This window comes from Anser brachyrhynchus, assembly GCF_964034855.1.
Source record: "Anser brachyrhynchus genome assembly, chromosome: 3".
In the NCBI taxonomy this organism is placed as follows: Eukaryota; Metazoa; Chordata; class Aves; order Anseriformes; family Anatidae; genus Anser; species Anser brachyrhynchus.
Window position 1 is genome coordinate 84,383,159 of NC_137696.1, and position 72,089 is coordinate 84,455,247.

At 36.7% G+C, this 72,089-nt stretch overlaps 1 protein-coding gene across 4 annotated transcripts; it reads left to right on the plus strand.

Moving 5' to 3' along the window:
- The first annotated feature begins 4,050 nt into the window (after nt 1-4,050).
- Nucleotides 4,051-57,671, plus strand: LOC308193161 (uncharacterized protein). Of its 4 annotated transcripts, XM_080587450.1 has the most exons (7): nt 4,051-4,351; nt 4,901-5,091; nt 26,106-26,191; nt 30,755-30,876; nt 42,950-42,987; nt 46,604-46,706; nt 55,628-57,671. In XM_080587450.1, the coding sequence occupies exons 2-6, from the start codon at nt 4,976-4,978 to the stop codon at nt 46,617-46,619; spliced, it is 378 nt and encodes a 125-aa protein (XP_080443576.1). In that variant the 5' UTR covers nt 4,051-4,351; nt 4,901-4,975; the 3' UTR covers nt 46,620-46,706; nt 55,628-57,671. The 4 variants fall into 4 exon arrangements, 3 of the variants coding, with proteins under 3 accessions (XP_080443576.1, XP_080443575.1, XP_080443577.1); XM_080587449.1 differs by having other exon boundaries at nt 4,051-5,091; XM_080587451.1 differs by having other exon boundaries at nt 4,051-5,091; nt 42,953-42,987.
- The last annotated feature ends 14,418 nt before the right edge of the window (nt 57,672-72,089 follow it).

Below are 72,089 nucleotides of genomic sequence, written 5' to 3' on the forward strand. Positions count from 1 at the left end.
AAAAAATCTTCTCTAAGAAACAATCAACCAAAAAAAAAATATTCAAAAGGTAAGAAGACAACGTCAGCTGGTATAAATCATGACCAATTCACTACCTTCTGTAATTTCTGCTGGTTGGGAATCAGTTTCAAGGTCATTAGGTATACTCTGGTAACTCTTGAAAAGAAAATTCCCAGAGCGTGGAAAGTAAGTGAGAAAACCTTGTTTATCCTTTTCCTAAGAATGATTAACACTTTCAAACTCTACAGTTTGACCTGTCACAACTGTAGCCATAGTGCTTTATTTTCCTCTAGACAACAGAAAACAGTCATCGTCCCATTGCAGATCTACCTTCTGAATAGCCGTAACAGGATGAAGAGTTGAAGACCTTTACAACTTTCAGTGCTCTATCAGGAATAAATTTTTGTCTGGGTTAATAAAGTATTTTATCTTGAAATCAAATGCCTTTCCTTATTCTAGTCACCTACATCTGCGGGAAATATCATTGCGGTGTTATTTGTCCAGTGAATTGTATTCTGCATCTTAGAGTCTACTATTCATGCTAGACTTCCTAAAACTGCAGGGCTTAATTATGCCTGTAAGACTTCCATGGAGATTAAAGAGCTCTGTAGGACTATATTTTCTGAAGCAACAATATGGTTTGAAAAGTGTACACTTTCAAGATTACTAAATTAGTTCATTTAAAATAAATAAATAAAGGGGCGATAATGTTAAATCAAAATTCCTTTGTGATGTTGTTTTACGAATCTTATGGTTTTAACAGGACAAGTATTGCCTTTAGAGGTATCTACTCTCTATTGTATAAGCTTAGTCACAAAACAAAATATCTAAATGCTTTACCTGAAGTTGGGTGTGGGAGAGGTTTTACTGGCTAATAATGATATAAAATACATGATGACTTGTCCTGGTTTTGTCTAGGATAGACTTAATTTTCCTCCTAATAGATGGTATGGTGCTGTGTATTGGATTTAGTATGAGAATAATGTTGATAACACACTCATGTTTTAATTGTTGCAGGGCAGTGCTTACACTAAGCCACGGACTTTTCAGCTTCTCACTCCACCCTGCCAGTGAGCCATCTGGGGGTGCACAAGGAGCTGAGAGGGGACAGAACTAGGACAGCTGACTCAAACTGGCCGAAGGGATATTCCATACCACATGATATCATGCTGAGCAATTAACATGGGGTGGCTGGCCAGGGTGGGGGAGAACCACTGCTTAGGGATGGGATGGGCATTGGTCAGACAGTGGTGAGCAATTTGCATTGTGCATCACTTGTTTTGTACACATTATTATTAGCAATACTATTATCATTATTATTATTAATATTATTTTCCTTTCTTTCCTGTCCTAATAAACCATCATTATCTTAACCCACAAGGTTTTACTTTTTTCCAATCCTCTCCCCCATCCCATTGTGGAGGGAGGGTGAGTGAACGGCTGTGTGGTGCTTAGCTGCCGGACAGGTTAAACCACAACACGACTATAAAGGTTCTCTGGCAGAAAATATTTAAAAAATCATTATTGTACGTAGTTCCTCAGTTGACTATTATGTATCATCACATGCAACAAAATGTTAACTATGTTTTATAAGCATTTATGATAGGTTATAGTTAGTATAGCACTTTTCTTAAAAATTAAAAATGAAATCTAAAGCATCATTATCAAAAAATGATTAATTGTTGTTACACTGAAAGTGTTTGGGAGAAAGAGAGAAAAACAGTACTTAAAGGAATTATGAGGAGAAATCATATTGTTTTATTTTGTGCCAAGAGTGCCAGTCAGTGAAAAAGGCTGAGCTTGGAATAATACACAGATTAGAATATGCTTATGAATCTATTTCAAAATAAGGAAAATATTCAGCTCATACCCAATCTAACATCTATATCACAATTGCAGGATCTAGAAGCTTATAACTGAAATGCTGATCTAATTTTTTAAAGATTTTTGTCACAATTTAGCAACCCAGTAAGTTGCCTGGAAACTGGGTAATAGGACATCATTTTAAATAAGAAAAGAACACATCTTTCATAAAAAACAATAAACAACAACAACAAACAAAACACCTAAAATCTAAAATTAAGGTTCAATGAAAGTATCATAATAGAAATGACAATTGAAAGGCTTCTTAGATTTCCTTATGATGAGGCACTGGGTGAGATTACATCCACCTGAATAGGGAACAGGGCACCTATAACCTTCTGAAGTTGCATTTAAAGTAATTTGGTCTGCCTGTTTTTCAGCACCTGCCAAAATTGCCCAGTTGCACAAGGAGTGTGTGTCTACACACTCTGAGGATTTCAAGGGGTTCAGCTGCCATCTCCCACGCACACCTAAAAGTGTGTACTCCATGTCTATGACCCTCCTCAAAACTTTGCTGCCCTCAAGGTTTGGACACATACTACTAAACTCTGGCGAATCCAGAACACTAACCCACGGAAAGGGGTCACTTGTGGCTTCTTTAAAGTGTGATTTACTGGCACAGATTGTCCAGAGAGGTTGTGGTGTTTCCCTTCTTGGGGATCTTTAACAGCTGCCTGGACACGGTCCTGGGCAACCTGCTCTAGGTGACCCTGCTTGAGCAGGGGGCTTGGATCCCCCCAGAGGGATGACCTCCAGAGGTCCCTTCCAACCACAACCATCCTGTGATTCTGTGAAAAATACAGGTAGGAAGAAAATTACCAAGTAAGTTTTCTGCCCACCTTATTGAAACTGAGCTGTTTTGCTGCTAGAGATGTGACAGTCTCATGTTACAGAGGCAAGAGCAAGCTTGGATCTGCCCTCATGGTTACTGTTCTGGCACAGAATAGGGAGAAATGCAGGCGTGGTCCCCACTTTCAGGAATGTGAGTGCATTCAATAAAAGATGAAAGAAAACAGACAGAATCCAATGATTGTATCTTTCCTGAATGTGAATGAGTGTCCTAACCACTAATTTACCTCTAGAATCCTTTTTGGCTATGTAACTACTGCTCTGCTCAGGGGATAGCTATTTAGAACTATTTTGGCATTACAGAACCCAAAGACCAGCTAGAGCTTGGGGCTCCAGATGTCTCACCACAAAGGCATGACCTCTCCTCTGTGTCTTCATAGATAAGAAACTGGATATGAGGTAAAAGTAGACATAATATTTCCAGCTAATTTCCTACTATCTGAAAAAGAGAGAGAGAGATTTTTAGCAAGGGAGATCATGCTTGGAGGGTCTCTGCAGAGAGGGTAAAGAGAGGATTACATAGGTTGTCGGGGATGGATCCTCCTGCATGGGTCTTCAAAGATAATGACCTCTCTTAGTGGACCATTTTGATGCAGGCCCACTGCCTTCCCTGGAATCATGTATCAAAATCTGAGTTGAAGATAATCATACGTCAGATGTAGTCAAATTCATTTTCTGCAGATGTAATTCATGCTTTTTTTTCCAAAATAAACACAGCAAATGCCTCCTTGTAAAATTATATATTTGTTTTCTTCCATCGTACACCCTGATACAATCTTTAGCATGGTGAAATATATAAAATTTTGTTTCTTTGTTTGTTTGTTTTAAGCCAGTACCTTTTTTTTTGCTTTCATCTGTAAAATCCTGTGTCACTTTAAAATATTAGACTTAGTATCCTGGGCTTATTCTTCTTCTCATTATTCTCAATAGGACATGTATTTGTTTCCTGAGAACTAGATTATCTGGAAACCAGGCTTTCATTTTACATTGATCTGCAGTGCTTATAAAATAATTCTTTACTTCTGAACTGCAAAAGAACTAAAGTTAATGAGAGATTAAACCTAATAAAACTTTACACAGTGCAATAATTCTCTGTTACTTTCGGCATAACTGTTTACACTGCCAGTATCTAAAGCAAACATTTCCTGACCCTTATTTGGCTCCTTTTCAGCATTGTGTTATATGTAAGGTAATGCTTACAGTCCAAGTCTGTTTGGCAAAGCTGAATTTCCTCTGAACGTGTTGTTTGTCAGGGAGCTACTTTTCAGGTCAGTAATTTTGTAAATACAGCTCTGAAAGGGTAGGTATGTCTGGGTGTGGACATAGTCATTCCTAAAACTGCTTCTTGTGCAAAACTGTACAGGTGCCATACCATAGTGATAGTAGCCTATTATGGATAAATCATAGTGGATTTAAATAGTCCAGAACAGAAGACATCTGCTGTGTTCTGCTGTTGGAACTCCAGAAGCAAGGAAGATCCATACACACCAGGAAGAGTGAATTTTCCTGCTGCTTAGCCTCAGGACAGGTCTTAGCCTGCAGGATGTAGCCTGCATCAGTAGCCTGCACCCCTAACCATCATACAGGCAGCTGACATGCAGATTTGTTGTATACATGGACCACTGATAGGGATAAAAGGGTAACTCCTACATTCTGGTAGTTTTAATATTTGTGGCTTTCCTAAATAGAGCATAAATATAAACTACTACTAAACTATTTCTCCAAAACTGCTACTCAGAACTAATAATATTAAGAATAATTCCTCATCTTTGATATCATACTCTCTGTCTCCATGTACCTCTGCCTTCATCCTCTTGGATATCCTTTTCCTCCCTTTTCCATCCTGTATTTGCTCCTTTCCTGAGTTTGTGATGATTGCTAGTTCATGTTGCAGACCTATTCCTTGTGTTTCTGAATCATCTGAAGCTCTAATAGTCTCTCATTCTAAAACTGCTAATTCCCACACTTATCCCTCACCTTACTGCAAAGTTCAATTGTGTTGCTTAGGCAGCAACAAGTTTTTCCACTTACTGCTCCTCCAGTTTCCAGAAGACTCAGATATCTCTTACACTCACATTCTTTCCTTCACTCCTACTGCAAACATCAGGCATAGAATATTTCAGCCCAAATAGTCTAGGTATGGGTCACACTCCAGAAGAATTTTCAGGTTATTTCATTTTGCTTTCAGTCTGTCATCTCTGCAGTGGAGAGGCCACACCTGGAGTGCTGTGTATAGTTATGGGCTCCCCAGTTCAAGAGAGACATGGACATACTGAAGAGAGTCCAACAAAGAGCCACCAAGTTGATGAAGAGACTGGAGCATTTCTCCTATGAGAAGAGGCTGAGAGAGCTGGAACTTTTCAGCCTGAAGAAAAACAGGTTCGTGGGGATCTATATATAAACACCTTAGGGGAGGGTACAAAGAAGACAGAACCATGCTATTTTCAGTGGTGTCCAGTGCCAGGACAAGAAGCAATGGGTACAAATGGAAACACAGGACGCTCCATTTGAATATCAGGACATGATTCTTTAATGTGTGGGTGACTAGCACAGGTTTCCCATAAAGGTTGTGGAGTTTCCCTTCTTGGAGATCTTCAACAGCTGCCTGGAAATGTTCCTGGGCAACCTGTTCTTGGTGGCCCTGCTTGAACAGGAGATTTAGACCAGATGACCTCCAGAGGTCCCTTCCAACCTCAATCATCCTGCAATTCTGTGAAACTTCAATTTGTATGACTTATATATTTTGGTTCATAGGTTACGCAGCTTAAAATATTAGTAATACCTACAGTAGAGGAAGAAAAAAAAATTACCTGAGGATATATTTTGAATTCATCAATGCAAATAAATTGTTAAATGTATGACATGTGTTTTGTTTTGCTTTGTTTTGTTTTCCAAAATGTTTTTAAAATCCTTAATGAAAATCAAATAGCTATTTTTTTTTTCATAACTGTGGAAAATCAAAACTCATCAAACTTATAAGATAACAAAAATATATCTGAAAATTAATACACAGCTAAGTAAAGGCTGATTGAAAATTACAACGTAAGTAGTTTTGTTTTCTTCTCCACGATTCTAAACTCAGAGAGAAGTGAATTTCTAGGTTATAATTCAGTTGATATGTGTTTGAGAAACACTGGATATTTGGGAAAGGGATGACAAAGGAGGCACACAGGGAAAAAACTATATGCATCATATTGGAGGGTTTTACAGAGGAAAATATACATTCTAAATTAATTACACATAAGTATCATCTAGTGCCAAAGTTATATATACAGTACATCTTTTACAGCGCTTCTTTCATAACGCTGGAAGCGTAATTTACATTCTAACAAGATCATTAATCTCCCTTTGAACTTGAAGAAAGGTGCCCCTTTTTGTATGATATATTCCTGCATATGGAACAGTTTATCCTTTTGCAATTGCCATGTTAATTTTTAAAAATAAAAAATAGTACTTAATTTAAATTTCTCCATCCATAAGCAAAGCAATAGATAACATAAAATTAAATATGTTCTAGCAAGCAAGTAAATTGTATTGATGGAAGACTCCAGATATGCTTTCAAGTATTTTAGTAAGGTATTTTGAAATTCAGAAATAGTATATGAATTGCATTCATTATAATAAAAGGAAAATGATCTGTTACAAAACCTACATAAATTTGCATTTTTTCTCATTAGCCTAAACCTACTGACTGCAGCAGATCCAATGTCTCTGCTGAGCTTTGCATCAGGCTCCAGATTGTCAAATCTGGATTTCATCTGAAATCAAATCTGAAAGTCATGCTTTCCTAAAATCTTATGGAAACAAAACTTTTGTTTCTGTTACTATGTTCTGGTGAGAATGAGTACAGACAGAGTGTTTCATAAAAAATCCTGTTCCTATGACAATTGAAAAAGCTTCAGAGCTTCAAAGAATTTGTATAAATTTATATATCAACTTGAATCAGGAGTTAGAAGCCTATGATCTTTGGAATGTTTATCTTAAACAAGATGAAGGTTGATCTATCCCTGTGATTTTCCTATTTTATATATTAACTTTGTCTATAGACAAAGTCTATTTATTTATTTATTTATTTTGTTAACAGCTTAAGATCAGCTGTACAACTTTCTCTGGAAATATTTAAAATACACTTTTTATGGTTTATGCCATAACAAACACAGGTTGTAATTCATAGAAAACATGCTTGACCCTCATTAGTCTGGAGAATTTGCAAATTCAAAAATGTAACATTAGCAAGGGTACACAGAAACAAATTACAGAACATTTGTACTCTTCCATCTGCATGTACTTGTCACTGCACATGCATAATAGCTGATTCCACAGGAGATGCAGAAGGACGTATGTATGCAGCCAGAATTAAGCCATCAAACAGGAGACAGTAATACATTCACACAAATAATAATTTTGTAATAATTGCTTTATAAAACTATCATCAATTGTTTTAAACCTTTCACAAGAAACATTTACTTCTTGGTGTGTTAAAGAACACAGATTAAATTGTCTGAGCTGATGAACTGCACAGGGACAAATAATTACAAGACTAGTATTTAAAAACTCATGTATTGCTAGATGGAATAATGACAAATAATACATTATTCATAAAAGTTTCAGGGTTTATAGAGGATACAGGCCTGGGGTGTTGCCTAAAGGAGCTGTCATGTTGCCTGATCCAACCTTTTTTCAGTCTCAGGCAACTTCAGGCATCTCAGATGATACAGAGAATTCTGCTGAATTTTAATTTCAAACCACAGGGCCTGCAATACTTCTGCAACTGTCTGTGGGACATCACTTAAAACTGTGTCTTTCCACAGGGAGTTTTAGTATCAGCTGTCACTCATGATGATGTTGTCATTCCCTCTCTGCACACGTGAGGCACAATTAGCAGTGCTTATTAATCTCTGGCCTGGCACTGCTCTGCTTTATATCGCACCATTTCCTTTTGCAGTTGACTGAAAAAGCAAAGAGGAATTATCATTGTACTTTGAGTATATGCTTTCCTATCAGTGTGGCGTGTGGGTAGTGACTTTATGTATTGTATCTCCTTCCTCTGTAAAGAATGTACAATATCAGTTGGTGAGATCACTGAAAATAATCATAATTAATTTCTGGATGATCAACAGGCTAATTCCTTCCAAGAATCATATGCGAAGGCAATTATCAGTCAGTGCTAGCCACATATTTAACTAACTTGTGTTAGAGCTGTTCAAGACAGAGTTAAGCTTGCACTGATTTAAAGGTTTGTGCTGTACTTCATAGAGTTAAGTCAAATCATGACCTGTTAGATGGTTTAATCAAAACTGGCTTTGGATTTAGTGAAGTTTTTTGTTTGTTTGTTTTTCTGAAATATGTTTCTTCAAACTGTGTTTATCTTGTGAATGGTCTTAGAATGAAATAAGCCCTCTAATGCCAAATTAGAAAAAACTGTCTTTCATAACAATTTTTTTTAAAAAAAAGCCAAGACTTATTAATAATGTAAAAATATTCCATCTGTATTTTGTATTGACTAATTAACATTTTTATTTAAAATTGATTCTTTGAAAATAAATTATATTTCAATATGTAGCCCAGAAAATACAATATGCCCAATCACATTAATATTATTTCTATCCTAGCAACACTTCTTGATCAAATCAAAATTGATTGTTTCCTAATAAAAAAAATGATAACTTTTTTGTGTTCCATTTTGAAATTAAAAAAGGAAAAGTTTGAGGGAAATAGCAATGTTCAGAAAGATTTCCTGTTTCTATTCTTATGGAAAATTTATCTCTTAGTAGAGGTAAATTAGTTGATTTTATAAGTTTTTTATTATTTACCAACATAAAGTTTCAGATGCATATCCAGAGGGCTTTTAATATACACTGACAAGGAAATACAGAATAGTTTGTACCAAATTTTAGGAAATGTTAAAGTAGGAGAATTTCATTTCAAAGCAGTAAAGTCTTATTCATTGTGACTTGCGGGTAAATTTACACACAGGAAACCAGAAGGAGACCCTCTTTGCCCCTTTTTCCAGCTAAATTCTTGTAAGAGCCTGACTACTTTAGAGGTGCCAGAGGGCTACTGCTTCTCTGAAGGAATCACTTTTTGATCTGTTTCTGCCAGTAAGTAAGCACATGTATCTACATACGTAATTTGAAGGTGAGAACTTAGATATTTAAATAACCCCTGTTTGGTAGAAATATTTCTAGCATCATTGAAGACAGCAGAGTTACATCAATTGGTAACAGAACAGAATCTTCCCATCAAACTTTATTTTAAAAAATAGGGGTGTTGATATTTTTGGAAAGCATATTTCCCAAGCTTTACATATTTGTGTTTTGTTCTGCACATTTGGGGACATCTTCTATTCGTTAACTGGAAATGTATGATAATGAAATGATCTAAAAGTATGTACTGTGAGGAAGAATTGCAAAGAACTGAAGTAAAAAGTAATATAAATATATTTATATATATACATAGATGTACAGATATACATATGTATGTACATTTTGTTTTATGTACAAATATGTATATGTTCTTGCTTAAGCAAAATATGATGTTTTCACTCATTTATCAGCATGAAGTTGGGTTCTGTGGCAGTTCGGAGAAAATACTTCATTTTTGTTCATTTCAAATGCGTCTATAATATTGCACAAAATGTCCTCTAGTTGACTCAGTTGATATACATATATTTAAAGCATGTTTTATTATGAAACTTCTTGACATATATGTATTATATATATGTTATCTATAGAAAAGTCTTATATCAGATTGAATACCTGCATACTTTTAAACAGGTCACAATTATGGAGGGAAATAAAATTCAGCCATCATTTCCTGATTTGCTTTCTCCTTAAAGTTTTGTTTTGTTTTTTTGTTTTGTTTTTTCACTCCACTTCTTTATAAAGTATTATTTTTTTAAAAAAATAATAATAATCCTTTAGTAGTCCAGGCGTTTAACATCCCCTCTGAAGTTAATCAGATTGATACACAATGAACTCTCTGGGGAGCTCAGAAAGTGCATTCTGTTGTTTTTATATGGCTTTTTTAGACTGCTTCCTGGAGGAAATCCTTAGTCCAATAAATTTCTTAATCTCATTGAAAACATGCTTCATTTTGTTTGGTTTGGGATTCTTTTCTTCCTTTCTTTTTTCTTTCTCTTTTTCTTTCTTTTTTCTTTTTTATTTTTATTTTTTTTTATTTTTTTTTTCCTTGAAAGGGTGTTTGAAAACTTTGAATTTACTACTGGACCCAACAGACATCTTTAGTTCTCATTTCTAATCCCTGAACACCCTTAATCAAGTCTTCAGTACTCAATATCTTATTTAGGATTAATAACTTATTTAGGATTAATTTTTTTCTATGATTATACAATGAATACATATCATGAAATACTTATTATATAACCACAATTAAAAGAATAATAATTCCAACAAAGTTTAGAGCAATTTAAACTACCCAGGATTTAAGAGAGAAAATTGATTGGAAAGGAGATTTATTGCTTAGCCAAATGTCTTGAAACTTAAACCAGATTTTTAAGTATTCTTAAGAAAAAGGAAATTGCCGTGATGGACCAAATGTGAAATCTGTCAGATCTGATAGTCTGTCTCTTCTCATGGCCAGTTCCAAGAGTTTCAGAAAAAAGGGTGTAAGAACCTCACAGAAGGAGACTAGAAAAATCTACATTTATAGTTAGATCTCATCTTGATCTTTGATATTAGAGAAAGCTTAAACCCTGAAGCTGAAGATCTTTTAAATAAAATTGACGTTAATTATAAAAATCCTACATACTCTTGATATGAATCTGCAAGTCCAGAATTTTTGGTTAAGTTTATGGCCTTAGAAACTACAGTCTCCAGAGGGCTAAAAGATTTCTGAAAAGAGCAGGATAAATGGACACAAATTAAATATTTAAACACATACATATTCTTTATGATAAAGCCAGCAATGAGGAAAAATGTAAAGATGCACAAAAATGTAGTGTCTAAATCTTTTCCTTTATAACCAGAATGTCCCCTTATGATGCTTGTTAGCTAAATTATCGTAAGACTTAAAGAAACCATGTATCTGACCTATCCAATAAAAATATGAATTTTAACCCAATAAAATTATAGGATTAGTGGAGATCAAAATTGTATGCAAGGACGAGATAGTTAGAGGCAGCACTGACCCATTCACGCTGTTGGCTAGCTGCCTCTTTCCCCAGTTGGGCAGCTTATGTTCACACTCCTTCCTGTACAGGCTCCTGTGGGCCTAATGTAGCACACATTGCCCTTGAATGGGCTTTTTCAGGAATATAAATGTTTTGGGCAGAGATGAATGCTTCAGAGTACAACAGTTCGAAGGCTTTCACCTGCAACACACTTTTCACATGTCAGTACATTCTATAGCCCTTTCCCTACCCTAAGTAGCAGTGCGTATTTGGATTCTCAGTGTTATCTTACCCTTTTTTGGCCTCTCCATATCTCTGAATAGCAAGCATTGTGTTGTTTCCTATTCAAAACTCCTTTTCATTGTTTGCTCCACTTGAATTCATTGAGCATATTAAAATGCTTTGGTGCAAATGCCGTGACAAAATAACTTGAGAGCAAGGTATTCCAATTTTCCAAAAGCAAATCCTTCAGTGTAAACAGATGAGTGTCTTAAGACAAATGATTAGGAAAATATGCTCCCAGATTTTCAGAGCACACTTGAAAATTAGTCTTATCTGTTAAGGGAGGAGTGGGATGAAAGACAAAAGAAGGGAATTAAACCATTCAGAAGAGAGTTTCGTAGCAGGTGGCTCAATTTGTGCCACTTCAGCAAATGGACGAAAAAAAAACAAACAAACAAGCAAAAAATTACAATAGCACTCAAGGTGATTCATTAAGTCACACTCTCATTAATGTTTGGAGGTTGTCATTAAAACACTAAAGTATTGAGAAGTTTTATTTGTATGACACATTAGCCATCGTATCATACTAGGTTATAGCTTAACATTGCCCTATATCATACTGGGAGACTGCTTAGAACTATGCCATGTTGTCTGTCATCAGTTTTCAGTGTGGGACTTCCTGAAAGTTTTCAAAGACAATAATGAAACCTGGGGATTGTATGCTTTTGAGCTAGTGAGTCACCAAAACATCACAGATGTTCATTACCATATGAATTTAGAACAATTTCTAAATCCCCAGATCACTGTTATCTCTGAATTTACGCTTTGTAGTGAATGGAAGAAGATTGTTATTTTATTTATCTGAAGAATTCATTGTGATAAGCAAAGTGCTGAAAATAATCACATGAAATTCACTTTAACATAAGGCTTTCCAGTAAGGGGAGGGGGAAAAAAAAAAAAAAAGTTTTGCTTTGAAGGTGGGGAAGGATGTAATAGTTTTTAGTAGAATAAATTATTCCTAGTTGTTATTTCTGATATAATATTTATTTCTTTCCTTCTTAAGAAAAAAATATATATATATTCAGTTTTCATATGAGGGAATACAGAATGTGTGATAGTTTTAGTTTTACACCCTGCTTGAGGAAACAAGAGTGAAGTGTACACAGTCTTCTGAAGAAACATGTAAGGTCAACCACAGAGCACCCTGAGGTGTTCCAACTCCAACCTTAAAACTTCACAGGTAAAAGAAAGGCTTATTAGAGATGGTGCAGAGCATTACTAGCAGTATCAGCACATGCTTAAAAACAGATAAAAAACACAGCTCAACAGAATAAGCTTTGTTTGCAAAGGCCATATATGTATGTTCTTGGAAACTTTCATTCATCTATCATCTCACATTTTTAGTACAGGTTCTTAAGCAGCTTTAGCTGAGCCAACCAGCACTCCCCTATACATTTCCAGTAGTTATCATGGACCAGAGCAGTTGTCATAAGGTTGTCCTGTTTCAGTAGGAAGAAATTCTGGTACCAAGAACACAAGCTAGCATAGGTCCTGGATTTATTTAAAATAAAACCTCAGTGTTTCCAAATAACCTGAAAAATATCCTTTCCTCTTCCTTTGCCTGCACTTCTGTCTTCATTATTTTCCCTTTAAGTCCAGCTAACTATTTCCTTTTTAATGTGTTTTTTCTTTCTCTGCACTGAACTTCAACATGTCTTGCATTTGTTTGTCATTATAATTTAGGACTATTACAAAAATATATTTTAGACAAAGAAGAACAACAAAAAAATAGAATATGGTGAGGTGACTTAGACAGTGACTTAGTATTTCAAGAAATTCAAATTCAGTGAAAAAAAAAAAAAAAAAAGAAGAAGCCTGAATGCTAGTGAAAACATATACAAATACAAACAATAAGTATATTCTGGGACCACGACTGTACACAGATCTGTATACAGGTAGGCATCAGGCTGTAGGAAGCATTCAGATGGTTGGAAACCTTAATACAGCACACAGTAATTCTTTTTACAAGTACAAGGTACATCTGAAACTCCACATTGTGATTTTGAAGAGCTGAACACTTCTGATTTTGACTAAGTTAAGTTTGATATTTCTCCAAGAAAAATGGAGAAATATAATTTGGAAAATTATGGAAATGGAAAATGGAAAAATATAATATGGAAAAAAAAATCAATTGTTGATTGTACTAATATAAGGGGAAAAATAAAAAGAAATCAGAGACATTGATCTATAAGGTGAAGCAATGCCTCTACATACATGAATTTGTAATTAGAGGTTAGTTGATTTTAGTTGTAATATTCACTTGTTTTTTACTAAGATACTTCTGAGATACTTTTTTGAGATTTTCTCAGTTGGACTAATTTAATTTCATCTCTTAAAATATGTATCATACTGACCAAGTGCTTTTTTTTTTTTTTTTTCCTTTACCTAAAAAGTACTTAACTAATGCCTACGTTGTCATGTCTGGGACCTCAGGAGATGTTTATCTACTTCACTGCATTTTCAGCTTGAGGGGAGAAAAATTAGGCTACTATCTTCAGTAAACTGAAGAAATGAAGAAACTTTATGATGATCCTCTCTTGTTTTTCCTACAGCCATATTTGCTACCCTAATCACTAAATTCAACAACTTTTTTTCAATCACATTATGGTGTCAAGAAGTTGTAAGAAATTATGAAAACTACAAAGCTATCTTGTATAAATATTGGAGAGTAGCAGGTGGGGTAAGGTAGGAATACTTTAAATTCAAATTTCCAGTTTCTATCTGTAGAGGATTACAGGGCTTTTGATACTATAGGGACCAATGGCGTCCGATACAGGTGTTGTGATCTGCACTCACAGGGAATAATTTGACCTTCCCAGTTCAAATCTTTCCTCGATAGCTAAATAAAATATTTGGCACTTAGTGACATGACATACTATAACTTGGGGGCTGACACCCAAAGATGTGAGCCTTCTCAATTATTTCACAGCACTAAGAAAAGACCATTGGCTCACATGGCATAAAGCAATCAATCTGATATATATAATAACTGAATAACTTGGCTGTAATATGATCATATATTTTATTATTATTATTATTATTTTCATAACTAACTAGCTGATTTGAAAAAGAAACTGAAAGTTTCAGTGGCTGTTATTTCAGCCGGACATCAGCTCTCCAGGAGACCTGAAAGTAAATAGGAGTGATAGACTTTATAACTCCCTTACTGCCATCTTGTAAGTACAACCCCTGCTTTTGTTTATGTTTGAAACATTTATCTTGATAAATAATACCATCACTGATCTTTCAGTACTTGGCATTCTCAATAGGAACTGGTCTGCTTGATGGTTCATCCCGAATGTCTCTTGCTAATGAATTTCCAATGTTATCACTTCATATCTATCCTCAGGGACTACAGTAGACCAAGACTCTTTCATATTCTAAACCTACACGTTGCTCACCTTCTGAAAGACACTTCTGTAGCCTATTTCCATTCCAAAGTATATTTTTATTGTCCTCCAGAAAATACCAAGTTAAATCCTAACCAGCTGAAGAACTGTCCCAATTGCTTAATCTGTGTTAACTATTGCCTAGCACTCCTGCTGAGGTAAAATGCCTTGGCAGTACCTCCTGCAGTGGGCTATGTCTTTAAGGCACATATTAATCATTAATTAACAGATTATAAGTTAAAAAATAAACTCAAAACAGCTCATTATGTTGACATTTAAATCACTTCATTCAGTTAGACAGGATGACAGTTTATTTAATAATGATCACAATGTTCCTTTTTCTGTGGCTTTTTTCCCTCTTTAACAGCATTCTCATACAAATAAATAAATAAATAGTCACAGAATCATAGAATATCCAAGTTGGAAGGGACCCACAAGGATCATCGAGTCCAACTCCTGGGTCCCCAAAGGACCACACCCCCCAAAAATAATAATCAGAACAAATAAATAAAGATATTGTCAGCAAAATGGTCTCTTTGTGAAACAAAGTTGCATGAGCTGATTTGACTCAGGTTTGTATTGTTTCTTGAAGGATGGGAGGGGTGGCTACAAGAACAGTCTACTTCTTTTAGGAGTCAACTCTGTCTGCCTTAACATGTAAAATAGTAATAACTGAAAGAAAAAAAAAAAAAAAAAAACAAAAAAAAAAACCAGTTGGCTGGTATTCAGTTTGGCTGAATGAGGATTGTAGGATTCAGCTGACTTCACAGTTTTAAGGGTATTTTTTCCTTTTAAGAATAATTGGCCTTTGTGAAATGTGAGGAGCAAACAACACTGCAGGATCTATTTTTATGGAAGGAAGCATCCTTCAGTATGATCCACAGATGAAAAGCTGTCATCGGTCTTCTGAATAGGTTTCATCCTCCTCCCCTTCAATGCCTATTTTTTTTATTTCATTTTTTATTTTTGAGATGGTAGAAGGCTCCAAGCCATTCTTTATAATTCCCTAAATAAAGACATCAGAGTATTGGCAGAAACAGTACATGATCAGGAACGGGTACCTTTCTTTGAAAGGGGGAAAAAAGAAAAAAAAAAAAAGAAGATAAAAAAAAAAAGCGCTTACCAGCTTAGTTAAAAGCTGTGAAATGTTATTAGTGAGTGTATGTCAAAATAATGTGTTTATTATAGCTTAAAATAGTTTAAAATGGTACTTCAAACAGAAGCCTTCTCATTTATGATATATTAGCCTAGGTATATGAACTGTTCTGCAGAAGTCTTACCAGACCATCAAAGGTAAATAAAGGCAGATAGTAAACTTCAAAGACAAAATGTGAAATGAATTGGAATAGAAAGAAAGAAAGAAAGAAAGAAAGAAAGAAAGAAAGAAAGAAAGAAAGAAAGAAAGAAAGAAAGAAAGAGAAAGAAAGAAAAAGAAAGAAAGAAAGGAAGGAAGGAAGGAAGGAAGGATGGAAGGAAGGAAGGAAGGAAGGAAGGAAGGAAGGAAGGAAGGAAGAAAGAAAGAAAGAAAGAAAGAAAGAAAGAAAGAAAGAAAGAAAGAAAAGAAAGAAAGAAAAAGAAAGAAAAAGGAAGGAAGGAAGGAAGGAAGGAAGGAAGGAAGAAAAAGAAAGGTAAAATAAATCCCTTTATTTGGGAATATTGAAAAAGACATATATTGATGTCATCTATTATCTTACAAAGAAGGTTTTAAGGATGACCAGAAATATAATCTATACCCTTATTTTTTATACCATTTTATAGAATTGATGTAAAATATAAATAATGTTGCTGTGTTAAGTTTAAATTGTACATTCTTTATGGTGTGTTATTATTATGTGGATAAGACATTCTACTAATAGCTTGAATATTTGTTGTTAAAATTGTCACACCCACCATTTATTTTTTCTTTTCCCCTTGGATCATTTCTATTGTTGGTCATATAATTCATTCTTTTTGTATAGTGTTGTTTCCTAAATTGTTCTGCCAAGTATTCAGTCTGCTCTGTGGAACACACAACTTTAATGTTGTTTTTGAATGTGTTCATCATTGTAGTTTTTAATTGTAGGATCAGATAATATTTCTCAAATAGCACAATCTAATGCTATATTATTTATTCTTGGATTTTCACTTCAGCTTTTCTGGGAACACTAAAAGACTATTGCATTAAAGACTTTGGCAGTAAAGACATCATACTGGAAAATTTAAATTTTACTGTCATTATTTGAAGAACTAAAGCTGTTAAAAAACCATTACAAATAGATATTTTTATATTCAGTAAAGTATATTCTTTCTCTCCCCCTGTCTTGGTTACTTTTAAAACTGGCCAGATGTCTTGCACAGAACATCTTCATACAGAAATTAGTAACTGGTAATAAAGATAATGACAGTACCAATAAATATCATATTCAGATAGAAACCTGAGAATTTTCAACCTGAAAGCTGAAAGTTTCAGAAAACCTGTGAGAGACTATAATGGGATATAATGTAAAATGATTCATTTGACTATAGAGATTGGTATATATACTCATTTACTGTCTATAGTCTACTCTAAAGTAATAGAAAAGTGTTTAAATACACTGTGGGATAAGTGAATGAAAAAATAATTACCTATTGAATAATTCATATAATCATAGAATGGTTTAGATCTGAAAGAAACTTAATGATCATCTAATTCCAAATTCTTCATAGATTTCCTATTTTCAAAATCATAATGCATGAGACTGTGCTTACAATATTATGATTTCTAATGTATTGTGCTCCAAAGTCTACTTCCAACAAAATCTCAGATCTTATCAAGTCAGGTTAGGGTTAAAAGACTAAATCATGATATTGCTCTTTATTTATGATTCAACAGTGGGTGAAAATCTTACTTTTTCCCCCATTGGGAAATGACCTATTGAAAGTTCCCATTTCTTTTGATCTTAATCCGAAGCTCATCAAAATCAATAGTTGTGTTTCCATAATACCAGCTATTCTGGAGGATAAGTGAAGTGGATGTATGTGTGACATGAATGCAGAGAAACATTGGTAACTGTTTTCTATCTGCTTTTTCATAGTTTGCAGCTATTTACATAAGGCAAGATGAGCAGTTAAGCTGTAGGAAAGGAACGAGGGGAAGAAACTAGATAACAGGAAACCACATACTGCTTTTTGTTTATGTTTCTATTCTGTTTCGATCTAATTTAAAATTAAAAGCCAACATGTAGAATGTAACATATTTCTAATGATACAACAGATGTCTTGTAGAAAAATAAAACTCCTAAAATTCCTAAAAAGATACCAGAACTAGCCAGGAATTAAAACAAAGCTTGTAAAGCAGTGATTTCATAAAAATTGAAATCAATCAAGGTTTAATATAAAAATGAAATCAATAAAGAAAGTGATATTTTTGATAATATGCACACATATAGTGATGATTATTAAATATATGTATATATATAAATAGATAGGGTCTTCAATTATAAAGAAGTAGGACACATCAGTAGGCAGAAAAAAAGCAGAGGTTAGAAAGAGTAAATGGATATTAATTGGAAAGCCAGAGCATTAAAAATCATGTTAAATTGAACTAGAATAACTGAATGACACATTGACTAATTTGTATAAACTGATTTATATTTTTACTCTATTTTTCTACTCCATGTTGTTTATTACCTTTCCCTATTTTGTGTTAGCTTAAATTAGAGGTGATTTTTAGTCTTTCTCAATATTTTTTTTATACAAAACTTTGCTCAAACTACTTATATCATGAAGCACATTTTCCAAAAGGATTACAATTTTTAAATTTTTTTTGTTCTTTCTTTTGAAAGTTTAAGACCAAAACTATTCATGTAGCAAGTGATTTTTAGTTGTTGTTGTTTTTTTTGTTTTTTGTTTTTAAAAAAAAGAAGGAATAAAATGTTTTAAGTCAGGATCTTGATTCATTTCAATAGATTAATGATTCTATGGCAAAGTTTTGTTTTTCAGTTTACCTAATGGTTATACACTAGAAAAAGTATTTTTTCTTTCTGAATGCTATTTCTATAGATATTTAGTAACTCTACGTATCTTGGGCTCAGCTCTGAATTTTGTTTCTTAAGGATAAAATTAAAACTGGGCACATGAAATGCTTTTTCTCAAGCCTTTATTGTCAGAAGGGTGAAATGCATGGAGTAAGAGAGGACCACACTGAAAAGGCACAAATGATAGTTACTTGGCTTGATAGTTCATAATTAGCAGTTGTTTCTGGTAAATGTCTACTAGTACACTTCATCATCTGGACAGAGAACAGATGTATAGCCTCTGAAATGATACCTGGTCTACAGAGAGTGCATGTATTTTTTCGTATTTCTTTGTCATTATCTGGTACAAACAGGACAAGGAATTTTCTGTGGGACAGAAATAGATGGTAAAGACTAATCCTGAATATAGACTTCAGAAAATTACCACCTCTTTAACATCACATTAAGAAGAAATCTACTGCAGCCCAGAACCTAATACTGTGTGTTTAGCCTCTAAGAATGCCACTTACAATGGCAAAGTAAAAAGTAAAATATCTGAAATGTTGTAAAAAATATCCTGGCCACATTTTCACCTGTTGATTTCCATATGTACGCCAATGCCAACAGTATGTACAGCAGCATGTTCAGTATGTGTTCAGTACCTGAACATCCACCTCTAAGCCCTAAAACAATAAATAAATATTTATATCTTCTTCAAGAAGAAATGATATATTTATTTAACTGATAATTTGTGTTTAATGATTATTAGGGCAGCCAAATAATTAAAAGGAACTACATGAAAATGGACTCAATTAAAATGAAATGAGAGATGGGATTACAGTTTCTGTATTTTGCACTATTCTGCCTGGTAATTTTTACATCCTCAATGATTAATGTCAGCCACATCTGAGAAGAACAGGAGACAGCTCAATGATGTGCATGTTCTAAAAGTTTCGCAAACTGTGGAGACAGAGTAAAGAACAGAAATTATTGTTACCTCTAAGGAAAGAACAATTATAACAGCCAATTTGCAGAGGATAGGAAGGTGCTATGGAGATGGGGAGCTTAGAGCTGTTCTGTGCACATGGGAGGGGATATGGAATTGCTTAGGAATAAGGGATACAGACTCATAGGAAAAGTGGTTTCATTAATTCTGCTAGCTTCTAAACACAGTAGTAATGAGGTCAGATCTCTTAAATGGGCAAATGCACATTGTAAGGTGGTTATAACAATTCCACCTTATACATATTTATATCTCTATATGCAAGTACAGATGTATGTATGCATATCTGTACATGTACATATGCATATATGTTTAAGCATATATATATATATATGCACACATACATGCAAATGTGGATATGTACTTCTAATAGAAAAGGTGCCAGTAGATGGCACTCAAGAATGTATATAACTGACGGTTTTGTTGGCTGCCTTTTCATGAAGAAATCAGTAAGAAATCTAATCAGATTCTTATAACAGTGATGGTCTCCACCCCAGACAAATGCAAATTGTCTATGTGAAACTAATTAAATGATTCCCTAACCTCCAAAAAGGCTTTCTCTGCATTGTCTAGGGAGGATTTGCATGTACTAGATCTTGGGTAGGACAATTGTTGAACACTATGACTGCCTCCAAAGTAGTATATAAAAAGTTTCAGTTTGTTTGCTTTTTTTGTCTCTGACAACACCTGTCCCAGTATGTAGATTCACTATCAAGCTAAACTTTTGTATTGACTGAGTAAAGGTGGCTGCATCCACCTGTCTGATATAAGCTGACTAAACCAGGCCAGCCATCATCTGTACTGGACATAGCCTGGGAGAAGAATAGTTCACTCAACACAAAACCATAAGAACTGTGCTAATAGTTTACATAGACAACCTAGTCCTTGGGACTGTGTAGTTTGCTTAGCTTTTGTTAAGTGACATATCTGCAACAGAAGTAATGAAAACACTTGGTATGATTGCACTGACATCAGGACAAACTAAGTGGAACTTGTTCCTGTAAAAATAGATTTGAGAGAAAGTTGTAACAGCAGAAGGAAATTTTTCATCTTTATTAATGCTGCTAGTCTAGAAAAAAAATAAATAAATTGCCTACAAGCAGGACAGGCATACTCCACTGCACTTAGACTTCAGTCTTGGCACCCCGATCAGCATGTCCGCATGTCAAAATAAGACCCAGGTCTACATCACTCTTCTATATCCCCAGACTCTCCTTGGAAAAAAATCTGAGAACAGAGATGTGAATTGAAACATAGCACGCATGCGCACAGACACACACACACACAAAAGGAAAGAAAAGAAATGAGAATCACCTATCGTCACTGAAAGAGAGAAGCTTGAGAAATCAATAATGAAAAATTACAAGCAGACTGCAAAAGCACTGGGACCATGGCCTTGGAAAGATCCCATGTTAAACCACACACTGGACAGAAGTGGTTTGAAGCCACAAGCAAAGAAACACTAGTGTTTTGTTTTGATTTGTTTTATTTATTTATTTATTTATTTATTTATTTCTCCAGTGTTCAGGTAAACATTCATTTTTTTCTCCAAGAACAAATAGCTTTTCTGATACCCGATTTTGTTATCAAACTTCCTCTCCTATGAGATATTCCTTTTCAAGTCTAAAGGAGAAATATCAGTAGTGTCTAGCCTTGGGTCTGGAAGGCCAAGGAAGATAGGTATCTATGTTACAAGTTGTTTCCTCCAAGGTCTGCAGGTTTATACTTCTCTCATTCAACCTTAAAAAGAAACAAAACAAAACAAACAAACAACAACAACAAAAAACTTAGTGGCTCTCAATTTGGGATCACAGGCTTTCAAAAGGCTTGCAGAAAAGCAAATTTCTTCTTCTGGCTTGAAATTGCTCCTGGTCAAGCTTATGTTCACTCTACTCTCTGTCCCCCTTCATTTTCCTAACAAAGGCCTTGTTTCATTATCTAAATATTATGGAGTATCAAATTAATTGTCAGATGCATCGTTCTAACTTACACAAATAGCTTCATTCATAAACACATCATGAATACACAGCACACACATGCAGAGAGGAAACTGCATATATATCCCACAATATAAAACAATTGGATCAGCCACCACAGTTTTCCTTAAAGAATATTTTCACCAGTCAAACATTTTAAACAGTCAAAAAGAAATAAAGCCTCCAACTTGAATAAAACTTTGTCTGAAAGGCTACAGAGAAGTCAGAAAATGAGTGATGCTGACTTCTTGCCAATTAAGACGTCTCTGTTTTTTAACAAATGAAATAAATTCATAGGTATGCTATGCTCAGAGTCAACTGTCATTCCTGATCTAGTTTTCACACATTATTTTTCCTGCTTTTCCTCAGCTGTAATGAAAAGACTAGTAGAATAAATTGAGAGAAAAGGAGAGGTAAGTCTGTTGAGAGTCTCTCTAATGACTGCTTACTGCAGGATCTTTACATGATAGCTTAATTAACAAGCTAGGGTATATATCTGCTATCGTTAATGTGTACTTATTTAGACTTTTATGTATACTCACACAAGTACCTCTGAACACAGCTTTTAAGGTATAAGGGTGTTTTGTTGTTGTTTTTCCAGATGTTTTCCCTCTAATTCTCTTAGCAATCAGCTAACCCTATTTATATAAGTCTATAAAAGGCTGCTGTATTCTGTTGTAATATGCCACCTGAGAGAAACCTCCTTGAAGTTTGGTAGGGTTTAATAAAAAAACTAGTTAGTAAAGGCAAAATCCCAGAAAGAACTAATGCCAACAAGTCTCTTCAGTTACAGGGGAGTTCTCCCTTTGCAGCACAGACACGTGGCACTCCTAAAAGCTCTAACTGGTTCAATAGATTCCTGTTTCTTGCTACATTTCCTGTTCAGTCATACTTATTTAAGAAATGCTATTTTAGATTTGTAGGGGTTATACAGCCATTGCATAAATTACTTAGACATCTTTATGTAAAACAGAAGGGTTTATTTTCTTTCTTATTTGAAACTAAAGAATTTCACTGTTCTCCCTCAGTCCATGGAGAAAATCATTTAAACTTTTTTTTTAAGAAAAGAGCATGACTTTATAACATTCTATAATGTATAACCTATTATAAAGAATAATGTACTTTGTTGAACAAGGACTGAGTTATGTATATACTGAAAATTAGTCATATGCTTATATTTTCTGATGAGTCTCCTGTCATTAGAAATAATTAAAATAGGCTACACAAATAAGAATGACAATGTTATTATGATAGAAATCTCTAAAGATTATCATGGAATTGGGTGCATAAATGAACATGAAAAGCATCTCACCTTCCTCCCAGAATTCTCTAATTCCATATTTAATCAGATTGGACCAGGTTTTTCCACGTATGACTGCTTCATGCATAGGTTGTATAACAGATGAATAGCATAAGCAAATATTAGCTAAAGTCAACTTTTTCTTTAAGACAAGAGGCAGTTGTGGTACAATATCAGTAATCTGATCATACTTTGGATGGCAATGAGTCAGCTGAGCAGTCACAAGACAAAAACCATTGGCATAAAATGCATTATTTTTATTTTAAACATAATTTAAGCTATTTGCAAAATAATTTGCAAAATAATTCAAAGACCAACTAACGACTCTGAGGACCAGCTGATATAAGCAGCTGAGTCCTATTAACGACACTTGAGCCACATCATTTTGCACATTTTGTGTATTGAGAAAAGTGACTGCTGAACATATTTGTTTTGACCAAGTCTTTGGTAGTAACTTATTTGATGACATACTTTATGAAGCAGTATTACAAGAAATAAACTATCCTGTGCAAATTCCAGCTATACCACTTTCAATACTTGAGATATTTTATTGATATACCTAAACAAACGAACAAAACCAAAACAAACAAACGAACAAAACCAAAACAAACAAACAAACAACAACAAAAAAAACTACCCTGCCTTTTGCATGTATACTGTATGTTTTACCACCAAGCTAGTTCAGGTTTAAGGGACAAAGCTTACCAGGATTTTTAATTTTTTTTTTCCTTAGGCTGTATCTGCATTAGTAACTATAAACCTGTGAAAAGACTGCTGTGTTCTTATTGAAAGCAAAGTTGCAATCCAAAGCAGGTCAAAAGAAAGGGGCACCTAACACAGAACATAGCTTCCAGAGATCATAGCTAAGAAAGAGAAACGCCCATCAGTAGTGCTCTTGCTAATGACAAGCTGAACCAAGGTGAAAGGTTCCTTTCAAGCAAGAACTAGGAGGAGGGGCAGTGAAATAAATACAGTGGCACATGCTTGCCTGAAGAGTTTTCTCTTGCTCAGCCCTGATACCTCTCCATCAATCATGGCATTACATTCTAATTCCTAAGACACATTTCCTGTCATCTGAAAAGATCAAAAGGGAGGCTTGCTCAGGGACAAGGGAACATGTTAATTGCAATCCCAACCTTTTGTTTGTAAATCCTTTGCAAGGTTCCAATTGAAGCAAATTAATTAAATTGGTTCTCACAGAATGACATTTATTCTACTTATGTTTCTTTCCTTTTTTTTTTTTTTCTTTTTTCTCTCTCTCTTTTTTAATTTCTTAAAAGAAACATATATTGTAGTATTTTAGGCAGCCAGCATTTCAAGGATATGAATATGATCTTGAAGCATTATGATTACAGAGCACTGGGAATCTACATGTATTTTCTCTCATATGAGAACAGCATTAACATTTCACTTATTTAATCTCCCAATAGAATTGTGAAGGCATCATTTATAAGAATTGTATAGGTAGTATAGGAAGAAGAGAGGATTGATTGATTCATGAGGGAAAATCATATTTCTTTCATGCATATTCCTAAATTACTTGACACACATTTGCTTATATTTGAAGGCTATACATGAAAGAAAGCTGATAGCTGAGCTTGAATAAAATATATTTCAAGGTGGAACTGGGAGAATTACTAAGGAGAAAGTGACAGCTGAGGTTCAGAGTACAACAGATGTTGTATATGCAAGCAAAAAAATGCACCAAATTTACGCCAAACTTAACTTTATAATCCAATACGATCTCATTAAACACACTTATTTCCGTTTCAGACTGGTTTACTGAAGCTTAGCTTAAGCCATTTCCTCTAAGTGTGTTCCCAGTTGACTTACACTATGTCTATCTTAAAGACTTGACTCAAATAGCCAAGGTATGGGAGTGAATTTAAGCTCACACATCTAAGCTGGCATAAATCCCCACTATAGATTCTTTTGTACCAGCAAAAATGCATTTACTTTGAGCTTTACTTGATTTACTTCAAGACAGTAAATTTGTTACATTGATACAAAGGTTCAGTCTGATAACGGTTCCATTAGGATCACTTTACTAATTTACTGTTTGGTATTTTTATAATGGTAAAGTGTTTTTATATAGATCCTTCTGAATATTAAATTGAACTAAACCTGATTTAAACCCAAAATAAGAGCATCATCCCAGCTATGTAAAAAGATTATTATTATTAATAATAATAATAATAATAATAATAATAATAAATGAAATAAAGAATCTTGTGCCATAGGGAAATGAAAGGAATTTGTTAATTCTGATATATACCATTTAACCAAGGAAAACATTTTCTGATGGCAAAAGACGAAAGTATTAAACCTGACTTTGGAGTTAAGTAACAGTGAAAGCCATATTCAAGGCTGTCAAAAATCCTGGACTGGGACTGTCCCTGAAGTTGATACAGCTGATATATGAAGTTAATATATAGACAATGTGGAATATCTGCATATTGATATGAGGTTCTTTCTTCTTTTACAGATACGATGATATATTTACATTTAACTTTGAATCTCATGAAGAAGTGGATTTGCTCAGTGTTTTAAGTAGGCGTCAAAATGGAACACATGAAAATTCATTTTTAACGTCTATTTCCAAGCAAAAATTTGGAAAAAGGAGATAAAAATGGTCTTGAGGGGAACACAGATGATTTGGGAGTTTAAAGGTCTTTAAAAAGAAAAAAAAATACTTTAAATAAGATTTTAAAATAACAGCCTTGTTACTCTCCTACTAATAGTAGTGTTGCACGAACCAATCTAACATCTTTAAATCAAAGAAAAATAAGCATTGCCTTCATACTTAGATTCTTATATGGAAACAATGTTTATTTCTATACTAGTTTCCAGTTCCCAAGGTCCTCCTGGAGGTCTTTTCAAAGATTGTATAAGATTTGCTGTTTTATATTTTTCTGGTATTGAAATAAATGTTATCAATATGATTAGTAGTCCAGAAGACTCACAACTGAGCTTCTTTAGAGCTCTTATGAATATTGATTTTATATTGATTTTCTTACTATTTGTCTCAAATCATCCCCATCAAAAAGATAAAAAAATTTTTTTTTGCAAGTACTTCTCTTACTTTTTTTTTTTTTTAGTGAAAATAAATACAAGAATCAAGTAGTTTGACTGTAATGTTCTCCTTTTGTGCTTTTTCATACCGTGATCATTATGAGCTCTTAGAAGTCTGTGCTTCTGAAGTGTTTGAAAATATTTTCTATTATTAGCTTTATTATTATACTATTAGTAAGTCACTTTTTTTATATATTTCTGTGGCCTGCCTTATCGTGATTGTATATGTAACTTTTCAGAACTGATATTCTTTTCTTCTTTATCAGAAGATATTTTCTCTTTCTGATGGAGGTCTTTCTAGTTGAATATTTCACTTCAGGGGGAGATGCAGACCACAGAGAGAGAGTCCAAAGTAAGTAGAAAGAATCACTAGAAGACTAGAAGGAATAAAACAAAGGAAACTGAAAAAGTCACAGGAAAATAAATAAGTAAATAAAAGTAAAGAATACCAAGTGGGAATATTCAATGCAATTGTCAAATATACAAGAGGCTACTGCAAGAGGAAAGTACTTTGTATTCGTTGTCCATGGTGGTTAAAACAGGTAGCAATAGACTTCAACAACAGCAAGAGAATTTCAGGCTGGGTGGAAAGGAAAACTTTCTAAGGCAATGATAACGAATCTCAGAACTAAGTTATATGTGGAGGCTGTGTCCAGCATTGGAGGTCTTTCGGAACAATAAAGAAATGCATACAATGTACATCATAGAATAGCTGATTCCGACTTGGCTGGGGGGCATGTTAAATAATAATCTGAGGCCTCTTTTAGACCCATTGTTCTCAGATTTTATTATTCATAATTCCCTTTATTCTGAGTTTCTAGCAAGCTGGCTTATGGCATCTCTTTTTCGAGCGTATTTATTTTTGCCATATATAGTGCCTGTAATTTGGCAAATTTAAACTTTATGGAACCTGTTTAGCTTTGCAAAAGTGCATGTTAATTAACTCACATGTTTATATAATTATTCCTTAAAAATATAAAGCTATTTTTGGCCTTTTTCATCCATGATATGTACATTTGCCTAAGCTTATCCTCTAAAACAGAGTGGATTTTCTAAGTTAATTCAGTTTGAATATTTTATTTACTTTATTAAAACAACAACAACAATAATAATAATAGTAACAACAACATATGAGAAAGCTTTATTTTGGATGAATTAACATATTAAGAATCTATACCACAGTCGTTTGAGGAGGTAATGACACTTAGATATCAGTATGATACATCCTTGTGTCAGTATTCCCATCACCAATCTTTTAAACTCAAAAAGGTTGACTTTTTGTAAAAGGTGGCATGTGTACTTTCATAATGCAAGAGATACCATGGAGCTCTTTACAGCAGGCAGAATAAATCAGCCACTGGAGGTGTAATTTTCAAATGTAAATTCATTTTATTGTGCCTAATGTAATTTCCTTTTATTGGGTATAATGTATAACTGCCAACCCTTTCCTGATAAAGATTCTTTTTTTTTTTTTTTTTGTCATCTTAATACATAATAGGTTCCAGTGTCTCTTTTAGAAATAGTAAAATGCAGAATCCATTTTATTTCCCATTTCTTTACAAAGGGGTGAAAATAAACAGATATTTTCACAAAGTGAAACATATATTCTTGACATAACAGTTTTCTCTCCCACAAAGTGACTTTGGAATAGATGAAATAGACTACAGAAAATTTTTTTAAATTAACAGGAGTAACAAACAAGGACATTCAACTATTTCTAAATGATTCAAAGAACACTACAACCTATTTTTGAAGTTGTGCAGATGAAGCATCTCAGAAAGTCTTCTAAAAATACATATCCCAGAGTAGATTCTTTGTGTTTCAGCATCAGATTTTTAAGGATCTTTGGGAGTGATTCAATTTACATAACTCTTGGCACCAGCAGTATAGAGATGTACCTCCAAGCTTTACATTTTGGTCTCCTTTTTTTCCAAATAAAGGCAGTCAGTCCTTCTAGGAAGTAGTTAACCTGGCTTATATTAAGTGGCTATTATAGGAGAAGAACTATTCTCAAAAAGTGTCTGCCTATTTCTGATGATGAAAAAATAAGACTTCACAATTAGCTCAGAAATGGGTACATAAACATTTCTGATGTTTGTATTTATTAAATTAACTTCCTTTTTTATGATGTATTATACTATGGTTTTAATAACATGGCTTTATATCGGGCCTAAATAATCCATCCAGCAGATCACTTTGAAGATGCTAGGTGTCTAGTTCCAAGCTCCATGAAATACATTAAATGGAGCCAGACATGACAATGCACATTTTTAATTTTGGTCTTTATTGTTTAGAATCAGCACAGTTTAATAGATTTGCTTTGCCAGTGAGCCCCAAGATCTGCACAGCTGTATATGAAATGCACATATGTGAACTTCATTAGTGAAACATTGGTAGGAGGCTGAATATTTAATCTTCCACTAAATGGCTTTACATGGATCTTTGAACTATATATCTAATTTGGGAGTTGAGGTTTGCAAACCTAAATGGTCATGCCATGAGTACCATCTACTCTCTAAAAACCAGGCCCCATCTCAAACTGAGTTTGTCCTAGCAGTGGTATCTGAAATGGAACTAGACAAAAGAGAATCCACTTACTAACTACAGATGATATAAATTGCTTTCAGATCTTTAGGTGATTGAATGACATACAGCCCTAAACCTGAATCTAGATGTCAAATGTAGCAAATAGTAGATACATCAACTCTTCCCCTTAACAGCCACTAAAACGTCACCCATTTTATACACTAATTTTAGGATGAGATGAACTGAAGTACTGCTATTTTCCTGTTAGCTATTTAGAGCATACAAAGAGTTAGTTTAGATGAAGAGCTTTTTAAGGAGCCTTTTAAGGGAGGAAGGGTGGATGAATCCCATTTTCAGTAATCACTTGACTCTTGAAATTGAGCCTATGATCAGGTTCTATAAGACTATATAAGCAGGGGATTCTTTTCGGAGAATGTGACAGATAAACAGAAACAGCCACTGTGACTCCTTTCAGTCCTTAACCCAATCAGAGTATTAAGTAGCAAGAGTGTGGAAAAAAACAAAAAAACGAGGTTTCACTCTCTATGGTAACCATGCAAAGCAAAGCAATCACAGGTTATTCTGTGCTGCACTTAATATTTTACTTAAATTTCATGAAAAAGTTTATATTCCTATCTGGAAAGATTTTAACAACTTTCTTACTTCCTTGGAGCTCCACCCAAAATGCCATGTAGTAGCTCTAAATAGCTCCATTTCAAGGGACCATGACAATTAAGAAAAGGCAGAGTGATTGCTTAAGCTGTTTTGAAATATTGGCTTGCTGCCTACACAAAACTAAACAAAGGCTTACTCTGGCTTTTAGGTCAGACCAATACAAGCCAAGCTTGAGCTCTGATTTGCCCCATACAAGGAAATATAATGGAGTGGAAGCAGCAGCTACTTAATATAGGAGTTAAAATTACCCGTGACTGAAGTGAGCACATCAATCAAAAGTTTTGGCATGTAATGAGCTAGAGAAACTGGTGTGGTAGGTTTGGGGGCAGGAAAAAGCTTCACTCTGTATTCAGCAGTTTCCAATTTACCATGACATCCCTTTGCATAAACCACCCGACTTCCAGCAGGTGGATTTTACAGGCATTGTGCTGCCAGCACAAAGATGGATCAAGTGAGAGCATTCAAAACAGCTTCCTGTTTTGTATTCTTCATATCAGGACTCCATGAAGTCTGCCAAAATTCTTAACATTTTTAGAAGCTAGATTATGAAATAATTAAAGGACCAGAAAATCAAGATGAAAATGTGTCAGCATTAATTCATTGCACAAGCAAAAGTTCTTTCCTTCTGTCCCTGGAAAAATAATAAAATAAAATAAAATAAAATAAAATAAAATAAAATAAAATAAAATAAAATAAAATAAAATAAAATAAAATAAAATAAAATAAATAAAATAAAATGAAATAAAATGAAATGAAATAAAATAAAATAAAATAAAATAAAATAAAATAAAATAAAATAAAATAAAATAAAATAAAATAAAATAAAATAAAAGTAGCTATATTAAAATGTATCAGAGAAAAATAATCTTTCTGAGGTGTCTTCCTAATGCATGCATGTCATTCAGAGTTCATTGCAGTAACAAATAGCATATCCTCTTTCACCACCTGAATGCTTTTGGATTTATTATTCCTGTCTTGATCTTTTAGGGAAAGATACTGACATGTTTACATGTCTGAAATTATTAGCTAAAAATTCTCTCCTAAAAATATAATGATCGCAAAAGTGCATTTGGGAAGAGATCAGATGTATGTTATGACACTTTTCTATAAATGTCTTCTAGGCATCTATATATAGGGGATCAAATTCTTCTTTCAGACTCCCACATGGCAGTGCAGGTTGTATAGGAAAACCTTAAAATCATCTTAGAGAAGATCATAGGCAGTGCAGGGCTTTAGGGTATGCTTCTGTGTTAGCACATTGGAAGCCCTGTGTTCTCTGAAATTTTCCTTTTTATTTTATTTTTTCTTAACAGGACATCCTAAGGCTTAAAAGCAGACCATGCACTTACTGTTTCTACCCTGTTTAAAAAAAAAAAAAAAAAAAAAAGAGAGAGAGAGAGAGAGAGAGAGAGAAATTTAGTTGTATGTTGCTAACAATGTTAAAACATTGAAGGAGTGTTAAATTTGACTCTGATTGATGCTACAGGACCCCTAACCTACCCAACTGGATGTTCACTCTGAATCAGAGCAAAGTGTATAACACAGATGCTCTTATAATTGCTCTACATTAGAAAAATCTAGTGTTCAATGGTCCTGCAATTTCAAGCTCCTTGGAACAATGGTCTGATTAAAGGATACACTGGTCTGTGTATTTAGATATTAAACATTACAGACTAGAAACAGTTAATTTGAAATTGTTTTCCTTTTTTCTTAGTTATGCCCACTCCAGGACACCAGTTTCAGCCAGGACAGGAGCTAGATAAGGTGGAAGAGAAGGAAGATGAGAAGGAAAACTGCAGACCTACAAGAACTACAGGAGCAGACACACTTTTGCAGGTTGATAGTTAACTTTAATGAGTATGTTGTCCAGAAGCTGAAAAGTAAACAAAGAATGTTAAACTAAAACCAGAATATAACTTCAAGAATGTTTTACTTGATCTGGACACATAATTGTTAGCTGGGGAAAATAAACAAACAAACAAACTAGGTGAAATCTAGGCCCCAGTAAATGTTTGCCATCAGTTTCTGTGGAGGTAGGATTTTCCCTCATCTTTTCCTCATCAGTGTATTGCTGGAAATTTTCTCTCTCTTGTTCCTTTCTAACACAACAATGCAAATCTCAGCACACAAGAGACAAATGTCTCCTTACAATTTCAGCAGACTCTCCACACTCTTGTTCTTCTGTCATCATCTCATCTGTTCCTCTTCTCCCCGCAAACAAATTGTTTATGAACCTTTTTCTCTTCATTAAAAATGCTTTCAGTAGCAGGCTTGAAAGAAAAGGTCTTCATCAGCCATTTAGTTTACCATAGTGAAAGCAGAAGCCAGGGTTAATATTTTTAGAAGTGCAGAATTTTAAAGTAATAACAATATTAAAAATCAGACAATCTTTTTGTCTTCTTGTTTTGCTTTCAAAATTATCCTTTTTGTTCGGTCAGAGAAAAGTTAAAAAGGTATATCTTCATTAAAGAGCATGTGTTTTAAGTCTGGCACTCAATTGACACGTAATGGCTTTAGATCAAGATGATTCTTTCAGCTTTTTATTTTTTTTATTTATTTTATTTTATTTTATTTTATTATTTTATTTTATTTTATTATTTTATTTTATTTTATTTTATTTTATTTTATTTTATTTTATTTTTTTGACTGACTAAACCTACAACCCAAGCCCTCATCTATCTCCTTCTCCACCTTTAATGGGATAAAATGTTCTGAGCTAAAGCCAAAAAATGTTTTGAATTTAATCTGTGATATTGTCTCTCAGTGTCTTGTTTTAAGGCTTGACAGCAATTTGTTGTTCTGCATATTTCATGCAACTTAAAATGGAATCAAGATATTCCATTAATATAGAAAAAAAAAAAAAGAATAATGAAGCTATTATATCTGCAATTAAAACCCAATCTAACAAAAGTATTTCCAGGGAGATATATCAAATATTCATTCCTTGCATCAGAATTTGTAATTTCTTTTCTTTTAAAGAATATGACAAATTATGATAAACATTCCAAAAGGTATTTCCAAATTTTAAAAGAAGTTTAGTATGTTTTAAAATTCCTAAATTATTCCTTAATGACTTAGGTTCCTCAACCTTTGTATACAGTATGTTCATTTTAAAATTGTTTTCACAGTTCATTGGCTTTACTGAAAGGGGGGGGGGGGGGGGGGGAAGGAGTTTATGGATGAGCTCTTTGGAAAGGAGTACAAGCTGCCTGCATTAAATGTCAAAATCAAGAAAGAAAAAAAAGTTTAATGACAAATGAAAATATAATTAAAGAAGGGTAATAATGCTACAATTAAGATTTTAAAAGAAAATCTCTCAGACAAGGCAAGTTGGTTAAACCAGGACCTGATTTTCTCTAAATGAAAACAAGATGGAATGCTTATTTTCCCTACTAGCCAGGGATAATGCCTCTTTAAGCTAAAGGAATTAAATGTCTGTTTTTATCCGTCTTTTCCCCCTGCAGTACATAATCACTGCCTGTCACACTTTGATGTCATAATCATCCACTGAACCTTCACTGTTAAAGAGTAAATCTGCTTAACTGAAAAAAAAATAATGCACCAAGACACTTGCTTTTTTTATTGCCTCAGTGGCAATAGTGCTGAATTAGAGGCTCACTAACAGCACTAATGTCACTCTGGCCTTACTGAAGGCAAAAGCACATTTTTAAAACTTAACCAGTTTAAATAATAACAATAAATGTTTGCTACTAAGTAAGCATAAAGAGTCCTTTCTTGTATATAGTACATGTGAGCAGCATGACCTCAGTATCAAATTGTACTTCACAATATCTTTTTGCAACCATTTTTCGACACAAGGAAGACATCTAAACCTTGGTATAGATTTCATCTGTGAATGAAATGCTCTTTTATGTATTTAGTTTTTTCAAAAAGATTGGTTTACATTTGGAACAACTGGTTCAAAATGAAGACAGTATTCAGTTCACTTCTGGAACAAAGTTGAAAGTTGTTATCCATTTGATGTTGTATTATATTCTTAATTCCAAGTGAAAGTGTTAGTTTTAGTTTAAAATTTTCTCTTATTTATTTGCACCACTCTTAATTTTCTGTTGTTTTTCTTTTTTTTTTCAATTCCTGTCCAGTTTTTATCTAACCTACTGAAGCACTTAACATATGATTCATTGTGTTACTCTGCTAAGATTAATTACAATAATCAATGAAGATACAGGACTTTCTTATTTCCAGTAATTGTTGACATTCTCCTGCTGGACAACATACTGTTTGGTCAGCTATTGTAAGGAGAAAAAATGAAATCAAAGAGAGAGAATAAAGAAGAATGAGACAGCCTGTTCTCAGTATCAGTAGCCAACATGCTTTGTTTTGTATCTTTTCCTTTTTATTCTGTAGGGTTCCCATAAGTCAGTTCCAATTTCCCTTAAAAAACAGCTTCTCAGTGTAAAAGTAAAGCTGAGTGTTAGCATCAAACCTCAGGAAATCACCTCTGTCATACAACTTGTGGCATTTTATTTTATCTTTGATATATCACGAAGAAATCTGCTCTCCCATCCATGCCCCCCCCCCCATTTATTGTAATAATAATGTTAATATTAGCAACAATAGGAACACCAATGCATTTCCAACATTATTCCAATGCAATGTTGTTGGCAAGCGCTCTTGAACTGGTACTTATTTTATAATAGTGAGGAGCTGTAGTAGGATGCCAAAAATACCTCTTTGCTCCATAGAATACTCAATGTTCTTTTTATTATATTAAGAAGTTGATCATTTGAGTTTAATTATCCTTTGGTAAGATAGTATAATACTTACAGAGCAAACTGCTTTCCCTATTATATTTCTCTGGTGTTTTTCCTGCCTACTGGGTTTCCAAAGAATATTTCTCTCTACAGTATAGGGGTAGAAACTGTGGCTCCAATATTTTTTTGTACTCAATGCAGATAATTGCTATAAAATCAGTTGCCTCACTCAACAGAGTAAGTAGAAAAGATTGTCACATTTCATTACCTTTATTATGTAGCAATTTTAACCTAGTTTAGGCTTTGACTGCCTCACTAATAGTCAGAGTAGCCAAAGAAAAAGAAGCTCATTTGTGCATAGTCTCTACATTTGATCAACTGCACTAAAAAGCCATGGCGGAAGGTGGGGGAGGAAACTGATCAAGGAGTACAGATACCTGTACTGATGTTAAATAAAACTGATGCTGAAAACTTGATCTCAAACGTACCATTGTGAACCTAAAATGTTTCTTATTTTGTACCCTTAATTACAAAACACTAAAGAGAATATAGATACAGTGAGGTTCTTGTACACACAGACAATGATGAAAGAATTGGAACCATAAGACAGCATCTTTTGGATCAATGAAAGAAACAGTTCTCAGAACAACTGCCTGTCAGCTGGGACATGATGATCTCATTTTCTCTCCTACTACTCTGAATACACCAGTTTAATAACATTATGGACACTTTAATACATTACACTCTATTTAAAAAAAAAAAAAAAAAAAGGAAATAAATTATATGTGGATTTCTTCTAAGATCCAGCAACTATTGTTTGAGTTTCTAGGCCTGTTCTTTCATTATCACAAAATGAGTTTCTTTTCAGAGCCAGCAGAACGGTTTGACACAACAAAAAAAATAGCTCTCCTCCCCCTTCCTATTAGACTCTCAGGCCACGTGTAGGTCTGCACTGCTGCACTAAACATAATGTGTTTTATAAATCAGTCAATTCGTGCTTCTCCACAACAGCAGACTCAGCCTAATGGTGCATGCTACTTTTAAATATAGAACTTTTAAACTATTTTTTTCCTTTGGCATTTGTGAATGTGAGGAACCAGTAACATTACCTGAACCCAAGTATTCTGCAAGGGAGCGTGTCTGAGTCAATGTTTGTCACTGAGAACCAAAAACAGTTCTGATTGGTGTCTTCTGTCCTCAGAAGTCAGGCCATGCAAATGAGGACTACATTTGCATGGTAAATTGGGGCTACATAAAGGGATGCCTGGTTCCTATTGGCTTTGTAAACTTGCTTCAATAGGAACCAAAGAATGGGAATTATGCCACGGAATGCAGATACTAACTAATGCATTTTTAAATAAGTATCAAAGAAGAGAGGTTACGTCAACATCATAGGGCCACTGTTGACTTTCTGTTTCGCAGTCTGATATAATTTAGGCCACAGTTCAGTAAAGTGATTAGATGCATTTGAAATGTAAATATGTAAATAGCTTTACTGACTCCAACAGAATTGCTGATGTCTTGAAGCCATAAGTTGCAGAGAGGAATAATGTCTTTTGATAAACCTAGTGATATAGGTAGGGAAAGAAATACAAATTTCTAGGCACTAAGCCCATTTTTCTGTTGAATTTCCTAGCAAAGGACCTACTTTAGCAATGGATCGCTCCCCATAAACCTTGATTCTTTTTGTAATCATTGGCCATTGCAGCTACTGTTCTCTTCCATTCTTAATTTTAGGAATTTTAGGTACATATTTAAGAACCTACTGTATCAGAGACTTGGTGAAAGCTGAGATATTTTACAGTAATTCAAATGACAATAAGCATATTGAATTCTTAAAGTCAGTACTGATGTGGCTGTACTCTAACATTTAATTACATGTGAGCATCAGAGCATCAGCCATCTGATTCCTGGCTGATCTGTCATGTGGTAGTTAGAGCAACACAGCAACTCAGATTTCCATTATTGCCCTAAGCACATGGTATATAGAAAAAGGGTGTCATCCATACTCTGGCTTACGCATAATGCCAAAATTTTTATCTCCATATATATATCACCTACATAGTTGTGTCATGAAAACCAACTAGATCAATAGACCTGGACTAGTTTTATGTGTGTAAGTGGTTAAAAAGGACTTTTTTTTTTTTCCTTTGGTAAAAGAAATCTTTCAGATTATCAAACTTTTTCCTTTCAAAAATCATTGTTCTTTGAAATTATTCAGTCAGCTCCGAAAGGACCCAGGGCAACTCAAAAATATAATAATAAAATTTATTTGTATATATTTATATATATAATATATTCTACATATATATATATTTAAATAATAAAAATTAAAAAGCCTGTATTTAATGATAAAATTTCTGTGCAAAAATAAACTGAACATAAGTATACCATAGGTCTGTGAAAGGAAAAAAAAAAAAAAAAGTTGAGGCAACATTACAGGTATTCTACTAATCTTATTTGCTAATTAATTCATAATTATTTTTCTATTTCTACAACTATTTTTTTTGTGTGTATGTGTATTGTGTGTATTTATGGACTGACAATCTCAGTTGTAGGTCACAAAGTAGAACCTATACCCTTGAAAATAAAGTTTAAGAAAGGTAATATGAATCCTTACGAACTTTTACGACAATTACCACACTACACTGCAAGGTACCAGTTACTATTGCTTCTGACAGGTTTTTTTTTTCGTTTTTTTTTTTTTTCATAACATTGCTTGCACTTAGTTTTAGATTTTGAAGCCCTATATCCATAAAATAATAGAAATGCACTATTATTGGATGATTTAGTACAAACCACAGACCAAATAAAACTAAACTATCTCAGATAGCAGATGTTTTTCTAAACTGTTAATAATGTCCAGTGACCATAAAGGAAATCATGGAATGTGAGCAGCTAATTTTTTATTTTTTAATAGGCATTTCCACTTTTCCTCTTTAACTAGTATAATTTCAAAGATGTACATTGAAGGCCAGCACTGCATCCTATATACTGATGTAAAAACTCAGAACACATCTCTTCCATGAAAGTTCTATGGAGTTTGCTGATCACAAGGCAGTTTTATCATTAATGTCAAAATAAGTGAATGTGTCAACCTCTCAAACATACAGCTGTGTATCTCTCTGTACAAACAAGTTTTTTCAAATGACTTATTCAATGGGTGACGAGACACTGGAAAGCAGCCCCGCAGAGAGGGATCTGGGGGTTGTGGTTGACAGCTAGTTGAATATGAGCCAGCAGTGTGCCCTGGCAGCCAGGAGGGCCAGCCGTATCCTGGGGTGCATCAAGTACAGCATCGCTAGTCGGTCAAGGGAAGTGATTGTCCCGCTCTACTCTGCGCTGGTGCGGCCTCACCTCGAGTACTGTGCGCAGTTCTGGGCACCACAGTACAAAAAGGACATGAAACTATTGGAGAGTGTCCAGAGGAGGGCAACAAAGATGGTGAAGGGCCTCTAGGGGAAGACATATGAGGAGCGGCTGAGGGCACTGGGCGTGTTCAGCCTGGAGAAGAGGAGGCTGAGGGGGGACCTCATCGCAGTCTACAGCTTCCTCGCGAGAGGGGGGTGGAGAGGCAGGCGCTGACCTCTTCTCTGTAATCACCAGTGATAGGACCTATGGGAACAGTGTGAAGCTGAGGCAGGGGAAGTTTAGGCTGGACATCAGGAAGAGGTTCTTCACCGAGAGGGTGGTCCCACACTGGAACAGGCTCCCCAGGGAAGTAGTCACTGCACTAAGCCTGTCTGAATTTAAGAAGTGTTTGGACTGTGCACTTAGTCACATGGTCTGAATTTTTGGGTAGACCTGTGCGGTGCCAGGAGTTGGACTTGATGATCACTTGCCGAGGCGACCGGCTCCGGGGCAGACGCGTGCTGCAGCGGAGCGCGGGATCGGGACAGGCAGGGCTATTTTTCGGGCATCGAGCCTACGTGAGGGAGCCGCCAGGCACCGGCAGCCCTCGTGAGGGAGGCTGATGAGGGGTAGGCGGAGCCAGCAGCGTCAGCGACAGCTCCTCCCCCCGGCCGTTCAAAGGCAGCCCTTAGGGAGCGCGAGCGTCCAGGAGCGCGGCGAATCGGGCTGGCAAACAGGGAGTGACGCGGGGGGAGTGACGCGGCAGTTAGCGAGGCAGTTAGGGCGGGCAGGGCGGGCAGGAAGGGCAGGCAGGGCGGAGCGCTCACACCCGCCCATAGGGACAACTCCTCTAACAGCACTCTCCCGTCAGCTGGGCTGCGATGGTCTCCACCAGGCACGGTGCTTTCTCTAGGAAGTCAGTACACACCCAGACCGACTGCCCGTCCAAACATGCGGCAGTTCAGGTCTCCGGATGCAGGGAGTGTCTGAGCCTCTTGCTGCCATCGGCGGGAGGCAGAGAGACTGCTTGCGTGAGGTGCGAGCAGGTGGACGACCTGGTCCGCATGGTGGCGGAGCTCAAGGAGGAGGTGCAGAGGTTGAGGGATATCAGGGAGTGCGAGCAGGAGATAGACTGGTGGAGCGACTCCCTGCAGGACCGGAGGGAGAGGGACCAGGGTGAGACGCTCCAAAGGGGGGTGGACCCCCTGCCCTGTCGCCATCGGGCAGAGGGAGGGGACCTGCGAGTTGAGGAGGAATGGAGACAGGTCCCTGCTCAACCTCGCAGGAGATGCCCTCCCCTTCCGGTGCCGCCTTCCCAGGTGCCCTTGAACAATAGGTTTGAGGCCCTGGAGCTGGAGAGACCGGCAGGTGAGGATGAGGTAGGAAGCCTACCCAGGAGGATGCCTGAGGTGAGGAAGTTGACTGCACGCCTCAGGACTGCCTCCACCAAGAAAGAAAGAAGGGTGATTGTTGTGGGCGACTCCCTCCTCAGGGGAACGGAGGGCCCTATTTGTCGGCCCGACCCCACACATAGGGAAGTCTGCTGCCTCCCTGGGGCCAGGGTCAGAGACGTTACCAGGAAGCTTCCAAACCTGGTTCGCCCCTCTGACTATTACCCGCTTTTGATAGTCCAGGCTGGCAGTGACGATGTTGAAAAGAGAAGCCTCAAGGCTATCAAACAGGACTATAGGGGGCTGGGACAATTGGTGGAGGGAGCGGGAGTGCAGGTGGTGTTTTCGTCTATCCCTACGGGGGAAGGGAGAGGCACGGAGAGGACACGGAAAGCTCATGTGGTTAATAGGTGGCTCAGAGGCTGGTGCCAGCACAGAAATTTTGGGTTTTTTCACCATGGGGAGCTTTACTTGGCACCTGGCCTGATGGCCCCAGACGGGTCCCTATCTCCAAGGGGAAAACAGATCCTAGGCCAGGAGCTGGCGGGGCTCATAGAGAGCGCTTTAAACTAGGTAAGAAGGGGGACGGGGCTCAAACAAGGCTTGTTGGAGCTGTGCCAGGGGGAAACAATGGCTAGGCCGGGGAAGAAGGCGATGGCCCAGCTGAAGTGCATCTACACTAATGCACGCAGCATGGGTAACAAACAGGAGGAGCTGGAAGCCATTGTGCAGCAGGCAGGCTACGACTTGGTTGCCATCACGGAGACGTGGTGGGACCGCTCCCACGACTGGAGTGCTGCAATGCCTGGCTATCGGCTCTTCAGGAGGGACAGGCAGCACAGAAGGGGTGGTGGTGTGGCTCTCTATATTAGAGAGTGTTTTGATGTTGTGGAACTCCAGGCTGGGAATGATAAGGTTGAATCCCTGTGGGTTAGGATCCACGGGAAGGCCGGCAAGGCTAGCATCCTGGTCGGGGTCTGTTATAGACCGCCGAACCGGGATGAGGAGACGGATGAGGAGTTTTATAGGCAACTGACAGAAGTTGCAAAATCGTCGACGCTTGTCCTCGTGGGGGACTTCAACTTCCTGGACATATCCTGGAAACACAACACGGCACAGAGAAAGCAGTCTAGAAGGTTTCTGGAGAGCGTGGGAGATAGCTTCCTGACGCAGCTGGTCAGTGAACCTACCAGGGGTGGTGCCCCGCTAGACCTTCTCTTCACAAACAGAGAAGGACTGGTGGGAGATGTGGTGGTCGGGAGCTGTCTTGGGCAGAGTGACCACAAAATGGTAGAGTTCTCTATTCTTGGCGAGGCCAGGAAGGGGACCAGTAAAACTGCTGTATTGGACTTCTGGAGGGCTGACTTTGAGCTGCTCAGGATGCTGGTTGGCCGAGTCCCTTGGGAGGTGGTTCTGAAGGACAGAGGAGTCCAGGAAGGCTGGGCGCTCCTCAAGAAGGAAATCTTAACGGCTCAGGAGCGGTCCGTCCCCACGTGCCCAAAGACGAGCCGGCGTGGAAGAAGACCGGCCTGGCTCAACAGAGAGTTGCGGCTTGTGCTTAGCAGAAAAAAGAGGGTTTATAATCTTTGGAAAAAAGGGCGGGCCACTGAGGAGGACTACAAGGATGTAGCGAGGCTGTGCAGGGAGAAAATTAGAAAGGCCAAAGCTCATCTGGAGCTCAATCTGGCTACTGCCATTAAAGACAACAAAAAATGTTTTTACAAATATATCAACGCGAAACGGAGGACTAAGGAGAATCTCCATCCTTTACTGGATGCGAGGGGAAACCTAGTTACTAAGGATGAGGAAAAGGATGAGGTGCTTAATGCCGCCTTTGCCTCAGTCTTTAGCGGCAATACCGGTTATTCTCTGGATACCCAGTGCCCTGAGCTGGTGGAAGGGGATGGGGAGCAGGATGTGGCCTTCGCTATCCATGAGGAAATGGTTGGCGACCTGCTACGGAGCTTGGATGTGCGCAAGTCGATGGGGCCGGATGGGATGCACCCGAGGGTACTGAGAGAACTGGCGGAGGAGCTGGCCGAGCCGCTTTCCATCATTTATCGGCAGTCCTGGCTATCGGGGAAGGTCCCAGTCGACTGGCGGCTAGCCAATGTGACGCCCATCTATAAGAAGGGCTGGAGGGCAGACCTGGGGAACTATAGGCCTGTCAGTTTGACCTCAGTGCCGGGGAAGCTCATGGAGCAGATTATCTTGAGTGTCATCATGCGGCACTTGCAGGGCAACCAGGCGATCAGGCCCAGTCAGCATGGGTTTATGAAAGGCAGGTCCTGCTTGACGAACCTGATCTCCTTCTATGACAAAGTGACGCGCTTGGTGGATGAGGGAAAGGCTGTGGATGTGGTTTACCTTGACTTCAGTAAGGCTTTTGACACCGTTCCCCACAACATTCTCCTCAAGAAACTGGCTGCTTGGGGCTTGGACTGGCGTACGCTTCGCTGGGTTAGAAACTGGCTGGATGGCCGGGCCCAGAGAGTTGTGGTGAATGGAGTCAAATCTGGTTGGAGGCTGGTCACTAGTGGTGTCCCCCAGGGCTCGGTACTGGGGCCGGTCCTCTTTAATATCTTTATCGATGATCTGGATGAGGATGTCCAGTGCACCCTCAGTAAGTTTGCAGATGACACCAGGTTAGGTGCGTGTGTCGATCTGCTCGAGGGCAGGAAGGCTCTGCAGGAGGATCTGGATAGGCTGGAGCGATGGGCTGAGGTCAACTGTATGAAGTTCAACAAGGCCAAGTGCCGGGTCCTGCACCTGGGGCGCAACAACCCCAAGCAGAGCTACAGGCTGGGAGATGAGTGGCTGGAAAGCTGCCTGGCCGAGAAGGACCTGGGAGTATTGGTTGATAGTCGGCTGAATATGAGCCAGCAGTGTGCCCAGGTGGCCAAGAAGGCCAACAGCATCTTGGCCTGTATAAGAAGCAGTTTGGCCAGCAGGTCGAGGGAAGTGATTGTGCCCCTGTACTCGGCTCTGGTGAGGCCGCACCTTGAGTACTGTGTTCAGTTTTGGGCCCCTCGCTACAGGAAGGACATGGACGTGCTCGAGCGAGTCCAGAGAAGGGCGACCAAGCTGGTGAGGGGTCTGGAGAACAAGGCTTACGAGGAGCGGCTGAGGGAGCTGGGATTGTTCAGCCTGGAGAAGAGGAGGCTCAGGGGCGACCTTATCGCTCTCTACAGTTACCTTAAAGGAGGCTGTAGAGAGGTGGGGGTTGGTCTGTTCTCCCACGTGCCTGGTGACAGGATGAGGGGGAATGGGCTAAAGTTGCGACAGGGGAGTTTTAGGTTGGATGTTAGGAAGTACTTCTTTACCGAAAGGGTTATTAAGCATTGGAACGGGCTGCCCAGGGAGGTGGTGGAGTCACCATCCCTGGAGGTCTTTAAAAGACGTTTAGATGTAGAGCTTAGCGATATGGTTTAGTGGAGTACTAAGTGTTAGGTCGGAGGTTGGACTCGATGATCTTGAGGTCTCTTCCAACCTAGAAATCTGTGATACTGTGATACTGTGATCCTTATGGGTCCCTTCCAACTCGGGATATTCTATGATTGTATGGTTCTATAACTGGGAGACAGAGCTTCTTCTCCTAATTCAATATATCTTGAAATCTTTGAACTGCTGTCCTATTTTTGCTGCACACATTCCATTATAATTGGATGCAGCATCAACATGTCTTGTTTCAAATGAGTTATCTTCTAAGCTAATGTCAGGTATTTGAATATGATCTTTGATTTTTCTCATGACAAAATACATTTTTTCTGTACACAGTAATTGCTGATATTAAATGGTAATACTACCCCATACTCACTATGTCATTAACAGAAACCACCTTCTTACCTTTGAGACATGTCAGCAGCTAATACATTTTGCAGGGAAATTCTTTGTGCACTTAGAATAAGTGTATTCTGGAAACCAGTGAAAATGGAGGTTTTTCCTTTTTTCTGCGTAGGAGAGCCAGCAAAAAATAAATATACCTGTCAGTCCACCCAATTTGCTGAGTAAACAGCAAAAAAAACCCTCTCTGGAGATACGTATTTCACATCTTGCAGTCTAGTTGCAATATTCACATTTTATATTACTTATTTGCGCTTTGGTGACCATGCAAAGTTTAATACCACCACCTCATCTCCTTTATAATTAACAAGAGTCTTGCTGTATTTACAGCTGTTGAATTAAATAAGAAGATATCCATTTCTTCCATTTCTTTAGTATTTATTTCACAAAGAATCAGAATTGCAAGGCCTCTAGCTTTCTTTCGCTTGTTTACTTCATTGGTAGTAGCAAGATCTCTGCTTAAAATCTGACAACACAACATTTTCTTCTGCAATACATCTTATATACTAAATGGTGGTACAGCGTATTGCCATGAATTCTAGTGTCAGGAATGAAACAAAACCAAGTTAATTCCTAACTGATTTTCCTCCATTCTCCTGATCTTTCTAGCAGAACAACTCCACCATCAGTCTTGCTCTCAGTGCACGGTAAGTATATTTTTCATACCAATAGATTTCACATCATACCTATTTGAAGAAATGTATGTTCATCTTGAAGACCCAGCATAACTCTCATGTGCATTAAAAAGAATGCACACAGTCTTTACAAAAGGTTCATATAAAATGTGAAAGTTATAAAATATGACTATATATATGTGCATATATGTGTGTATGCATAAATATATATAGTTATAAAATATAACTATATATAGTGTGTGTATATGTATATATATATATACATATATATATATATATATATAAAGCTGTTGGTTTTGATGGCTGACTAGTGTTGCCCATGGTGGGGCGTTCAAACTAAATGATGTTCAAGTTCCCTTCCAACCCAAACCATTCTGTGATTCTGTGATTTGATGATGTCATGCAATAGAGCTTTCTGAGAATTTTAACTGCAATTGATGGAAAGGAACATCTTGTGGCTTTTTGCTGATGTTTACTGATACCTCGGAAAATTGTATCTACAGAACAATTAGAGAAGGATATTAGTATTAAAAATGCCTGATAGAATCAATTCAATAATCTCATTGAGTGTCTTAATCTTTTGATTAGTTCTTACATTGTTCCATGAAGAACTGAAAAATCTTCAGTCCCAAATATTGCACTCATAGTTTAAAAATAGTTTATGGTAAATGTCTGTTAGATTATAAGTAGTATTGTACAAGAACAACAATAAGATTAATAAGCTAGCTATATATTATGCATATATATATATATAATATCATTTGGGAAAAAATCATATATATATATATTTTTAATTATAGAGGACTGGATACATAAAGTTAGTAAATTATATCATTTACTTGTTTAACTATTACATATCTCTTATGTTGCTTAGCTGAATTGCACTTCTGAATTAGAACATTACTCCATGCTCTTGGCTAAAAGTTAGAAAAATAACAAATCAACAAGCCTTTCAAACACTCTTTTCTTTAAATGGAAGCTCAGAAATGTCCTCATATTCTTTGTTTTTAAATGCAGATTATTAAACTTCATTATAAAGAGCTTCAAATGAAATATAATGTTTCTTCTTTGTCGGAGAATAGGTTTTGAATATTGCTTTTAAACCAAATTCTCTTTTGTTATGAGATATACTACTCAATTCAATTACTCTATTTTGATGAGTGGATGGTATTTATTGGTAGCTTTTCTTGACGTTCCTGTAAAAGGTCTTCTTTGACCATCAGTTCCAGGAATATACTTGTATATATTTTATTCATTGTTACCTTTGCATCCTCTGCAGGTAAGAGAGAATTTTCCATATCCAAATACTGGAAGTCCTTATTAGTCCTTGTGTAACTGTGTACAATTAAAAGCATGGTCCTGGCACTGACATACAGCAATGACTTTATTGTATCAATCATTAAGCATTAATCTTGCTTTTTTTTTTTTTTTCCTCCATTTGTTTTATCTACTGAGACTTTTATTGTCTTAAGGATATTTATTCTTTGAGCCATGGTCTGTCTTTTCCTTTAGTATCTATATAGTGGTATAGTGCCAGACAGAGTCACATCCCATTCTGTTATATAGCAGTAAACAATAAAAACAGAAATAATAATAATAATGATAATAATACCTTAAATCAAGGGCTAAACAAAGCCTAATTTCCTGTTAAAAGAAAAAAGACTGAATCTTCACTTCCAGTGTGAATGAGAACATAAAATTCCACACAAACCTTCCCCCCATTCCCACAGGCACATATATAGACATAGAAAGAAGACGGAGAATGGAATGATTTACTCGAGATAATAGAATAATGTCGCTATCTATTGCAATCCAACTTAGGTATATCTTTTATTTTCATGTTACGGACACTGAATGTGCTAGAAATTGAGGAATAGCCCTATGGTTCCAAAGCATGAGGCTCTACAGGAGAACTGAGTCAAAAATAAAATCAAATTCTGTAGTGATTTGATGAATTACAACCTCATCATTTGCACAAATTAAGAAGTTGTAAAAATAAAACAGAGTCTGTGTAAACACTTAAGGTCATTGTTGTTTGTTCCATGCTTAATTCTAAGATGCATGGATGGCAGGATTGTAGGCAGGGACATAATGTGTTCAATAAAGCTATGATATTGAAAAAATATGATATAAAGTGTTTGGCCATGAACTGTGTACTGCTGGTGAAATTCAGCTTGTTTAGCAGATTGCTACAGTTGAGGGAGTTCATTGGATATATATGCTTACACTAAGTTAGCAGTGAAAAATATGTGAGTTTTGTAAACAGCTAACTAGAGAACCCCAGGTAGGTGGAATGGTGGCCTTCATACTTTTGAGTGTGTGGGCCTCTCTCCACCAAGGGATGCTGTGTGGTTGCAAAATAAATCTGATTCTGGTTCATGCTCCTTGTCCTGGCATGCTGTGTGCTGTGTTTGGTGCCTACACAAGCTGGAAATAAAACTCCCAGAGACTCAGGGTTACAAGCTCCTGATGAGGATAGACACCTCACAGTCCATGAAAGAGCTGTCCATGGGAGGGGACCAGACTTCCCAATGGGAAAAAATAAAGTTATGAAAAAAAAAGGTGCATAATATATGAGCATATGGAATATATGTTTGAGGAAATATACATTTATGCAACATTCCAATTTACACATGAGAAAATATGTCTCACAATAAGGAATATCTAACGCAAAGCCATGCTTTTATATTTTTATATATGCATATGACAACCAAACCAAACAATTGAAAAATAAAATGGACTCAGTAATATTAAGTATGATACCATCTTTTTGTGCAGATTCTGATTTAAATGAAGGCTAGGCTTATCACAAACTATATCATAAACTGCTTTTCTGATATTCCTAGAACCACTTCAGAATTAAACAAAGTCAAGTAACCAAGTTATCAGTTAATCTTCAGATAAGAATTAATATATCTAAAAGAAAACACTGTGCCTTCATAGAGGGTACTTAGCAGTAACGTAAACATGATAAATGTCCTTGTAAACTCCCCCACTGAATTATACAAATACTTATAAATATTATATATTTATAGATGTATTAATTAGTTATTGATATAAATAGAGTGAGACAAGAAAAATAACTACAAATAACTGATAGATATTTTTGTTTCTTTTAATTAACAAATCATGGAAAAAAATAAAATTATCAAAATAGGAACAGTTTTCATAAAATGTTATCTGTGGTTTGGATTTAAGTAACTTAAAAACATATAAAACTGTATTTAAAACGAGAATTAAATATGAATCTATTTCAAAAAGTTACCCAATCTTTCTGTCTTGTATTAAAATTATCCTTAAGAAATAAAGATGTAAAACAAGATTAATGTTTCTATATGCCAATTTTCACTGTATAAAAATACAGTTGTGTTTATTATATTTTTTCAAGAACAGAATTATTAATTATCTTTTTGAATAGGGAGATATATCTATGTGACTTCCCCTGTATATCTCTGGTGCACTAGTATAAATACATATTTATGCAAATTGCATTTAATGTGAAGTTTAGAATTGAAAACATACATTAGAAATTCCAGCTAAAAGTGTTCTTTAATAACGTAGAAAAATTATGACAGGTTGCAAAAAAGAAATAAGTTTTTTTGTTTTGTTTTGTTTTAATATATTCCAGCCTTAATTCAGATTAAACATTGTATTAACACTTTGAGAAGAAAAGAAGAAGAAGGAATATTTGGACTCAATATTTATGTGATTTCACTACACCAAAATGGAAGGTATTTTATTTTATCTTATCATTTCTTCAGTGGAATAGTTTGAAATCTTGAAAAAATGATACAAAAATAATGTGGATGCCTTAATTATCAATACAATTAACTATCTTGTTTGCATTTGCATGATTGCTAGCTGTTTGCAATGCTTTAATAATAATAAAGAAAATTTTCTTTCAATTTCTTTCCCATCTTCTGAAACGAGAAGGTCATGAGCTTTTTGGCACTCTAATTACAGGAAATTGGTAGTGTTTGCAAGCTTTAGATCAAGACCATATAACCACAACATTTTGTTTCATCTCTCTTTACTCAGTTCCGTTGCCAATGGATGAGTTTACCAAAAAATGATACTTATATTTTTCATTATATAAACATGTGATGTCTAAGAGATCTGTTTAATCTCTGCTGCTATAGCTGTAGTGGTTGGTGTGATGTGTATATATTACGCAGAAGAGCACTAGATTATTGTGAAAGCTGCTGCTACCCTTACATGTCAAATAATGAATTTCCTCATTTAAAATAAATAAATAAAACAAACAAACAAAAAGAGATATGAACAACCTAACAATTATTAGTCAGTGGATTTTTTTTTAGATAGCCCACAAAGTCATTTAACTTTATAAGTGAAAAGTTTATATAAACAGATGTTTGTTGATAGTCATAGTCAATCAAAGCTTATGTTATATAAAGCTTATATAAATAAAGCTTATAAATATAAAGCTTATAAATATAACCTTCCCTTCCTTACTAAATAAAAATAATCTCTCTGGAGCATGGAAAGCTATTTTATTTATGTTAGACATTGTCATGTTTCAAGTCAAAAAATAAAAATAACAAACAAGTAAATAAATAATAAAATAAAAAAATAGAAATCAGCTGAAAAACTCCCCAGATGAAAAAATAAATAAATAAAAAATAGTGTCTATGTGATAAGAAGAAATCATAAATTTAAGCTAAAGGCAGTAAACAGGTGGTTGGTACAAATTAATGTAAATTCCAATCCTGAACAGAAAATAACTATGGGAAATATACCTCTTTTTTTTTCCCCCTGAAAGACTGATACATTTTTTTTTTCCCAAAACTTAAATTTAATGTAAGGTAGACTTTTTTTATTTTTTCCTCTGATCTATCCCATTTTTAACAAGTAAATCCATGCCAGAATAGTTCTTATTCAGATCACATTAATAGGCTAATTATCTACTCAGGAAAATTAATTAGGATTTCCCCTGTAACCTTTTCTCTGAAGATGCTGGAATGCACTCAGAGACCATGGTTTACTATAAAATTAGTAGATTTGGTTTCAAAATTTTCATTGGAATAGAACATATACCTTGCTTTGTAGGTTAAAATTCTACCAATGGCCTTGAAGCAAAAGGTTTTATATGAAACTGGTCATTACCCTTGTGATTAAATTGCCTCTAGGACCACATTTGTTCTTTCTGAAGGCACAGAAACATCTGTGACTAAATTGGAATAGTTTCATATTAAAGTAGTCAGAAGGACGTCAATGACTACATGAACTGCTTTGCTCTGAAGTTTGGTGAAACCATGTCTTTCTTTTCTTGTATTTATTCTCTTCTACCATAGCTATTTCCACATAAGGTTTACTCTAATGCTCATACTGAAGGAGAATATTCTCCAAAGCTTCTTTCTGTCACTAGGATATTATACACAGAAGAATTGTGCACAAAATACAATAAAATAAAATATTTTTTTTTTCATTTGGGATTTTTTTTTTCACGAAATTAATATACTAATTTTCTTCTTGAATAAGGCCAATCTCCTTCCTAAATGAATTCATCCTTTCAATAAATATTGTATCAGTAGTGTATCAGTAGCACCATATTTATATTATCTCCACATGGTCAAGAACATCGATTAGGCACTTGGTCTGTGGCTTTTGGTTTGGAGGGATTCAGTGTATTAAAAGGTTAAACTAGATTCTGTTCTAAACAGAACTTCACTACAGGCCATAAGCATGACTCATCCCATGTGCTACACACAATCTCTTTATGATATTCCTTAATAAACACTTTATTGCACACACACACACACACACACACACACACACACACCAATAAATAAATAAATAAGGATTGGGAAGCAAGGGGTAATATATTTCTGTTAAATAGGTAGATGTGATAAGGAAAAGAAGACAAGTTAGTGAAAATGATCACTTCATGATGTCGCTTATCTGCCATCTTCTATCTGCAATCTTTGTTGATTGTCTTTAAGGTTGTTTTAATTCCCTTAGATGAGGCAATAACAAATAAATAAAGTAATCTCACAGAAGAACGTTATTTTTTAGCAGCATTTCTGCCTATTTTTACTAAAAGATGACTAGTTTTAGTCTCTACAGTAGCTTTATGGCAGGTATAGGATCTGGATCAGAGTTGAAGATGTACATGTTTTGATCAACAGTACTTTATACAGGGGAATAACCAGCAGGCAAACAAGATCAGTTTCTGTATTCCTTATTCTTGATACAGATGATTTTTAAAAATCATTCTGAAAGCATTATTAAAAGCAGAATTTCTTGATTAGGGTTATTATTTAAGGTTAGATGATTCAATTAAAATTAATGAACATTTTGCACAGTTGTTCCCAGTCAAATACATGGAGTCATGCTTTAGAGGATACTTAGCTCAGTGGGAAAATCTGAAAGAACTATGCAGTTCTATAATATGCAAAGCACGTTATAGTTGAAAGGTCAAGACTTAGTCTAGTAACCTAAACTATTTAGATTCATCTGGTCATTCTTATACTGAGTTCATATCGTGATGTTAAAATGCAGAATATAGATATGTTAAACAAAGACAAATGTCTGACTTGTGACCAGAGATCTAGAAAGCCTCTCTTGATAGTCTGAAAGAGGTACAGAAAGAATACCTCATTATCCACAAAACATTGCAAAACATTTGCTACCCTACCTTCAAAATACGAGTCTCTGCTTGGTAGCAGGCAGGATGCCAATGATTTGCCTGGATGTCTCAGTATCAGTATATTCAATATATGTGTTACAAAAGCAGTTCCCAGAAGAAATGATTGATGCTTTTTGTACTCCAGCAAGAAAATGGTCCAATATTGGAGCCACAGATGATTTAAAGCCAGGATACATAGAATCAGTATTGCTCATAAATTTATTTTTCAATATTCAGGACAATGTATTAGCAAACAACAAAATGTGATTCACACACCTATGAGAACAGTTTTAATGAAGAATTTTATTCAAGCTTATTTCATTACTTTTTTTTTTCTTGGTAGTGTGAACTGTGAATTAAGTTGAATACAAAGCATTTTCACTGCACTGAATTACCTGTTTCACCTTGAAAAGCTGCACAAAATGAAGCTCTTAAAGCCTTTTGAAAATGACCTTTTTCCTCAGCAATGATTTATCTTTCCCCTCGAAAATCCCTTTTACAAAAGGGAGTATGATTAAAGGAAGCCAAGCAGCACAAACACTCAGTGAAGATCCTGCTTATCTGGAACTCACTTGACAATGTATGTTTTTGGGGTCGGGAATGCTGCAGGTTCAAGGGATAATTCTGCCTTTCAAGCACTTCAATTTATTTCATGCCTGAGCACTGTCATTGTACACAGACAAGATGAAACGCATCGTTGTGTAAAGAAATTGAAATGAAATCCTACTTGACCCAGCAGGATGGGGCATTATGTTTGACTCAGTAGTGATTCCTGGAATAATATCTAATTCCAGGAGGAAAATTTCTTGATATGGCCACCTGCTGTGAGTGTCTTTGTCCAGGGATCACAAGTTGTTCTGGGTGACTGGGCTCAGGACATGCTTAGAAGAAAGCAGCCAGCCTCCTGCTGGCATTTAGATCTCTTCATTTTCTGTATGCTGCTATTCAGTGAGAATGAGTGAATGAAGAGCAGGGGAAAGCTGAAGCACTTCCACACGCTCCAGCAGAAATGAGAGCTAAAAACCATTTGACCCAGGTTTCACGTGCAGGTTTCTTGAGGGGTGGAAACCAGAAATTAATAGTCAGTGTTCTTTTCTTGACAGGCAAGTTTTTAATTTTTTTGTTCACACAGGCTGGTCACTGGGATGTCATTCCATGTTTGGTCCCTGTGAAGTGTTTACTTTGAAAAGGCTGCACACCACTAGATTAAATAAAATGGGAGCACTACATGTCTCACAAGAGGGAATCGTGCAGACAGCTTTATTACTTCTGTCAGAGAACAAAGGTTTCCTCAGCATGCAGGGGATTATTAGACCAGCAGCAAATAAACGGAATGCACAACGTCAAAACTTCAAATATGACTAGCAGAGAGAAGAGCAGAGGGAGAATCCATAATTGATTTCTCTGCTGCTACAATATGAAGAATAAAATATTGAGGTGAAAACACCTAGCCCACTTCACCGTTGTTAAAAATCCAAGTTTGATGTAAATTTCCATAACTGCCACTAATATAATTACTAAAGAAGTTGATAATTGCAATTTTTTCCTCCTTAGATATTCCACCTGTACAGTATCAAAATATCCTTATGTATATCTAATAGTGTTTATTCCTTTAAAGAAAGGAAAAAAAAAAAAAAAAAAGACAGACCAAACTTTTCTACTCTTGTTATTGGTTTAAAACTACTGAGAAATTCTTTGGAAGACCCAGCCTTTATTTATTGAACTGACTAAATGATTTTTCTTTGTAAATAAATGCTAACACCCTGTTCTCTCTTTTTCCTCTCTCTTCTTTCTTCCTCTCTTCCTCTTCTCTCTCTTCCCCACTCCTTCCTTCCTTCCTTCCCTCCTTCCTTCCTTCCTCCTTTCCTTCCTTCCTCCTTCTTTCTTTTTCTTTCCTTCCTTCTTTCTTTTTCTTTCCTTCCTTCTTTCCTTCCTTCTTTTTCTCTTTCTTTCTTTCTTTTTCTCTTTCTCTATCTTTCTTTCTTTCTTTCTTTCTTCTTTCTCTTTCTCTTCTCTCTCTTTCTCTCTTTCTCTCTTTCTTTCTCTTTCCTTCTTTCCTTCCTTCCTTCCTTCCTTCCTTCCTTCCTTCCTTCTTTCCTTCCTTCCTTTTTCTTTGTACCTTCTTTCCTTCCTTCCTTCTTTTCTTTCTCCCTTCCTCCCTTCCTTCCCTTCCTTCCCTTCCTTTCTTTTTCTTTCATTCCCTTACACCAAAAACAAAGGGAAGGCAGGTACCTACAGAGGCCTGCATTTACCCTTTGATATGTCAACTTCAGACACTGCAAAAATGTGAAGCAGAAAAAAAAAAAAAAAGTGTTTGTTGCAGTGTTTTACACAACTTCTGTGCTTCTACCTTGCCCTATGTGATACAATTGCTCATATTTTCAAGTTTAGTGTTACAATGCTTGATTTTGCAGAAGTCTGAGAAGGAAAGGACCCAAACTGTAGTCAGATAGGAGAAATGCCAGGAATGGTTTAGAACCATGAATGCCTTAGGCCATGAAGTAGTCCTGGTGCCCATAATGAAAAGAATTTGTCAAACTAAAGCATGTCAATTTACATTAAAAGAAAAGGAGTCTCACTCACAGGCACAATATCCAATGGTTAAGACCAAATCCTGTTCTTGTTCAGATCAGTGGGAGATTCTGCGGTCAATGGGAATGGCAATAGGAACAAAACCCTTCAGGCTGTATTTTCAGTGCCAGCTTCCTTAGCTTTATGGCACAGTTGGCACCCTCAATGTATCTCAATTATGTGCACCTGCAATTACTTTCAGCACAATAACATAGGCCAGGTTATAGCCCTTCTTCAAATCCAGCATTTAGTGTGTTACCAAAATATGACTAGTCTCAACAACAGGTATTTCTTTTTATCTAAGGCCTCCTTCATCCTTAAATAAACCTGGAAGAGTTTATAACTGACCTATCGGAATCCAAATGACATGTGGCCCTGTGCATGTTTTAACTACCAGGGAAATAATCCCTGAACTGCTGATTTAACAATTGAAAAAAGCAGCTTTACTGTTTAATCACGCTGCTACTTAATGTAGCAGATACAGTGGCATTGTTTTCTAGCTACTTGTAAGATTTTACAGTCACAAAAAGAACAAAATAAGTTTAACTGTGTTAAACTGGCTGAGGGGAAAGAACCCAGTGTGGTAGAACCTTTGCTCTGTTTGTATTTTCATTATAATCATAGAATCATTAAGGTTGGAAAAGACCTTCAAGATCATCTGGTCCAACCATCACCCTACTACCAATGTCACCCACTAAACCATGTCCCTAAGCACCAGGTCCACACCCAATTTTGGATGATTTATGATATCCTATACTCCAAGTGATATTACTGCAAGGAGTAGATTTTGAGGGGAATAAAATGGGAAATTATTATAGTTTGGTTCAAGTCTGCTATTGCATAGGTTCAAATACCTTGAAGTAAGTGGTAATTGCAAAGAATCCAGAAAAAAATATATAAAAATCTGTCAAACCCATAATTCCAGAATTTCTATGCATCTGCTGTTTGACTGTATATTGAGAGATTTGAAAGGCTGAGCCCAAAATTAGAGAAAGAATAAAAAATAGGAAATCACTTCATGCCTAGATAAGTGGATGAGAAAGGAGAAAGCTACCCACTAGCAGGAAAACTGAGGGGAGTTCAGAAAAGAGTTGCAAATTCATGGATTATATTTTTTGCACGAAGAGGGAGAACATAATCCTTCACGAACAGTAGTGACAATGGACAATACCTAAACAAGAATGAGAAACAAAAAAGCTGATGAAGGAGGCTGAGGCTGGAGTCGAAACTCCATTTCACAAACAAGCTATATAAACAGATTAAATTTCTGAAGACAGACCCTAGCTCCCACAAACATGGACTGTTTTTTTCTTTAGACCCTGATCTAACAGATAGCCTCAGTAAATTATTTCCCACTTATAGTCCCATTAATAGCACAAGAGAGAAAGGATGTTTATCACACACACACTGTTGGCACAGGGTGACAGAAGAAGCTGTTGAGTTTAGAGTCACAGAAATAGTACTGTGTATATTACTTTGTGAAATTAGGTATCTTTGAGTAAAACATGGTGAAAATTAAGTGTTTGCTTTCTTTCAATTTAACTGAAATACACTTTGAAGGAAAAGCTGCTCTCTGACAAGCAGGTGTCTTGAGAAGGAGCTTCATTCAGTTTTGTGGAAACATCTTAGTTCACGTCTGATGTGCATATAAAATAAAAATAAATAAATAAATAAATAAAAAGAAGAAGAAGTTACATTTAAAAAATACAACTTGAATCAGATTTTCCCTCTAGCAATAAGCTCACCAGCAGTCTCAGACATCAATATTGTCAGGGACAACTATCAGTAACCAGAATTTGTCTGCTTTTTTGAAGTGGACAAGTTTTCCTGTGATGGACTGGCAAGTATTGGTGTATTTGTTTTTCCTTTGAAAAGAATGAAGAAGTAATATCCCTTAAACAATAGTGGTGCTTGAATTTAAAAGATTTACAAGTTTAGTTCACCTAAGTATCCTAAACGCACAGTAGAAATTAATCTTATTTGAGAGTTCAAAATACCCTTAGAGGGAAATATTCTACCTGTTACTAGAACCTGATCCAAAGGACTTGAGAACCCAGTGGTTCTCTGACTTTCAGTGACACTTAATGGCACTTTATATGATCAATCACATAAATTTAAAGCTTTTGGGAGAAAAAAAAAAAAAAAAGAGAGAGAGATCATGCCTTTAATTTTGGCTGTACATCTCTATGTATATCTTTCGTGTTATAAGAAGATAATTAATACAAATAATCCAGATCTTCCCAGGTGCTTCAAATGCTTCAGATTGCAGAGTATGACTCAGAAACCCCAGAGTGCTTCAGATTTGAATGCTTCCAGGGCTTCAGAGATGTGCCATGTGCTTTGAAGCAAGATTAAAAAAGAAATGCTTAAAGCACCAGGAAATTTGAAAGGCATTGCAGCAAAACAGCAGAAATGCTCACAGATTTGCTTCAGTATGAGTAATGTCAGCTACAGAGTTGTAGGTGGCAAGAAAAAAAGATTCTGTCAGTTTTGAGTCCATCTGAACAGCTGTAACATTAAAAATCTCAACTATGAAAGGCAGATGAACCAAGGATTTTTCCTCACAATTTTGATGGATATGGCTACTGCTCTTCCCCATTCCAGGCCAGTAGTAGGTCTGAGTGTATATTCCAAAGAAGTAAATACACATGAACACAAAATAAACATGGTAAAACACATAGATAAACACAAACAGGAGAGCATGGACTTTACTTGTAGCCACATTACCACTGACAGCACTCACATAAATGTGAACAGCACAGATAGGCCTATACTGTTCCTCTTGTTAATCAAGTTTGAAGTTCACCAGTAGGACCACACATACACCCTCACTCTCATGACTTACAAACACTAGACACTACAAAATTATCAACAGTCCATGTCCAGAACCTCAGCCCCTTTTAATCAGCTTCCAGCTCCAATCTTCAGTCCCTTTGGGTTCTGGACTCCTTGTCTTCCTGCTCACCAGTTGGTCCAGCTTAAAGTTCATTAGAAAATTACACACACACAGAGCATTACACAGGAAACAGACTTAGAGTTTAATAGAAGGAAAGGATAGATTGCAGCAATAAGATGCAGGGTTCAAGCAAAGAATTATACTGAGCTACCATTTACACATGGCCAGCTCATTTTGTCCTCCCTCTTCTTATCCCACACTGCTTCCTGCATAATCCACCACAAATTCTACATTTTTTCCACCTGTGGTCCCCTTGCTAAACATCCTCTAAGACGTTCAGAAAGTTTTATACATCTTCAAACTCTTTTTTTTTTTCCTGTCTTATGAAATCTATGGTAATTTTGCTTTCCCTTCTTGTTAACGCTTACAGTGTTCTGGATAAATCTCTTACAGGTTGTTCATGAGTAGTTCCTTCAGTGGCCCAAATGACCTAAAAATCCTCATATTTCATATTGTCTCCTTCCTATTCTGTTTTTCAGGTTTGTGGATCTGAGTGTTTAATTTACTACTTTTCTCGTCTTTCCTTCTCGTGCTGAAAAGATGATAAGCAGATGTCTTTACAAAGCTATCTTCACACCAATGATGACAGCTGGAATCAGACAATGCAGAAATACCATGTTTAAACCCATTTGTGCCTGACACGGTTTGCTCGTTCCTGGTCAACAATACCAGTAATAATTTCAATGTGTTAAGTGTTTGTTCTCATACAGAGAGGAGAAACTCCTCTCTGATCCACTTATCTGATGCACTTCAAGAGAACTAACTGTCCTAAATTTGGCCTCTCTGACAATTTTCTTTTTGTTCAGATTGAAGACTCTCCCACGGAAGCCCAAGATACACGTAAGCTTTGTTTTTGTTTCTGATGAGTCCTGTTCCCTTCCTCAACAACAACAACAACAACAAATGCAAAAACCAAAGTCTTACTTTTGTCCCTTTCCATGTTTTCAGGTGTGGTGGTTTTACTCAGGTGGACAGCCGAACTCCACCACAACCACTCTCTCACTCCCCCTCCTCAAGGGGAAAAGGGGAGAAAGTATAATAAAAAGGGCTCAAGTGTTGAGGTAAGGACAGGGAGATCACTCAACAGTTATCATCACAGGCAAAACAGGCTCAGCATAGGGAGATTAGAGAAATGTATTGCCTATTACTAACAAGCTAGAGAAACAAAGAAAAGAAACTAAACACACCTTCCCCCCATCCACCCTCTTCTACCTCCTCCCCCTGAGCAGCACAGGGGAACAGGGAATGGGGGCTGTGGTCCATTCCTAACGCTTTGTCCCCACCGCTCCTTCACGGTCTCTCTCTGCCCCTGCTCCACGTGGGGTCCCTCCCACGGATGCCGTCCTTCCTGAACTGATCCTGTGGGGGCTGCCCACAGGCAGCAGCTCGTCAAGAACTGCTCCAAAATGGCTCCCTACCATGGGGTACATCCATCTGTCAGGAGCAAACTGCTCCAGCAAGGGTCCCCCATGGGTGGCAGCTCCCTTCAGACCCCCTGCTCCTGCTGGGGGCCTCCACGGGCCGCAGCCTCCTCCAGGCCACACTCACCTGCTCCACTGGGGTCTCCTCCATGGCCTGCAGGGGAAGTTCTGCTCCAGGGCCTGGAGAACCTCCTGCCCCTCATTCTTCACTGACCTTGGTGTCTGCCAGGCTCACTCTCCCAGCAGCTGCTGTGCAGCATTTTTTTTTTCCCCTTTCTTAAATCTGCTCTCACAGAGATGCAAACAACATCACTTATTGGCTCTGTTCTGGCCAGTGGCGGTTCCCTTTGGAGCCAGCTGGAAGTGGCCCATATCTAACATGGGGCAGGTTCTGGATTCTTCTCTCAGAAGCCACAACTGCAGCCCTCTGCTACCAAAACCTTGACACATAAACCCAATACATCAGGTAGTGTGAACAACATAACAATGAACCCCCAAAATAATTGTCTACTCTAAGATACTCTTATTTTTGTTGTTGTTGTTTAATCTCTTTAATAAAAGTTCATTCTATTATTTTGACCTGTTTAAGTCTGAATTTGAAGGTGAAAGGGACAGAATCTGTTCTGGTTTAACTTTTGATGGTTTTTGCACACTTTCAGTACTAGGAAATTATGATTGGAGGGCAACTGGGAACTTGCTGTTTAAATTATCACCCCTCCCATGATTATAATTAGCTATTCTCAGCTACTGATGACATGTTCAGGTAACATTCAGCAGAAGAAAATTAAATGCATCTTGAAAATCAGTGGAGGGAGTGGTTTTAAGATGACTCTCCAGAAGGACTTCAGAAGATTGCACTAAAAAGTAGCATTTGAGAGCTTAAAATTCAAAATTTGTAATCTTTTTCATCGTTATCGAAACTGTTTAAACTTTCTTGATTTTTTTTCCTAAAATTGTTTTGAAAAAAAAAAAATCTTTATCACAGTCTGCTTGCTCTTTAAATCTATTGATGGAATAAAACATGTAATAATATTCAAATCTACCTGAACTGGGGTTGTTGTACTTCATTGAGTTTTTCATGATGTGCTTTTAGGCCCGTTCCCCCCACCCCCCCTTTTCTTTTTTACATGCTTGGATGAGCTGAATGTTCTAAAGTCACACTATTGTCACTGGACAGAATTCATGGTATATTCCAGACAGTCCAACTTTAGTCAGTGTTTACAGTCTTACTGTATCCAAAAGCACTTTTCTCAAGGCATATTTTCAGTTTCTAAACAATATATATTTAAATGTGTGCTTAAATATATACTGTAGGGATATATTTAATATATATATTTTTATATATATTTATATAAATATTATATTATATATATTATATATATTTATATAAATATATACTGTAGGGATGTATATGGATGGAACAAGGAGTCCTCAGTCCATGAGAAAACTAAAGAGGTTACACAGGTTTAATCAGTGAACTAATAGTGAGATCATTCTTGTGTCTAAGCTTGGAAGAAACAGTGATATTTCAGCTATAATGTGTTCAGCATTTTAAGTAGCCTTCACACTTGACAAAGAATGTGTGTGCATGCAAACTTTGAGAAGATCCTCTAGGAGTTACAGTTAAAAAGTCTCAGTAGGTGTTTGTTCTCACGATGATGATTAGATTTTAATTAGCATAAGAACAGTCAAACTCCCAGAGCCTCAATTACTTACCAGCTTGGACACTTGATGCTATTCATATCAACAAGATATAACTGGAAAACTGAATCTACACTGAAACTAAAATTAACACTTTCGAAATCAATAAGCAATTACCCACATTTATAGCACTCCAACAGCACTCCCTAGGTATACTTTTAAAAGTGTTATTAGACACAGAAACTTCCAAAACTCCAACAATCAACCCAAGTTTCTGCACATTTGCTGCCAGCTTTGTGTGAACATTCAAAGTTTTCACTGTACCTCTATGAACAGCAGTCCCTAGTACATTTGCTATCTACTTACATTACTCCTCAGAATACAAAAACTGAGTCTTTTTGATTATAGCACATATGCAATATTCTATTTTAGTAGATGGTTATCTATTTTTCCCAAAATTTCACCAGTACTTTAATAACTTAATGTATGTGTTTTTTTAAAGTATTCAGGTGAATAGATCCATAAAGAATGATCTACTCAGTTAGGCTTGATTTAGAAAAGACTTCTTATGGCTATCTACTCCAATCTCCAACTGAGACTGGGTCAAATATAGCAGAGTGCTTAGGGCTGTATCTAATAGAGTTTGTATATCTCCAAGGAAGGAAATTCTACAACCTCTCTGAGCAACCTGATTTAGAGATTAACCAATGTCATAAAGAAAAAAATTTCCTCATGTCTGGTCAGAATATCTCCATTCCAGTTTCTCTCCATTGCCTCTTCTGCTATTAATATGCATTGCTATACACCCATCAGAAGTTTAGCTGTATCTTATCTACATCCTCCCGTGAAAGAGGGGAAAACAGAAAGTGTGTCTCCTCTCAGTTTTCCTTTCTTTAGGCTGAAAAAAAAACAATTCTCTCTGCTTCTTAGTGTACGTCACGTACTACAGTATGTCTAGAATCATAGAATCATAGAAAGGCTTGTGTTGGAAGGGACCTTAAAGATGATCTAGTTCCAACCACCCTGCCATGGGCAGGGATACCATCTGCTAGACCGAGTTGCTCAGGGCCTCATCCAACCTGGTCTTGAACACCTCCAGGGATGGAGCATCCACAACTTCCCTGGACAACCTGTGCCAGTGCCTCACCACCCTCTGAATGAAGAATTTCCTCCTAACCTCTAACCTAAATTTCCCCTCTTTTAGTTTGAAACCATTCACTTTTGTCCTGTTATTATCTGCCTGAGCAAAAAGTTGCTCTCCATCTTTTCTATAAGACCTTTTAAAATACTGAAAAGCTGCAGTAAGGTCACCCCGGAACCTTCTCTTCTTTAGGCTGAACATCCCCAGCTCTCTCAACCTTTCTCCAAAGGAGAGGTGTTCCAGCCCTCTGATCAACTTCATGTCCCTCCTCAGGAACCACTCTAACACATCCACATCTGATATAGTGGGTGGCATACCTGCCTATGGTAGAACAAGACAATTCCTCCCAACCCAAGCCATTCTATGATTCAATGATTCTTGTGCTCTGGGCCCCAGACCTGGATGCAGTACTCCAAGTGATGCTTCACAAGGGTAAAGTAGAGGGGGACAATCACCTTCCTTGATCTGCTGGCCATAATCTTCTTGGTGGCTCACTGGACTTACTCCAGTATCTCAGTGTCTTGTACTGGGGAGCAAAACCACCCACATTACACCATGTGTGGTATCACGGGTGCAAGAGGGGGAATAATCACTTCCCTGGACCTTGTCTATGCCCTTGTTAATACAGGCCAGTGTGCATTTCTTCATTTCTGAATGCTGACTCATAATCAACTTATTGTGCACCTCGGACCCTAGATCCATTTCTGCAAAGCTGTTTTCAATACTTTTGGTGTCCAGTGTGCACATTTGCCTAGGGTTATTAAATCACAGATGCAGGACTTTACATTTGTCTTTGCTGGACTTCCTGAGGTTCCAGTCTGCCCCTTTCTCCAGCTTATTAAAGCCTCTCTTGTCAACAACAGCTCTGTCCTCCAGGGTACTGTCTGCTCACTCCAACCTGGTATTGCCGGCAAACATATTGGCCATGGCACAAGTAACTAGCCAGATTTGTATCACTGATCACAATCCTTGAGTCTGATGGTTCACTGTATGGTCCTCTTATGCTGTCCATATCTCATCAATCTGGTTGTAAGAATATTATGGGAGATCACGTTGAAGATTTTACTAAAGTAAAAGTATAAAGCATGTACTCTTCTCCCCTAATGTGCTGAGCCTGTCCTCTCAACAAAGAAGACAATCGGGTTAGTAAGATACAATTTGCTCTAGGCAAACCCATCCCACTTTTGCTTTGCAATTTTCTTGCCCTTTGTATGCTTTTAAATGGCTTCCAGAGGGAAGTCATTAACTCTTTAATCTTTCCATGGACTGAAATGAGACTGCCTTGACAGAAGATCTCCTAGACACTCTGTCTAGCTCTTCTTGAAGATGGTTGTGACATTTGCATTTTTCTAGCTATATTTACATCACATCATAGTTCCAATGAGTCATTCGAGCTATAAGTAGCAAGCTTCCAAAAGGTTAAATATGTTTAGGGATCCATTTGGAAGTTTGCTGTCCTGCTTTTTGTCGCATAAAAACTGATGTGTCTTTCAAACGTGATTCTGTATGTTATTCTGGCAACAGGCACTAGGAATGAAATTCATATCAGCTAACTTTTAAGTACCTGCAATGTATACTTGTAAATTTGAGCTAGTGCAAAGTAGATCTTTTACAACTGAACAATGTTGATGGGATGGGGGGGGGGGGGGGGGGGGGAGGGGAAGAGAGAATAGGGAGTGAGAGAGAGTCAGTGGAAAGACACAAGCACTTCTAGTGCATAATTTTTCCCAAAGGAAGTGGTCACAGTGCCAAGCCTGCCACAATTCAAGAAGCATTTGGACAATGCTCTAAGACACGACCTGATTTTTTTTATTATTATTTTTGGGGGGTGGGGACCCAGAAATTGGACTTGATGATCTTTATGGGACATAAAGAGATGGAGTTTGACGATGTCCACAGTGTAAATAGAGAACTTGCATGTATCACATGCAGAAGAAGCCCTTCATCTGATACTTAGCCACCACTAGAATAAGACATAATAGCTGCTTACTTACACGCAGCGGAAATGGATTAAGATGGAAAATGTATGAGAATGTCATGTCCTGTAGAAAATCAAGGGAAAAATAACAATGAATATTTTTCTTTTTGTCAAGTTTCATTTTGATTACCACACTAGCATATACTTTGTTAGCTTTCTGGAAATGGTGAGAATGAACAACAGCTTAATGACAACAGGTACTCAAGATATCATTTCTGCATGCTTGCATGTCTGGTGGTATTTTCAGAAATACGTAATTGTATCAGTATTTCTGATGCCCAAACATTTATATCTCTGTAGAGAACTGGATTATGATATGGAGATATACTTTAAGAGTTTAAAAAGATACATCTCAATTACTTTCAAAGGTATTTGCATTGTAAGTGACAATAAATATTTCTGTATATTCCACCATCGGGAAAAACAAACAAACAAACAAACAAACAGAAGCCTCTACAATTGTACCAGAAATGGTCTCAAGTGTCATCATGAGGCATGTGTGTAGTTCTCGCACAGAAGAGAAAACTACCTCTTTGATGAATAACAAGTTATGTTTTTATACTAGATTCTTAGAGGCTCCTTGGAGATCTTAGTGTCCCTGTTCACTTTAACTTACCAGAGTTGCTGCTATAAACATATTATGAGTGGTTTATAATAATTGTCTGTGGTATATATGTGTATGTTCCCATATATACATAAACACACACACACTTATATGTGTGGGGTCAGTATTGCAACCAGCACTGTTTAACATCTTTGTCTGTGATATGGACAGTGAGACTAAATGCACCCTCAGCAAGTTTGCCAATGACACCAAGCGGTATGGTGTGGTTGACATGCTGGAGGGAAGGGATGCCATTGAGAGGGACCTGGACAGGCTTGAGAGGTGGGCCTGTGCAAGCCTCATGAAGTTCAACAAGGTCAAGTGCAAGGTCCTGCATCTGGGCCGGGGGCACTCCCAAGCGCAAATACAGGCTGGGTAGACAATGAATTGAGAGCAGCTCTGAGGATAAGGACCTGAGGGTGCTGGTTGACAAGAAGCTCACCATGAGCTGGCAATGCGCACTTGCAGCCCAGAAAGCCAACTCTATCCCGGGCTGCATCAAAAGAAGCATGGCCAGCATGGCGAGGGAGGTGATTCTCCCCCTCTTCTCTGCTCTCATGGGACCCCACCTAGAGAACCGCATTCTCAGCACCAGAAGGACATGGAAGTATTAGAACAAGTCCAGAGGAGGGCCACAAAGATGATCAAGGGGCGGGAGCACTTCTCCTATGAAGACAAGACTGAAGGTGTTGGGCTTGTTCAGCCTGGAGAAGAGAAGTCTCTGAGGAGACCTTATAGGGGCCTTCCAGGACCTAAAGGGGGCCTACAGGAAAGCTGGGGAGGGACTCTGCCAAGGAGTATATGGTTAGGACAAGGGGGAATGACTTTAAACTGAAAGAGGGTAGGTTTGGATTAGGTATAAGGAATAAATTCTTTACTGTGAGGGTGGTGAGGCAGTGGCACAGGTTGCCCAGAGAAGCTGTGGATATCCTATCCCTGGAATTGTTCAAGTCCGGGTTGGATGGGGCTTTGAGCAAATTGGTCTAGTGGGAGGTGTCCCTGTCCATGGCAGGGGGATTAGAATTAGATATCTTTATGGTCCTTTCCAATCCAAACCATTCTATGATTCTATGATTCTGTGATCCAATGTATGTATGTATATAGTGCTAAATTAACCAGATTTTAAATAATAATCCAAAACAATCTACTTGCTAATGTGACAAAAATCACTTTTGATAGACTTAGAGGAAGACTTAAGAAACTTTAATTGACAATTTCAATTTGATAGATGAGTACTACTACTAAGTAAAAATTTATATTTTATTTACATATGTACATGTAAATATCCATGTATTTCCCAGTATACTTACCCAGAACAAAGACTTCGGTTAAGAAGGAAACATCTATAGTTTAAGGAAAAGAATTTAAAAAATGTAATTATCCCTGAATCAAAACAAAACACTTTTGCTCATGGAATTCAGAGTTCAGATTAAAAATAAAACACATAATGACATTTTTATAAAAGCAAAAATAAGTCCTCCAGATAGTCTTAATTCTTAAGCAGTAATGATCTTACAATGATGATACATTTTGAAATTTCAAGAAATTTTATTTGCTGAGCCAAAACATGTTTTTAAATAGATCTTTTTTTCCTTTTGTGGTGTGATTCTGTGCAGTGCATGACAGAAGAGGAACTTAACTAAATATGAGCTCAGATGAGAAGAAAAATTTCTGCATGATGGACAAGAAACTAAATAGGAGACAAGTATTTGAAAAATACCACTTAACATGGCAGAAGCCAAACAGAAGGGTGGCAGCAGAAGTTGAGACATAAGAAATATTGAAACTTCCATGCAGCAGACTCTGCAGTATCATCTGGAGAGCAGACTGTCACTTTTCAGTAGGATTTTACCTACTTGATTCTGATAGAGGAAATTCACTAGGCTAGACACAAAGCACAAAGCCTGTGGAGTTCTAACTTTCTGTGGGAAAAAATGCTACAAGACAGATCAAAGATGCATGAGTTTTGACAGGATAAGCTTGAAGTATTTCTTATAATTGCTTAAATAAATATTTTTCAGTCTGAAGATACAAAATTTTTTCAAAGTAATCTCAAAGCCCTTTGAGGTTTTACATTTGTGAGTTACATCTATGTACACATACTGTGTATATATATATATATTTATCTTTATACATATATATGTATATATGTTCCTGGTACAGTAGCCTGAGTTAACAGTCAAATGTCCAAACAGCCACTATCTCACTCTGCCTCCTCAGCAGGACAGGGGGAGAAAATAGGATGAGAAACCTCATGGGTCCAGATAAAGAGAGGGAGATTTTTTTATCAATTACTGCTGTAGATAACACAGACTTTACTTGGGGAAAAATAATTTATTGCCAATTAAAATAGATCCAGATAGTTGGAAACAAAAATAAAAATATCTTCTGCTCAAAGGCTCAACCTCACTCCTTCATTACAGACTGCTCTATCCACTCCTCCAAGTGGGAGAGGATGGTGGGAGAGCTATGGTCAGTACGTAGCATTTCCTCTGAAAACCACCTGTCATTCTTTGCTGTTCTAACACAGCTAAGATGAGAATTAGCAAGAGTGAGAAGGGACTGATGGCAGTAATTTTCTGTGGGGACTTTTGTAATCAATCCTCACCTGTAGTGAATTAGGCCAAATCTATAGACAATGAGGACACCTTGCTCGTGTCATTTTCCCAAATGCACATAAAATTAGGTTACCAGGGGGGAGGGAGACACATTTTCAAATTGTGTGACTTTCTGTTCATGTATTGAATTAAATTCTACTGCTTCACTTGTAATGTTATGATTTATTTATTTATTTACTTTAAATAGATAACAGTACTAAGAACATCTAGACAACTCTTTAAAGCATTTATATAAAACAGAATGAATAAGTTAAATACCTCAGGGTACAGCTTCGAACTTCCGATGATTTGATACAGAAGCATACTATCAGAAAGCAAGTGATGACATGAAGACACTTTTAGGAATAGTGAGGGGGAAAAAATAAAATAAAAATAAATAAATAAAGCTACAGATAATGCTTATATCTCCAGCCTAGAAGCCATAGATAAGAACAGTCGTACAGTTTTCCAAGCAGCTAATGCTGCAATCTCCCTGTTGTTTCTGCATTGAAAAAGTGTCTTTGTTCCTGTCACAAAAGTGTGTTGTGTGTACTCAGAAGACTGCTTGACTGTTAAATTCAAATGCTATGATTTGTCACTTTTGGCTTTGGGTCAGAAAAATGGTCCATAAATGAGTCATTGGGGTAAAGGGAATATTACTCATCTAAATGAACGACATCTAAAGATATCTAAATTGATTAAGAACATCTAGAGGTTAGTCTGTGGAGAATCAGTCCTGGGTGAAGACAGAAAATATGTGACCTGGGCAAGAAGAGCATCTCTTTTTAAAGCTGTGTAGTGGAGGATGTGTTAATAAAAATTTGAAGCCTAGCAAAGAGGAAAGTGGACCTGAGACAGAGGTGGGCAGAGGCTGCTAGGTGCTGCCCTGGGAATATGGGAGAGGATGACATATTCTGCTAGGCATTTTGTGTTCCTGTGACCGTTAAAGTCAAACTTCACTGCATTTGATCACTTTCTAATCCAAAAGATAACTGGTTATCTAAGACCATTTCCATTAGGCTATGTTTTAGTTCACGTATTTTACACCAATAAAACGGAACATAATAGTAAGAAAGCTTTGTTGTTGTGGTTGTTGTTGTTGTTGTTGTTCTTCTTCTTCTTCTTCTAATGGATTAATTATTTCTTCAGTCAACTTAGTTTCAGAGAAAAAAAAATAAATCATGGTTATGAACTAAATTTCAAACTTTTTTTTTTATGAACTGAATTTCAAACATACTAAGAAACTCTGGTTTTCTTTCTAGAGGTGGGGTTGTTTGGTTTTTGATTTACAGAATTCTCTTTATCAGGAACTTTTTTATTTGTTTTGTTGAATTTCTTAAAGTCCCTGGAATTTCAATAGATTGGTCATGTTGCGTGGATAGATATGGGACCTTGCTGGGCTACAGTTAGTCATATAATAGTGTGTGTTATAAAGTGTGTGTTACAATTCCCATGTGTCACCAACTCAAAGTCACAAGAAAGTGACTTTTTGAAGTGGATGTCTCATAATTTTATGCACTACAGAGAGATGAAATTTCCACATTTGCCAAAAGCACACAATAAATCATTAGTTCAGTAAATCCTTAGAATTTTGTTTAAATTAAATATTTAATGAAACAATAGAAAGAAAAAAAAAAGAAAAAGAAAGAAAGAAAGAAAGAAAGAGAAAGAAAGAAAGAAAGAAAGAAAGAGAAAGAAAGAAAGAAAGAGAAAGAAGAAAGAAAGAAAGAAAGAAAGAAAGAAAGAAAGAAAGAAAGAAAGAAAGAAAGAAAGAAAGAAAGAAAGAGAAAGAAGAAAGAAAGAAAGAGAGAGAGAGGGAGAGAGAGAAAGGAAGAAAGAAAGAAAGAAAGAAAGAAAGAAAGAAAGAAAGAAAGAAAGAAAGAAAGAAAGAAAGAAAGAAAGAAAGAAAGAAAGAAAGAAAGAAAGAGAAAGAAAGAAAAAGAAAGAAAGAAAGAGAAAGAAAGAAAGAAAGAAAGAAAGAAAGAAAGAAAGAAAGAAAGAAAGAAAGAAAGAAAGAAAGAAAGAAAGAAAGAAAGAAAGAAAAAGAAAGAGAGGAAGAGAGGAAGAGAGGAAGAGAGAAAGAAAGAAAGAAAAAGAAAGAAAGAAAGAAAGAAAGAAAGAAAAAGACAGAAAGAAAGAAAAAAATAAAGAAAGAAAGAAAGAGAAAGAGAAAAAGAGAGAAAAGAAAGAGAAAGAAAGAGAGAAAGAAAGAAAGAAAGAAAGAAAGAAAGAAAGAAAGAAAGAAAGAACGAAAGAAAGAAAGAAAGAAAGAAAAGAAAGAAAAAAGAAAAGGAGAGAGAACATACAATCATTCATTCACAAACAACCTACATCTTTGTACATGGATTCAGGAGAATCTTGTATAGGTAAATACAGAAAGAGAAGGATGATTCTGACTCTGCTTTGCACAATTGAAGTCAACAACATTTTGGGTTTAGTCAAGAATTTTTAGGTAGTTGTAAATCTAAATGTAAAACATAAAATGCAATCAACTGCTAGATTTAATAATAATAATAATAAATCTAGGTTCTTCAAGGCTACAGAAATCCTTTATACCACAATCAATTTGTCAGTACTTATGTGGCCCTAAGCATCAGGGTAGACTGCCATTTTTTCATTAAAATAAATAAATAAATAAATGTTTATTAGGACTGTAACTCCTGATATATGTCAAACTCCTTTCTGCATTGCAAATGTATTAACATCTGCTGGCAAAGACATTCTGAAATCCTACCTCACAGAAGTTGGCCACTAGTCTTCTTGCTGCACAACTGAAGGTTAAGGTTTCTGACAGAGATGTATCATGAAAGACAGATGAAATGTCATAAAGACAGATGAAATGTCATGAGGAAAACACAGTCCCCATCTTTCTCGTTCCCACTACTGAGAAGCTGGAGATTCTCACTGCAGGTGTTGCCTTTATGGCATGACTACTAAATACAAGGGTACAGAAGTTGATCATCAAGACAGATTTCCTGCAAAGCAAGAGAGCAGTATATGTAACCAGAAAATAATATGTGACCGTGGAGTTTATAAAGAGAGAAATTTAACATAAATCTGACCCAAGGCACCATAGCAAAATTTAACTATGTATTCAGATCCAAACTGTGCAAATAACATCTCTCAGGAGTCACAGGTGTGGAAATTGCATACCATTTCTGCACTATGGGAAATAATTGGATTATTATAGCATAGTACTGTACATATCAACTGTTATTTGTTCTATTCTTTTATTGGAACTTAGGTCAGTGTTATGAAAGGTCTGCAGTTCAGCAGAGAGAATTAAATGAAAATTATTTTTGTAATGATTTAAGTCATTACACTTTAACAATTAATGCAAGTCAGTCATACTTTACAAAAAAAATAAAAAAAATAATCCCAAATAGGTAAGCATATTATGACACCAATTTCCTTTGGACTTATTTTCATTCTTTATCTAGTATTTATTTACTACATACATACATACATACATACATACATACATACATAACTATGGAGAAACATACAAAAAATATACCATCATATAATTACTGCAATTAACAGTCTGGGACTGTGCTGTGTATGTAACAAAAGATAATAAGTCTAATTGTCAGTAATGATTTATTATATTACCTAGAAAAATATATATAAATATATGGTTATATTCAGCAAAGAAAGCAGTGAGAAAGGAGAAAATGTCTCAGTCTCCTTAACAAAATCAGTTGTGGTTGTGGTTTAACATTGGTTTGATGAATGAATAGAAAACACTTTTTTTTATTTGCTTAATTTCACAGAGTCACAGAATGGCCGAGGTTGGAAGGGATGTCTGAAGATCATCTAGTCCAACCTCTCTGCCAAGCAGGGTCACCTAGAGCACATTGCACAGGATGGCATCCAGGCAGGTTTTGAATATCTCCAGAGAAGGAGACTCCACAACCTCTCTGGGCAACCTGTTCCCATAGAACACTGTCACCTTCCCAACTCTGTCACCCTCCCAGTAAAGAAGTGCCCTCTCACATTGATATGGAACTTCCTGTGCTTCAGTTTGTGCCCATTGGCTCTCATCCTGTTGCTTGGGACAACTGAAAAGAGTCTGGCTCCATCCTCTTGACACCCTCCCCTCAGATATTTATACACATTGATGAGGACTCCCATCAGTCTTCTCTTTCCCAGGCTAAACAGGCCCAGCTCTCTCAGCCTGTCCTTGTACGACAGGTGCTCCAGTCCTCTAATCATCTTCATAGCCCTTCTGTGGACTCCCTCTAGTAACTCTATGTCCTTCTTGTACTGGGGAGCCCAGAACTGGACACAATGCTCCAGGTGTGGCCTCACCAGGGCTGAGTAGAGGGGCAGGACCACCTCCCTTGACCTGCTGGCAATACTCTTCTGAATGCACCCCAGGATACCATTGGCCTTCTTGGCCACAAGGGCACATGGCTGACTCATGGTCAGCCTGCTGTCATCCACCAGGACCCCAGGTCCCTCCCTGCCAATCTGCTATCCAGCAGGTCAGCCCCCAGCCTGTACTGGTGCTTGGGGTTATTCCTCCCTAGATGCAGGACCCTGCACCTGCCTTTGTTGAACTTGTCAGAAAGATGTTGAATTTGTCAGAAAGCATATTGTATTTCTTACATGAAAAGAAAATGGCTAAACTGTTTTCTAACCATGCATAGCAGAATAACGCAATAAAAGGAAGAAACCATAATAAGAAGGCAAGTTTCACCTATTCTACATGAGTGGTCTACCAACTTTTTTCCTGATGAATATTTGGAAAATATTTGGAAAAGACAGATATGATAAATGGACTACCACACAGTAGCTATCTTTTATTTGAAACATTCTTCTGGGAAGAAAAAGAAAATAAATAAATAAATAAATAAAAGCAACTTATTTTGTCCATTGCATGTAGAAGAATGCATCTCAACCCATTTCGGTATCCCTTGGACATGTTCTAATCACTGACCTTTCATTACATATATGTACATACTTTGATTGAAAAAGATGAATAGAGGAATGCCTAGTTGCGAATATGTGAGGGAGAGTGAGGGAGATAACATTTAGCTGCTTATACCTTCAAAGAGGCATTCCCTGAAGCAGGTATTTTGTGGTTTAAAGAATTTTGCTGAAAGAAGCAAAGCAAACATTAAACAAATTGAGCATCTTCAGAGATAGTGCATTACCAAAGCTTGTAGGTAGCCTAAGCAGTGTAAACTGTCTAATAAGGTCTTTTGAAGATGTACACTTTATGACCTATATGAACCATTAGATGGAATATGAAACAACTCTACATGAGGTCAAAGAACAATCTGGTTTTCATAGCAGTGCTCCTCTAACCCAATGATGGCCTGGGTCTGAGTGGCAGCATGTCCTAAATATTTTTGTGGAAGTACCCTTTAGCATTAATGTAAAGCACTGAATTAGTAGCTTTTCTAGATGGTATCTTATGCTCAGCCCCCAAACCAGATATTTTTCTGTGAATTGTAACTGCTTTCTTCCATTTCTGTTGCTTTGCAGGCAGAGGTGCAGGGTTAGGGCTTCTGAGAAAACGTTTGCTTTGAAGACTCTGAAGACTCTTTTATTGGTTTCGAGAAGGATGTAGGCTTCCATGCCCTTTGGTGACTGCTAATGAGAAATCTGAAATTGAGCTTGTAATATAATGAGTTTTAATAAAAAATAATAATTAAAATATTTTTTAAAAAAAGGTTAAAGTATTAGAGGTTAAAGCTTTTACGGGAGAAGAGGTTTGTCTGTTGGCTCTGTCAGCTTGCTAAGGTAACTCTATCTAAAAACTGCTAATCAAAAAGTATCAGCAGGTGTTAGAGTTCTTAAGGAGAGTCCCCATATGGAGGACAAGGAAGCTACCACAATAATCAATATTATACCTGGTGTCTTGGGTGGAAATTAGTCTTCCTAGTTTAGTCAAATGCTTTTATATTCCATGAAGAAGGTACACAATGGTGAAACTGTATTTAAGGTCTGTGGTATATTCTACTTAAAATTGTTTCCTTATATCACATATTGAAAAGGTGGACATAACCTACACTGTTTTTATAATGCTATACAGACATAAAAATATTTGCCAAGAAATTTCTCACTCAGGGGGACCACACAAGTCAGAGGAATTATCTTACCATTTTTATCAACTATTGATCATTAATATATATATATATATATATATTTCAGAGGGAGAATGGAATGGAATGGAATGGAATGGAATGGAATGGAATGGAATGGAATGGAATGGAATGGAATGGAATGGAATAGAATGGAATAGAATAGAATAGAATAGAATAGAATAGAATAGAATAGAATAGAATAGAATAGAATAGAATAGAATAGAATAGAATAGAATAGAATAGAATAGAATAGAATAGAATAGAATAGAATAGAATAGAATAGAATAGAATAGAATAGAAATTAAGAGAATCCGTTATTCTCTGTTTTTTTGGCCCAACACATTCAGACTTCTCTTCAGTACAGAACCTAAATGTCAAGAAGAGGTTGAATGTCCTGCACTATCTTCCATTCCATTCCATTCTCCTTATGACACTCCGTATATGGATTTGAATTTATTCAGAAGGGGAATGGATATGGATTTACATTCTTGAAAAGTCTGCCTTATTGACTGGCCTATTTTATAAAGAAAATAGCCTTGATTCAGCATCTGTTGTTTTAGATCAAGTTAGTAGGTTGAAAACAAAACAACACAAAAACAGGAACCAGTTTCAAGCATATGGTGGCTCTTGAGCATAGTCAGGAAAGTGTCTTTGTGAGACCTAGTCAGGAGAAAGCAAATTGAAGACTCTCCATCTATAATTAGCCTGGTGACTGTTTATAACTGCATGTGAGAGGCATAGTGGTGCCATTCTGAGGTCTTAAGAAACGCTGGACATCTGTCACAGTATAAGGTCTAATAAGGTCAGACATCAGAGAGTCCATTTCTAAAAATTTCTAAGACTTAAAGTTAAAAAAGTCATGCAAATCCATGGTTAAATTCAGTTCCTAAATGGATGGAAATGGAAAATTTGAAAAAACAATTCCCAACTGTATTGGCTTTATGTGGTTAGGTTTTGGTAACAGAGGCGCTGCAGGGCTGACCTCTGTGAGAAGAGTCCAGAAGCTGCCCCATGATAGATAAGAGCCAGCTCCAGCTGGCTCCAAAGGGACCTGCTGCTGGCCAGAGCCAAGCCAGTAAGTGACATTGGTTGGGTCTCTGTGAAAGCAGATTTAAGAAAGGGAAAAACTGCTGTGAAAAAAAGAGCTGGGAGAGAGAGAAGTAAGAAAGAACCTTGCAGACACCAAGGTCAGTGAAGAAAGAGGGCAGGAGGTGCTCCAAGAGCCCCCAGTGGAGCAGGTGGATGTGGCCTGGAGGAGGCTGCGGCCCATGGAGAGCCCCCGCAGGAGCAGGCCCCGGGCCGGAGCTGCAGCCCGTGGAGAGGAGCCCACGCAGGAGCAGGGGGTCTGGGGGGAGCTGCCGCCCGTGGGGGACCCGTGCTGGAGCAGTTTGCTCCTGGGGGATGGACCCCATGGTACAGAGACATGTGGGAGCAGTTCTTGAAGAGCTGCTGCCTGTGGGCAGC

Coding starts and splice junctions, on each gene's coding strand:
- LOC308193161 (XM_080587449.1), top strand. CDS start 4,976: ATGGACATACTGAAGAGAGTCCAACAAAGAGCCACCAAGTTGATGAAG. Junction 5,092..26,105: donor TTCAGCCTGAAGAAAAACAG/GTTCGTGGGGAT, acceptor CTTCTTTATCAG/AAGATATTTTCTCTTTCTGA. Junction 30,877..42,949: donor GAGCAGACACACTTTTGCAG/GTTGATAGTTAA, acceptor TGATCTTTCTAG/CAGAACAACTCCACCATCAG.